Source organism: Lygodium microphyllum, chromosome 9 (assembly GCF_053477565.2).
Source record: "Lygodium microphyllum isolate KBCC chromosome 9, Lygodium_microphyllum_v1.1.10, whole genome shotgun sequence".
Taxonomy (NCBI): Eukaryota; Viridiplantae; Streptophyta; class Polypodiopsida; order Schizaeales; family Lygodiaceae; genus Lygodium; species Lygodium microphyllum.
Genome location: NC_141143.1, coordinates 136,511,145 through 136,583,233, shown reverse-complemented (window position 1 = coordinate 136,583,233; position 72,089 = coordinate 136,511,145).

Genomic DNA, 72,089 nt, shown 5'->3' with positions numbered 1-72,089 from the left:
CCACAACACGTTCATGCTTGAAGCCCTTAGTAATAACTAATCTAGCCTTATATCTCGGCTTAGGCCGTCCAGGTACTTTTCAACTTGTACACCCACTTGCATGGAAAAGGACGCTTGCCACTAGAAAAAGGAACCAAATCCCACATATGATTTTTTTGCAATGAGTCATACTCTGGCTTCATGGCCCTCTCCCAAGTGTGACTATTATCTCTGCACATGGCCTCCTCATAGGTAAGAGGTCCATCAAAATCATCTATCACCATAACATAATCCATATAGGGCTCAAATTGTGCAAGTTGGCATCTATCTCTAGTAGAACACCTCAAAGCTGGCTATGGGGCTTGTACATCCTATGGAGCATCAAGGACCTGGGCCACTAGGGCATCAGTTTGCTACCACACGCTATCTAGATGGCTCCATGATAAAAGGAGGCTGCTCTTGAAATATGGCCAAAGAGATACATGTGGAACTACATCCTTTGCTAAAACATAATCAATTGACCTAGATACAAGCAAGGGGTAGAGAGTATTGGACTTAGCACCTTGTGCAATGACAAGATTCCTGCGGGTAATCTTCCATGAGGAATCACCAAAAGAAACTACATAACCTACATCATCCAAAGTACCAATAGAGATAAGGCTCTTCATGAGAGCCAATACATGACATACATCATCATGAAGAGTGAACATGCAACCTAAACCAAACTGTAGCTAGACATTACCAATACCAACTATCTCCGATGCCACATCATTATCCAAATGGACAGATCCATTCAAATTGTGATAGGAGTGAAACCACTCTCTATGAGGGGTCACATGAAAGGAAGCTCCTGAATCTATGAGACAACACTAAGTATACCTTGACAAAACATCCATTAGCTACAACTATCAAGAGAAGAAGCTAGAAGTATGAAATCATCATCAAAATTGGTCTACACAATATTAATCTCTTCAATCTTAGTAATGGACTTGCTAAGGATAATGCTGTGATAATCATTTTTGTCATGTACTTTACTCTTACTCTTTTCTTTGTGCATGTCCTTGTGCATCTTATGGCGCTATGACTAAATATGCCCTTTCCCACAGTAATGACAAGTCAATGATGAGGGCTTACAGCTGTGGAACTTCTTGCGAGACTATCCATGTGACTGAGAGCAAGATTGCTGAGAGTCTTTGTTACTGTGATCATTATCACCCCTACCATTATTGCCTCTAATTGTGAAAGCATGAGAGGTGCGGGAAGCATTGATATTCTTCTTATTAACCTCTTTAGTCAAGAGTGCACCCTCTCTACATCCTACAATTGTAACCCATTAGTAGAGGTATGTTGGCACACATAGTAGTATGAAATGTATCTCATGATTCATGCTATGTAACTAAGAGGAACAATGGAAAAAGAGTGCCCTTGAGCTCAATCCTTTGTAAAGAAAAATGGCTAATAATGGAATGAAACTCATTTAAGTGGATTGACATAGAAGTGCTCTCCTTCATGCGAAGGTCCATGAGTTGCTTTAGCCAATACATCCGAGAGAAGTAAGGCTTTGCTTCTTAGATGTATTGATGAATCTTTTTCTATAATTTCCATGTGGATTACCCATAAGAGACAACATTATAGAACATTTTTTCTAGAGAGGGATAAGATGATGGTGGACTTACATAGTTAATCTAATTCAGCCCAATCATTTGCATCAATAAGTTCAGGCTTGACACCCTTATGTTTCAAGGGCCTAATCTACATTTTTTGCACTAAAAATTGCCAGATTTGGGCCGTCTAGTAGCCATTGTTGGTGCCATCCAACTTGTCAATATTAAAGATAGCACTATCGGTTGAGCCACTAGCCATAATGAAGGCAAACAAGTGCATAAACTACCAAACAGGTTGTTATAATTACTGCAAACTATTGACCAAGTAATGAATTGTCCACAATAACAATGTAAGCAACTGTCAAAATGAAGGTGATTGCTTGCATAAATAGTGCAGTAAACTACAACAATTACAACATACTGAAGATGAAGTACATCAATAAAATATCAATGCAAAAGAGGGGCAATCATCGATATAAGACAAATTGCAATTGCTTGGGACTAGCTCCAACTAGTAGTGAGTGAATATATAACTGGCACCAAGAACTGTCAAAGAATCAATGTGTCAGATTGAGATACATCACATAGGCATAACCATCCTGCATAAAGTGGGTCTCTTGGTTAATAGAAGAGATCAACTAGAGGCATAATAGATTGAGCAAAAACAAAAGCTTAGTACATAACCAACCAAGATGCATACATCATTGAGAACTTCTTGAAAGAGATAGGTGTCGGCCCAAAAGAAATGTTAGATTAGTCCATTAAGTATCAAATACGTATATAAAGCATGACAAGGGCATGTAAATGTCACCAAGTCCCATGGTCTCACTATAAGATGCTTAAGCTCAACTGCGTAACCAAAAGCTCAATGTAACATCCAAGTGTTAAGTAACGGCTCCCATTGGAGCAAAAGTTGAATGCCAAATGAGCAAACAAAGCTCAAAACATCATGTTGAAGGCATCCATTTCTCCAAGATCCAAGTAGCATATATCCAAGAGCATTTGGCCCAAGAAACTTGCAAAGCTCTTATTGGAGAATCAAATAGCCACACATAACAATGAATGACAACCAATGTCAAGATTCAAAGCTCCAACCTCAACTCAAAAGCAATTCGAAAGCATAACAAAGCATGTAACATGAATCATAAGCATTGATATATCACCTGGAATAATCGGTAAGTACATGGGAGTAATAGGCATATGCTTTTACTGATAAAATAACATTCAACCCCCTACTTATTACAACGATAAAAAAAACCTCTGTAAAACTAAGAAAAAGAATGCTCAAATTAGTCCCAAAGCATTCCAATACATTAGCATAACATTCCCAAATGATTTATCATCTGGGAATAATAGACATCTTGAGAAGTATAAGTGACCTCCAAACAATGAATGAAGTGCTATCCTGAACTATATGATACAAATTGTCACAAACTATGAATCAATGGTTGATCCCAGGAGCTCCCCAACTAATGCCCTCTTCAAAGTTGAGAGAGAGAGAGACACGGAAACTCCATTGTCATTAACCTTCAGGTTCCATAGCTTTCTTCCATTATTCTTTTTTACTAACTGAGTAACACACACAACAAAGATAAAGTGACCTAGTGTAAGTGTAGAATAGATAGACTAACTCTAGTCAGGTCACTAACTGACTACTAACCCGACTTATTTAATGTAGTCACATGTAGACAGCTGGACACTCTAGCTGTCATAGATGTCGGTCATAGATAAAGACACACTGACGGTGAGCTTGATTTCTAAAACTGACGGTGAGCTTGATTTCTAACACTCCCCCTCAAGCTCAAAACAAAACTCAAATCATTTGTATCACTCCAAGTAGTTGTCTAAAGTGAATGAACTTATCTTTACCAAGTGATTTGGTAAAGATGTTTGCTACCTGGTCTTCAGTCTTCACATGCTCCAAGTCAACCTGATCTGCTAAAACCATTTCCATGATGAAATGGTAGTGAACCTCAATGTGTTTCGATCTTGCATGATAAACAAGATTGCTTGCTAACATGACACTGCTCAAATTGTCACAGTACAGCTTGACTTTGCTATCCAAGTATACTCCCAAGTCATTCAGCAACTTCTGTAACCACTTAGCTTCACAGGCCGCTAAGGCCGCACCACGATACTCTGCTTCCGTACTGGACAATGGAACTGTAGGCTGTTTCTTACTCTGCCAACTGATCATGCTACTACCCAATCCAAATGCATAGCCGCTGGTTGACCTCCTGTCATACGTGCAACCAGCCTAGTCAGCATCAGCGTACCCCATCAAGTCAAGGGGTTTCCCATATGCATAAAATAGCCCATGATCTGTGGTACTCTTTACATATCTCAAAAATCTCATGACTGCATCCAAGTGTGGTTTTGCGAGGTTTCTGCATGAACTGACTGATCAGCCCCATAGCATAACTCAAGTCAGGTCTAGTGATCATGAGATAGATCAAGCTGCCTACCATTTGTCTGTACATAGTAACATTCTCAATCTCTGTCCCAACATCAATTTGCAGCTTGACATTCTGCTCTAAAGGCATATCCATAGGCTTGCAATCAGCCATACCATATTTCTGTAACATGTCATGAGCATACTGCTTCTGTAGCAGCCATATGCCTTGAGGTGTAGAGGCAACCTCAATCCCCAAAAAATATTTCAGCTCTCCAAGGTCCTTGACCTTAAACTCAGCCTGTAAACATGTCTTTATTTCAGCAATCCTATTTTCATCATCTCCTGTAATGATTAAGTCATCAACATAGACAACTAGGAAAACATAGACACTATCTATCTTCTTCACAAACAGACTATGATCAGCATCTCCTAATCGGAAACCATGTTGCTGCAAATAACTGTTGATGTGAGCATTCCATGCTCTGGGTGCCTGTTTCAGCCCATATAATGCCTTTTTCAGCCGACATACATGTGCTGGAAATTCTGGATGCACATAGCCTTCAGGCTGTTCCATGTAAACCTTTTCTTGTAATTCTCCATTGAGAAAGGCATTCTTTACGTCCATCTACCATAGTTTCCAGCCTCTAGCTGTTGCCAAAGCAATCACAGTTCTAACTGTAGCCATCTTTGCTACAGGGCTGAAAGTCTCCTCATAATCAAGACCATACTACTACGCATACACTTTTGCAACCAGCCTGGCCTTGTATCTTTCCAATGATCCATCTGATTTACATTTCACCTTATACACCCACTTGCATCCAATAGGTGTTTTGCCCTCAGGCAAATGTACCAAATCCCATGTACCATTTTCAGCCAAAGCTGAATATTCCTCATCCATAGCAGCATGCCAATTCTCATCTTCAACTGCCTCATCAAACTTACTTGGTTCTCTAAAACCTGTTACTTTCGTCATATAAGCATAATGACGGGCTGAATATCCAGTGTAAGTATACCTATCAACAGGTCGTCTGACCCTCTCTGATCTCCTGAGCTGTGGCTCACTGTGAGCTTGTCTCTCATGAGGCGACACATAACGGTTCTGCCTAGCACCTGGTGTCATAAGAGACGGAATCCCCAATTCACTGTCTAAGCTGTCACTGCTAGATGAATCATAACCTGCAGTGAGCGGACCTGTAACATCTTCAAAAACCTTTTCTTTTCCCTTATCTGTTCTCCCCCTCACTAACATATCTGTGTCAGTGGATGCAATAGTGTGACTTCGCAATCGTCCTGTCCAAGGACTCACTGTAGATGATACATCACCTGTTTGACCACTCATGGAAGTACTCTTTGCAGGAGTATTTTCAGCATGACTCATACTAGGTGAGCCATCAGTAGGCACTGCAACAGGATTCCCATATCAGGATGCTAACTCATCAAATACCACATCTCTGCTTATGAGTGTCTCATGCGAAGAAGGTACATAACACTTATAAGCTTTCCATTCCTGTGCATATCCTATAAAAACACTTTTCATTGCCTTAGGATCCCATTTCTTCCTCTTCTCATCCGGTATATGCACATATGCAATGTTGCCAAAGACCTTCAAGTGCGAAATATCAGGTTTATGACCATACAACGCTCATACGGAGTGACATCATGAATCCTTGCTGTAGGGGTTCGATTCAGCACATAGACATCAGTCATCACTGCTTCAGCCCAATAACCATTTGGTAGACATTTTTCATTCAGCATAGCTCTAGCTGACTCCATCAAAACCTTGTTTTTCCTCTCTGCAACACCGTTTTGCTGCGGTGTATAACTACATGTGAGCTGTCTTCTGATCCCATATTTAGCAAGATACCTGTCAAAGTAATTTGAGACATATTCACCTCCTCCATCTGATCTCAAGCATGATATGTAATAGCCCAATTCATTTTCAGCATGCTTCTTGAAGTTTTTGAATGCATCAAACACATCATCCTTATGCTTCAAAATATAAAGCCAAGTGTACTGCTGAAATCATCAATGAATGAGACATAATACCGTGCACCGCCGAAAGAAGCATTATGTGAAGGACCCCAGACATCAGAGTGCACCAACTGTAAAGGCCTAGTGCTGTTTTTTACATGTCTCATGAAAGGAAACCGTACCTGCTTCCCAAATTGACATGCAGGGCATACATGACCAAAATCATTATACTTGAAGTTAGGTAATCCAAGTACTACTTCCTTCTGCTGCATAGATTTCAGCTTTTGTACATTGACATGTCCAATCTGCTTGTGCCAAATCTCTACATCTCGAATGGCACTCTCATCATGAGCAAACATGGGTGCCTTAAGTCCCGGAATGGTCTCATCCAATGTAAACATCTTGCCATCCCTTCTGCCCTTGGCAATTAACTTGTAGCCATTTCCATACTCAATGAAACACCCATCTTTGTTAAACCTCACTTGCAAATTCTGTTCTGCCATTTGACCCACAGACAATAGCTTCTTTGTTATAGTCGGTACATGTAATACATCATGCATGCCTTTCTTCTTGCCATTAGGCATCATAAGAGGAACAATCCCTTTATGCTTTATGTCATGTTGGGTGTCATCCCCAGTACATACATGACCATGTGTACCTGCAACCATCTCATCAAACCACTCTCCATGCGGTGTCATGTGGTTTACGCTCCAGAGTCAATGTACCATCTGTCATCTCTATCATGTCTCGATGCATTTTTGGATACATGCTGCATGGCAAAGAGTCTATCAACTGCCTCATCATGAGCACAACTGGAAGATGCATAGTGCCCATGTTGTTTACCCTTTGCCTTCATATCTCCTTGCTTCTTGTAACAATCCTTTGCAATATGCCCATACCAGCCACAATAATGGCAATCCTTATCCCTGTTGGATTGATCAGATGACTGCCATGAACCAGATCCACCACCTCTACCTCGGGGTGATCTCCCCCTGCCTCTAAACCCGCCAGATCCATGCTGGCCTTATGTATTTGCACCATGCCAATTACTCTACTATTGCTGCTGTCCATAAGCATTACGAGTGTCACCACGACCTCGAAATGAACCACGACCTCTAGATCCTCTACCGCGCTGGCTAGAGTATAACATAGTGTCTCTACTCTAAGATGCATTGGAACCTGTATTCAAACCAAGTTTGACTTCCTCATGCATCAACAAAGCAACTAGCTCTTCCCACAACTAGGGGGCTCTTCTCTGACAGAAATGGAAGTGTCAAAAGCTTTGTACTTTTTGCCTAAGCCATTCAAGGCAACAACAATCATATCATCTTCTGATGCACTTGAGCCAATGGTAGTAAGTTGATCAGCTATGGTCTTAATCTCCGTGGTATACACTTGGATGCTCTTGCCATTGCTAGACATGTTGTTGAACTGCTGTTTCAACTAGATCTTCCTTGCATGTGTCATGGTTCCATAATTTTTCATCAGTATGTCCCAAGCATCCTTCGAAGTCTCACATCCAGTGATTTAAATTACCACAACATCAGATATACATAGAGAAAACCAATGCAGCACCTTGCATGCTCTTTCATTCCATAGCTTGTAAGCTCTTTTCTGTTCATTAGTTGGATTCTGTGCAGGCAACTCAGGAGCAGCCTCATCTCCTGTACATAGATCCCAATAACCTCTACCAACCAGAAAGTTTTTCATCATGAATTTCCATAATGCAAAGTTCTTGTTGTCCAACTTCTCTCCAACTATCTGAGTGATATTGTCAGTCCCATGTGCATTAGCCATGATGCAATATACTGTCTATCAAGTGCATGACTCCCTGCAGACCAATAAGTATGACTGACTAAGTTCAGTCCGTAATCGTTCATGACAGTTTTCTACACTAAATTGTAGAAAAAAAAAGGGTATTTCAGCCCACTGACACCCTAAAACAACCCACAAACAAGTGGTCTCAATTGTAGGTATAACTGTCAATACATAAGCTATGTGTTTGCTTAAGCTTAAGCTTCTATAACCTCACTGCCAGGGTACATACATGCAGTCTGAAAACTGTAAACTATGAGTAACCAGCAGCAATTTCAAGTCCAAAACTGATTGGTAATCATGCCATACATATTCCAAAACCTCCCAGATAGCTACTAGTACATTTGGTAGTCAAGACATGAGCATAGAGGCACAAAACAGTGCATAACCAGCACATACAAGTGTCAAAAAACTTAGTTGCAGGTTGCAGTCAACCAAAATTCAGCATAACAAGCTCGAAGCAGCTCCAAAATGTCTTCCAATCATGTCATACATTTACTTTGTAGTGGCAAGTTCAATACATGAGCATCTGAGTAGGCATGGACAACTTGTCTTCGTTGACCAATGGCATAAACTTCATGAACTGTTTGTAATTAACCAAGACAGTGTGACTGCATTTACTTCAGCTTCAAAATTCAGTTTTCAATGATGCTCATTGCTTGCTTCAATCCTCCATAGATTCAGCATGTATAGGTCAGTTCATATAGATGATAGAACCCCCAAGATGACCTGTATTGCTTCAGTAATACACAATGCTTGTCATTGACTGTGTATGATAGTTTTCAGCCACTAACATACTTCAGATCTGAGTGATTTCAGTGAGCAAATTCAGCTCAAATGCATTACATCTGGTACATATGGCTTCTTGACATACATCTTGGCTCTAGTGATGCTTCTGGGTATGTATGAGTGCTTCAAGCTCATGCCAGACAAGTGTATATGCTTTGTAGTGGCTGTATACAGCAGGCCACTGTTTATGACAGACATGTGATCTCTGTTTTCAGCTCATAAGTGAGCTCCAGCACAAGCAATGGCTTCCTATTATCTTCAAGTACCTTCCAGGGATCTCTTGCAAGCAATGTACAACCAAGTGAGTGATTACAACAAGCAAATGAGGCAGAGGAGTTCAGGCCTGAAACAAGCGCAATCTACGTAGACTAGATAGGGGTTTGCAGCAGCACACGATGTTGATGATGATGATAATGGAGCACACAATGGTGCTTAATGCTCCCTTCTCAAGGTTCTAAACAAGCCCCAGACAATAGCTTGGACCATAGAGCAAACAATCACACAATGCATACCTTCCATTTGACAATGGCATTCAACCTGTTTGAAAAATAACATAAGTCTTCAACTACAGATCATCTTCACTCCCTCCTGCTCCAAGAAGTCCACCAAGTTCATCTCTAATACCATGTTCAAAGTTGAGAGAGAGAGAGACAGGGAAACTCCATTGTCATTAACCTTCATGTTCCATAGCTTTCTTCCATTATTCTTTTTTACTAACTGAGTAACACACACAACAAAGATAAAGTGACCTAGTGTAAGTGTAGACTAGACATACTAACTCTAGTCAGGTCACTAATTGACTACTAACCCGACTTATTTAACGTAGTCACATGTAGATAGCTGCACACTCTAGCTGTCATAGATGTCGGTCATAGATAAAGACACACTGACGGTGAGCTTGATTTCTAACTGACGGTGAGCTTGATTTCTAACATGCCCACCAAACTCATGCTAGAGATGTCAAGGAAGTTTTCAATGATTTGCAAGAGCCATGAAGAGTGTTAGGAGAGCTAGAGAATGGGGCGAGGCTGATTAGGAAGGAGGGGGCAACAAACATATGCAAATCACACTAATGTGGCTACCCCTGTTGTTGCTATTACTATTGGTCATTAGGAAAAAAATGAACTCACAAATGGGCCCTTAAAAATAATATAGTTTAAGATGTGGGCCTTTTGGATTGTCCAATAGGAAGGCTAGATGTTGACATCCATGGAGGGTGAATCTTTTCTCTCCAAATCTTGGGTTTTCTATTAAAAAAAGGGGTAGTGGGGGATTAAAAAAGGGAGAATGAATAGTACACAAAATTTGAGTTTCTCTCACCTCGTATTTCCCCCCTTTTTTTGGAGAATTTTTAATTTCAGTTTTTTTCCCTCTCATGAAATCAGTTTGACCCAAAAGTTGAGCAACATACCACTTTTCCTCTCTTCTCTATACTCGTGAATTTTTGTTTCCATTGAGGCTCCCTTACTGAGAGTAATTAGGGTTTTGAGCGTTCTGCTTACCTCTGCACTTTCTTCTCCACGTAGCTCCAAATTTTGGGCAAAACACAAGTGCCCATCTCTCTTTTCATTTTCTCTTGTTTGCTATTTTTTTCAATAAGGTTTGATGTTGTTTTTTTACTGTTGTTGTTGTTTTATTGCAGAGGTTGTTTGGGGTAGGAAACAGAGGTGCTAATCTCTCTCTCCTTTCTTTCCCCCCTCTCTCTATGTGTTGTTTCTCTTTTATGTTGTGTTTTCAATAGAATTTGATGTTGGTTCTAATTGTTGTTTTCTTGCAGAGTTTATTTGGAGCAAGAGGCAAAGGTGTTAATCTCTCTCTCTCTGTTTGGTTTTTTTTTTTGCTGATATCTTTTCAATACAACACAATGTTAGTTCTAACCCTTGTTGTTGTTTTGTTGCATAGATCATTTTGGGTGACATTGCATAAGTGCTTATCTCTCTCTCCCTCTCTCTTTCTCTATCTATGTTTCCTCTTTTCTACTATTTTTTCAGTATACCTTCATGTAAATACTAGCTCTTGCAAAATTGTCTTTTGCAGAGATCAATTTGAGCAAGATTGAATAGGTGCTCATTTCTTTCTCTCTCCCACGTACTCACACAAACTCTCTCTTTCTTCATCTTTGCATTATTCCTTTTCTACTATCTTTACAATAGAGTTTGATGCTAGTTCTAACTTAAGGATCAATTGTTGTTGTAGCACTTAACACAAGGTAGATCAGAGATTCTGTAGCTCAATTTACAGGTGAATCTACCATATTTTGTGGTGCCAAAATTTATTTATTTAATTAGTGACTTTTATATTTGATGGGATTGATGTTTTCTTATGTCCATCATTTGCAATGGGTTTTGATTAGCAATGATTCAATCTTATCTTTAGCAAATCAGCTTATAGGTAAATTGGCCTTGTTTTGTATTGCTTCTATTCATACAGTTATCTAGATATTTTTTGCTAAAAGGGATTCATGCAAGTATTTTTGTTAAAAGGGATTCATGCAGGTGTTTTTTTGTAGATGCAGGTATTGTACAAGGTTTAGGTGAAGCATATAATTCTCCATCAACTATTTTGATGTGGTGAGTGATTCCTTCGTGTTGGATGGTATGGATCTATTGGAAGTCAATGGTTCAAAAATCCTCTGCTTTATTGGTCCTATGTGTCCATTTGGCTCTCCATGCCAATTGGCAATGATCCATGAAACTCTTGTATCATATCATCCATATAACACACAATGTGTTGAGTCTTAGAATATCTCAGGTGTCAATCCAATGTGCCTATTAAGATTTGCATGCCATGTGGCTGCTATCCTTGTAACAACTACTCTATAATACCCACATTTCATACAATGTATTGAGTCAAATCAGGCTCCTCTTCATTATAATAAAATATATTTTGGCAAAATTCTCTGAGTATTCATGTGCTATTCTTTTCATTATATTTCTTGTAAATGGTATGATTAAAGTGATGTCTTGAAATTAAATCTATACTTTGTGTTGATGTATATATCCACATGCATTTCAATATTGATGTTTATGTCTATTTACAAAAGTGTAAAAATCTCTTAATGCCATGTTGATTTGTATGGCATATTGGTGATTACTGGACAGACTTAAAATGCTTATTATTTAGGGGTTAATACATACTTCTTTACATCTAATGTGTAGGTTATAATGCTTGAGAGAAGAACAAGCATTCTCTCGATAGAAGTACATAACAGAAAAGATGAAGAAGGGAATTGGATCACTGATATGTATCATTGCTCGTCTTGGGTACATATGCATCCAAGTATGAAGGGAGCTTTCAGGGTGAAAGCATCTGCAATTACAGATGTATCAAAGCATTGGAAGGATAAAATTTTAGCTCTTAGACAAAGGAATGTTAATTCTCACCTAACAGAGGCATTTGTACAACATGTATTCATGCAAAAACAAATACATATTGCACCCATTGTGCCCTTTCAACGAAACATTGCAAACAATAAGTATTTGTAGCTCATTGAGAGTGAGAAATTTCATGATACCTATGTAACAATTTGTCTTGTATTTACAGAAGTATACCCTTTGGATTGATGTGAGTGGCAAAATGTTGAGAGTTTCACTGGTTCTTTTAAGTGTTACCACCTCAAAATTGGTAGATTGCCCTTTGAGGGGCATATAGCTAAGCAACTCATAGAGGACCTTATTTTTTTATATGACTCCAAGTACATATTACCCAAGGGGAATCAAGAATATGGAACCCTTGAGTCTATGCACATATCGAATCTCAATACATAGAATGGCCATTGCGTAGTAGCGACATTTTGCACATGTGTAGCACAAAAATTCTAGCAGGCATTGAATTCTATGAAGCCAAGAATCGGCTCAAAGAATGTACATCTAAGCTGGTTCATACCGATTGCAATTTTCGCACACATGTTCAAGGAATGTAAGGGTTTGAGATGTACCAAAAGCACGTACGCCATAAAAAATACATCAGAGGATTATGTAACAAGGATTCTAGGAAAAACTTGGACATAAAAAATAACTCATAGTCCTGACACAATGGAGTGTTGAGTCACAACAAGGGACATGGCTTTCGAGTAAAATTTTCTCTCTTAGTTGACTATTATCTTACTTTGGGATGAATCGGCTAACTTTCCTTTCCAATTACAGGTACTTTCTCACACGACAAACTTTATGCCTAGTGTTCAAGTATCATAGATGGAGGATGCTCAAGGGTAAATGGTTGTGCCTTGATCAAGACATGCGTGAAAGTGTAGCTGTGGATGTTATTGTCATTTGTGAGAGCCACGAGCCTCAAGTGTTGCAAATGGAGGATGATTGGCCCTTGAGTATAATGTGCCAGGAACTTACAATGTTAATGCAGAATCCACCTGTTAGCTTCTATTTTGAACTAGATGGTAGGAAAATTCGAAGTCGAGTTGAGGATACTATTACCAGCGAAAAGTGTGTGGCTCCACATATTTTAGAAATTGTAGAGTCTCCCTAAAAATCCCAACACCACAAGTTGTAATATCCAACACTTGTAAATTTTTGGATTTTTTTGGCCAATAGAATATTGTCACTTACAAACTTGCAATATTTAAAAATTATGGTATTTATGCAAAATTATACACTTGTTATATACTTTCCACATCAACACATTTACATATGTATGTAAACTTTACAAAGATGTAAGTAAAGCCATAACTAAATATCGTATGCAAAAAACCCTTAATGGTTTAAAACTTAAGGTTTTTAAGGTAGAACTAGTTTAGTTCTTGTTTCGTTATTTCATTTCACACTTTCTCTCTTCATCTCTTTTTTTCCACCACATCCCTCCTACCTACTACGATGGATGCTCGCACACACTTTGATGAGTGGATCCACGAGGCTATCGTTGCCAACTAGGGTGATGAGATATTCCAGGTTTTCTCTAAGAACTTCAACCTTGAAAGCGTGCTCTCATCATTGGATCCCCCCTTCAGGTTTTGGAAGACTTTGTGACCACCATTGCTACATGCACATACTCCATCGAGGGATCGGACATGACTTGGGTGCCTCTAGAATAGCTCATGGTATTTCAGGCAAGGAAGAATCACCAAAAAGTGGTGAATAGGTGTCTGGCCCATGTGGATCCTTCACATAGAGTATGCACTGTTTCCATGGGAAGTGCACCAAGTAGATCACCTCTTTGGATCTTGTGGAGTGTGATTGCGCATTGGCAATTTACCTCCTTGCATTGTATACACCCCTAGAGGAGGAGAGCGATGAAGATACAACTCCACAGGTTGTTTCTATCACATATACGGGAGAAGAACCGATTGAAGAGCTCATAAATGTTGAAGTGGAACATCGAGTGGTGAGACAGAGCAAGGGTTGGCTCTTATGGTGCCATCTTCTTTAGAACAACCATAAGTCGACAAACCCAACCTTGCCTCCTTGACACCCATTGAAGTAGATGGTGTACAAACCCAACCTTGCCTCCTTTCCAAGAAGAAAATTTAAGTTTTATTTGCAAATAGGTTGCACATTACATGTACTACTATTGAGCCGTTTCACCAGTGAAAAAGAATGCTTGGTGTATTGCTATACACTTGTTGTGAAAGGTTACAGAAGACTTGTTTGCTATTTTGTATAATTCTTGTGATAATGGCAGAGAATAGTGGAAACCCTATCATTGAGAAGCTAGACAAGAACAACTACCCATTATGGAAGTCCTATGTAATAAACTTTATTATTGGAAAAGGTCTTACATGAGTTTATTTCAGGCGAAGAAAAGGAGCTAGAGCTAAGTAGCCCTATGATTGTAAATGAATTAAAGGCATGGAAAGAATGGAATGCAAAGGACAAAAAAGTGATGTATCCTCTTCAAGAGGCTGTGGTATGGGAGGTGTTGGTGATAACTAGCAAAACATGTTAAATCAACAATTTAGTGAAATACAGGTTTCAAGAGGCCTAGAAACTTTAGAGGAAGGAGGAGCTCTAGAGGAAGAGGAGCTCAAGAGGAAGAGGTGGATAATGGTAGAATAGTGGTTGTGACAATTATGGTATTGTTTGTCATTCTTGTGGCAAACATGTCATATTGTAGCCCATTGTTATACTAAGAATAATGATATCCATGGTGAAAATTGATGCTATAATATTTTATGGATCTAATTTAATTTTAATTTTACTAATTTATAACCATATATATAATTAAATTATTCAATTTATGAAATTATATTTTAAAAAGTGTCTAAAAAACAAAAGTTAGGTGATATCCTATCGGTCCATTTCTTCTATGTGTATCACTTAAGTTTAAGTTCATAAGGGTTCACCTTTATTGCATGTTGGGATTAGTTGTAACACATTAATATTTTAATTGCTAGGGATTGAAAGGATTTTACAACAAGCAAGGGTTTATATATCAATGGAGGCTATGTATGTACCATGGAAAATTGTTACTTATAGCACATTAACATTGTGTTGTTATGGATTGAAAAGCTTTTGCAACAAGTAAGGGTTTGTAGATAATCAATCAAGAAAAGCCAAGCTCCCACTACCAAGAATATTCAAGAACAACTAGGATATGTAAAAGCAACTAGTGGGGAATAGGCATACAATTGATACTAAGATTTGTCACAACCTCAATATGTTTGTAGACCATACCTCCAAAAGGCATGGATACCATGCATATAGTAGATTGCAAAGTAACAAAAGAGAGTTGTTGAATGCACAATGAACTAGGTAGAGTGTAATGGAGTTCAATACATAATTGATACAAATATATACATCACTAACATCATGCTGATAGAGATAAGTGCTAGGTCCAAATCATGGAATAAAATCAATCCACTAGAAGAGTAACTGCATCCAATGAGCATGTATATAAGTCAAGAGTCCCATTGTCTCAAGAGATCAAGCTCAACTACATAAAGAATCTAAAGCTCTAATGCCAATAGAAAGTAGCTCTCACTACAGCAAATCTGAATGCCAATTGAGCAAGACAAGCTCAATGCATCAACTACATGATATCTAAGCATCCAAGATATATCAAGTGCATAGCCACGAGCATAAACCATAAGAACTCTTTAGGCCCATGACTATGTAAGCCACTTGAGCAACCAAAGCATGTAATCAAAGCTTCAAGATATCAAATGTCACTCAAATGCAAAGCTCAAACATCTCCATAAACATAACATCAATGCTAGGCATCAAGATATCCAAATAATATACATGTATATAATCAAATGATAGTAGAGATAAACTGTCTCAAACAATTGTGTGTTGCCTTGTTTGTTATAATAGTGAATATCTTTGTATAACCTGAGCTATTTCAGCTCAAAATAGCCCCCAAAGCATCACAAGACATCACCCAAGTATCTTGAGGGGTCCACCTATAATAAGAAATCATCTATATAATGTGCGTTCAAATTATATTAAGAAATATCATTTTTAAACATGTTATAAGGCCTTAAAATGATCCCTTTTACTTTACTGAACTTATGGATTTTTTTCAAATTATAACTAAAAACACTTTTTGTAAATATATATCTATAAATTTCAATAAATATAATACCCTTTTGTTTTGAATTCCCATTGTATCTTACATGTTCTATAAGGTGGACCCCCCTGGACCAATCATCCTTTAATAATCTAAATACTGAAGCATGAATAAGTATCAAACATTGAGAGTATGTTGCCCTAAATATGTGAACAACAGGTTAGTTGTTGTAGATTATAGTAGTAATAGTGAATGGGGAGCTCAAAGTCAATGCTCAAATTCCCAATACCAATGCCAAGAGTGTCAACAATGATTGCCAAGCATCCAATGAGTACTTGGGAGCTCAAGATGTCACCAACAAATCTAGAGATGTTACTAGCATATACAATTCACACTACTACTGCTAGGATTGGTACTATAATGACTAAGCCAAATGCTCACTTCGATCAGCTCAAGGCATCAACTCAAGGCAAGCTCAATGATACATAGAAGATGCCCAAACAAGTTAGTGGGAAGTGAGGAAGATCAAATACATACATTTGAAGATGAATCCATAGTTGCCATGAATGAATGGAATGTAGGTATTTGAATTGAGCTGAAGCAATGGCAAGTGAAGCTCCTTGATCAAGGCTTTCATACTAGTTGAAGGGATAAGCCTAAGTGGAAGCAGGAGCAAGTGAGACAAGAGAGATGTGAGCTATGGAGGATAGAGCGAGCGAGCAAGAGAGAGAGATACAAGATGTGGAAACTCCAACAGTCATAATGTGTGACCATCCTTCCCTTGTTCATTAGTCACTACAAGGATAAAGAATGAGGTGATAGTGATTGGCACTTGCCACTTGTAGTGTACATGTGTACAGGTACTGTAAGTGTAGTAAATGTACGGGCACCATAGGCACAAATGCCTTTACCCCTAACAATTGGAATAAAAATTGTGAGCCTTTCTCCAAAGGTAGATTCAATTTCATTCATGCTTCTAGATTTATGCATATATTTTATTCTTATTAAGATTTTAAATATTCAAAGAAATATTTTATATTTTAATAAAGGAGATCAAAATACTTTAAAAATTGATGCTATAATATTTTATGGATCTAATTTAATTTTAAATTTACTATTTTCTAACCATATATATAATTAAATTATTCAATTTATGAGATTAAATTTTAAAAATATACAAAAAATAAAAGTTAGGTGATATCCTCTCGGTCCATTTACTCTACGTGTATCATTCAAGTTTAAATTCATAAGGGTTCACCTTTATTGCAAGTTGGGATAAGTTGTAACACATTAACATTTTTATTTTTAGGGATTGAAAGGCTTTTACAACAAGCAAGGGTTTATATATCAAGGGAGGCTATATATGTACCATGGAAAATTGTTACTTGTAGCACATTAACATTTGTAGTGTTATGGATTGAAAAGCTTTTGCAACAAGCAAGGGTTTGTAGAGATCAAGAAAGGTTGTGTATGTTTTATGAAAAAAAGTCATAATGTAAAACTACTACTACCCTTGGAGTTGATTTTTATCTTCTTTATGAACATGGGAATGAGCATTACAAGAAGCATGTTGTGAACCTTCACCCATTCTCTATGCAAACTTTGGTTATAGATCTTACCCTATAGCTTAGTTACATTTCTTGAAAAATGTAATCAAAACACATAAGGAGTACTAATTAAAAGTTTTAAAAATGATAAAAAATAATATTATTTTAATAAATGCAAAACCACATGAATGAATAAACAATATAAAAGCTTTTACAAACAATTTGCAAATACCATGTGCACAAGGATGCTTATAATGAAGGATACATGTTTTAGAGCCAATATACATAGAATTTTCTTTTCACACTAACATTAGATTTTATTGTGCACATATATAAGATAGATGTATATAATTATATACAAATAAGAGTTGAAAAGTCAAGAAGGTAGCTTACTAAGATAGATGATGATATTAGGCTCATCACTATAGAGATGACCTTTGAATAGGCTTACGATGTGCAATTTCTTTCTAAAATAGATTGTGTCTAAGATGGGGCGTTTTTCCAAAAGAATATAATAAATCACATATCTAAAGAGCCAAAAATCAAAATTTTGACAAATCACTCATGATTTCCTATATGTAGTACTTATCACAAATTAGTGAAAGCTCTGATATCAAATTTTATATATTTAGAGATATAAATATTAAATTTTTGATAATATGATATGTATTTCAAAAACACTAATCATATAGTAAAAATATTTTCACCACAAAATAAGAGCATTTATTATATTATGTTGTGTAAGAGTTAGTTGTTAAAATTTTGTATTTTTATAAACATAGGAGAAAAATTTAGGATCATAAAATAAAAATATATTTTTATAAGCATAGGATAAATCTTTTTGTTATGATCTTAATTTTGTATTTTATAAACATAGGATAAGAAATTGAAACTTGATGTGGAAATTTGAAGTTATTAACATAAGCTACCATAAAATTACAAGAATCATTATTTTGTATGTAAAACTTAGTTGTAGATCACAAAAAAAGCATGATTATTGATACAAGCTAAATTGAGTGATTATTGAATCATATATTTCATTTACTTTTTATCAACAAAAAATAGAAAATTGAAATTAGATATGGAAACTCTTAATTTTTAACAATGAAAAACTAATATGATTTTTCTTTTTAGTAACTTGTATTCATCTTAATGATCATCTCAAACATTCCTGAGTAATAAAATGCTTCCATATTGTTATATAACTTTTAGTTGGATTACATGTTTATTGTAAATACTACTTTCATTCAAAATTTAAACATGCTATTTTCATTATGAGAAACATTTCAATTTAGAATTGAGATATTATGTTTATATTTTTACATGTTTTTTTGTAACTAGTCTCAAAAACTTGCTCTAGAGAAACATAACACCTAAATTCTATAAAATTTAAAAGAAAAAAGATAGAAGTGTTTTGATCAAAGATAATACTATAAATTCGATAGGAAAAGTTTAGATAACTTTATTAGTGATATAACACTTAGTTCACCATGACCTAAACATTAGGATCATAAAAGAAAATTAATTTCCTAAAGGCAACCATCATGTAAATCTCCTCAATCATTTAGATAAACTTGACTATACAAGTGTAACAAGAAAAATGGAGGGAAAAATCAAATAGAAGTGACATTTTTATTTCATTCTGATTTGCAGTTACTCTCATAAGCTTTATATAACTATTATTCAAGTATTTGTGGGAGCTTTTGCTCAACCTCCAAGACCCACGGACCTCTTATTGCTTCAAGCGTTCCAAGTGAGCTCTCATGGCTATCTCTCACTTAGCCGATGCATCGTCGATCCTCTCGAGGTGTAGTGAGCTTACCTTGATGCCGAAACGAGTTGCCTTGTCTCTCACACAAGTCGGTAGCCCCACAATCCTAGATGCTAGCTCAAGCATCCTCAAGCCTCCTCCATCTCCAAGATCCATTCTCCATAGCCACATGCAAGGTAAGAGAAGGGAAGGGAAGAGAGAGGAAAAGAGAAGAGGAGATGGTGAAGAGCTTCACCCTCTTGATCCCTCACTTCCACACACTCACTCACTCCTTCACACTCTCACACTCCCTCCCTCAAGAGCACATACATTAGCGAGAAGAGGAGAAGAAGAGAAGACTCTTGTTAGCCACACACCAAAGAATGAGCTTTCATTCACTTTTTGAACTTTATATATATAAACCCTAAAACCCCCACGGGCGCCCATCCCTTGTTACATGACCAGCCATTGTGGCAAGGTCCCTTTTCAATTCCCTCTTCTTGCTTCATGCCTATACACGTCTATTCCTTTACAAGTGGCACAAGAGGGAGCTTGGCACTCTTTTACAAGAGTTTTTAGAGTTTTTGAGGTGCCTTTCCTTTAAAATTGCTCTTTTTGCCTTAGTTTAGTTTTCAAGGTCGCCTCTACGCCTTTGCTCTCTTTCTGTTATTTTAGCACTTTTTTCTTTATTTTTTCGCCATTCCGATTTGAGGTTAACATTACCCCCCTCCGAGATGGGTGCCAGTCCCATGGCACGTCGAGTTGTTTGTTGGGGAAGGGCAGGCAGTGGTAGGGCCATAGGCGGGCTAGGCTGCCATGGGAGCATGGGCAATACTGTCAAGTGGGTGATGGGGCCTCCGAAGATGATGGTTGGGCACATCTTGCAGCGGCTGCGAGGAGAAAGTGCGGTGCTCTTACCTAAGTGGAGTGTCTTCTTTATTTTGGGGTGCCCTATGCGCGTGCTAGTGCAATGGGGAGTTGGGTCTGACCACAGGTAGGCATGGGTGATGTCACACACTTGAGGACCCTGTTCATGAGGTAGGGAGGTGTGGTGAGTGTAGCATAGGGTGACAGGTCTAACCATATGCGAGTGTTAACTCCCTAGGTGTGTCCTGCCCTTGGTGGGCCCTAGGCGTGAAGTGGGGGCAAAAAAGAATTAGGGGGTTAGGAGCAGGGCTAGCAGACTGCGGTCACCGGACGTGCCTAACTTAAGGACCCCTAGGTGGAGGGATTGTGAGCAGTGTGCAAGGACCGGCATGCGGATGCGTTTTTTTTTTTGGATTGGGTTTAGTTGTAGGGACTTGTTAGTCCTCGTTCTCAGAGGGGGCTGGTGAAGGAGATTTAATGGAGTGGCTCAAAAATCTCCGACCCTGTAGGAAATTCTTAAGGTTCAAACGAACTTGGAGGGGAGTGGTGGAGAGGAAAGGATGGCTGTAGCAAGTGAACCAGCTGTTGCTCATGTCTTCAAGGACAATGATGCAGAAAGAAGGGAGGAGGCTGGCCCGCATCATGAGGCGGGTCGTCGATTGCATTAGGATAAAAAAAGAGTGGGGGAAGGCTGCGTTCGGCCAGGGTGGGGTCTTGCCTAAGTAGGATTTTTAGGAGCCTAAGATAGATACAAGTGGTGATGAAGGTGGGATCTGGGTAGGAGGAGAAATCGGAAATAAAGTGTGTCATGGTTGCATCTAAGCTATTGGAGGTGAAGGTGAGGGCCCGGGCTAAAGTGATGGTACATGGGTTGTATATTACAGGGAAGTCGTAACGGCCGTGGGCATTTGTATCAAAGTCTACTCCTATTCCTCGAGGGTATGCCATGTAGGCAGGGTCATTCCTCAGTGAAGGGAGAGTGTTATAGAAGGCCATCCATGCAAAGACATTGTCATCACAGATGCGCCTTCACCATAGTGGTTGGCACTCATATCCGGGCACAGACCAAGGCACTTCAAAAACTTTATTTTGCTAGTATTCTGCATCCTCAGTGTCCTAGAGGGTGGGATTCTTTTCTCTTTCCTACAGCCACTGTTGGCTTAGGCGGCTTTCGACATTGATCACCTCGCCCACTATTCTGGTGGAAAGAACTTTGCGCAGGGCATTGGGGGCGAGGAAGTTGAAGGTGAAGGGTTGCTTTGTCTGTTCCTGTCTCTCCCAAAGTATGAGCTCTGCATGAAAACTGGGGGGCATGTATTTTGGGCATGGCAGGAGGGGTATAGAGGGTTGGGCCTTAGGGTTAGCTCTTAATCCTTGTCTGGCTTCTTCCACCAGTTTCCTCCTCTTCTCCCTCAGGGTGGTTTTCCTGTCCGTAGATGCATCTGTTGGCTGCCCTTTCCCTTCAGGATGAGGTGAAGGGGGTTGTGGAACCACCTCTTCTTCGAATCCTTTTAGGTCAATGTACAGTTCTGTCTCACTCCCTAGGCACTCTTGCTGTTGCATCCCTTCTACGAACCCTAAGGCATCAATTTCCTAGGGTTTTAGGCTGGCCGATAGCAGATACCAACGGTGTTCCCCTGGGCCTAGCCCCTCTGCCATGGGTTGGGAGGGCATGTGTAGCCCTACGCATAGGGCTCTGCGTGCTATGCTTAGTTTCTTTTTCACTACCTCCATGGATTCCCCCTCTTTGTCATGCGTGGCATCCATCAAGGTGTTCATGAAGATTTGTTGCTGAGTGTGGAAGGACACTTGGGCTACCTCTGCTATGCCTTCTACTAGGATTTTCTCTTTCTCTGCCAGAGCTAGGTGATGTGCCAAGGTCTTCACTCTTTGATCATTCTGGCATGCCCACACTTCAACCCTTTTCTTCATCTCTTCCATGACTTCTTCTTGTCTTTGCACCAAGGTTGTGAGCCTCGGTTGCTGATCTTCCAACTCTGCCCATTCATTCTTGTTCTTCCCTTTCGAGGCTCAGCCTTTCAGTCATTGTTTCCATTTCTCAGTGGTGGTGCTCCTCTTCTTGTTTCCTCCCTTCCTCCCCTATGGTAAACTCCTTCATGCCCTGCTTGATCCGCCCTATTTTCACTACTAGATCCTTGTATTACATGATGAACATGTCATATTCTTTTTGCATCTTCTCGAGCTCTTGATTTTCATCTATGAGCTGTCACCGCCAGTTTTGCTAATTTTCTTCCTTGGTCTTCAGTTCCCTCTTCAGGTCGAGAATTTCCTTTTGTTGTGCAGCCATTTGCTTTGTTTTTTTGAGCTAGAAGGCCACTACTGCTTCCCTTTCTGCCTCCAGCTTGGCCACCGCAATCCTCCTTTCCTCCCTTGCCCTTTTTAATTGTGAGAGTAGTTCATTGACGTATTCATCATGATTTTCTTGCGGCATCATGGTAGTGGGGATTGGGGTGGTTGAGGCTTCCATTTTTTTGGCATTTTGGCTCTTGCTTGGATTCAACATCCGTAGTTGGCCTTTTGTGCCTGGTGGCTGTGGCTTGCCTGCTCCTTCCTTGTGCTAGTTTCTTATTGATAAAGTATTGCATCCATGCCATAAAGTTGTCCATGTTGTTGCTGGCCGGGATGCTGGGGATGGTAGTGGTAGCTTCGCTGTTGGGTACCAAGGGGGTCGAGATGGGATGGAGGAGGGACCTTACCCTTGCCCTCAATGACCATGGGTGGCATGGCTTTAGGTACTTGTGCGCTTGAGTCGGGTCTATCTTTCCTAGGCGGACTTAAGGTCCCTAGGCCATCAAGTCGGCTCTGTTGTTCTATCGACCGGCGAATTACTTTGGCCATGTCTTCGTCCTTTTGTCTTCTCAACTCTGCCTCCTCTTCCCTAGCTCTTTTTCTCTCTCTTCTTCTATTTTCTTTGCCTCCTCGACCAACCTTTCAGCTTCTTCCTTCTCCTTCTTTTTCCACTTCGTCGCCTCTCTCAAGGATTCCTTTTTTGCTCTTTCCAGATCTTCTTCTTCATTTTTCATGCCCCCCTTCTTTTTCTTCCTCTGAGTTGCCCTCCCAGTGAACTCCTTTGTTTTTCTTCATTCAGATTGAACCTCCCGCTCTTCCTTCTCTATTTCGGTTTCTGTCCAGTCGCTTGATTGCTCCTTATTTTGATGGGTCAACGACTTGTCTAGGGTCTCATCTACTCATTTGCTTCCGTGTTGGGCCTCTTTCACAACCTCTTGGATGATGGCAGTTAGTATGCTCCCATACCCAATGAAGGAGGCTTTTGAGGAGGGTTTCTTTCTCTCTGTATTCTTAGATGAGGGGGATTCTCCACCTGCCTGTTTGTTGCCCAAGGCTAGTGCTTTGGCCACTTGGTCTATTGTTTTGCACACATAGCCATTCCAAACCACCTCATCCAAGGTGTGGGTTGCCACATTCTCCAGCACAAGTACACTGATCCGGTGCATAAGGGAATTGTAGCGTTGGCTGGAGAAAAGGGCATGCACCAAATTTTCCTGTAAGCGAATCTCAGCATCAGAGAAGTCTTGTAAGAAAGGCATACTTCTTCCCTATTCATCTTTAGCAAGGCATACACATCCCTTTTATATTTTTTCTCCACCCTAGGTTCCAGTCCCAGTGCTTTCTCCACCAAGGTCTGGGTTAGCGGTACATGCACTTGCCGGGCATTGTTCCCCCTTCCCACCGTCACCATTCCATACTCTTGGTCGAGGTTGTACGTTCGCAAGAACTCCACATACTTTGTGTGTCAGGTTCCTATGCAACTTTTCTAGGTACTTGTGGAGGTGGCAATGCTCCACTATCCTCCTTGTGGCCTGCTCCTTGGCCACCATCTTCTCAAGGTTGTGAATGCTGTGAAATTTTATCTAATTGTAAGCTTTATTTTCAAGACTGATGCTGTACTATGCTCTCTCTTCTTCTGTGAAGGGGAGTGAATGGGCCCGGTCTTGTTGTGACATCTCTCATTCTTGTCATGAACCATACTTCCCATTAGTGCTATAATTATTATACATACAAGAATTTGCTGAAAAGAGAGATTTTATGTTTGTTGAAGAAGAGCATTAAACTCCAATACAAATTCTCCTCTTCAGACTTGGTTTGTGACATTCTTCCTACGTCATTCATTTCTTAGGTGTTTATTGCGTTTACTTGATCTTGATTGGTTTTCATTTGGTTCACCTTCACCCTATTCACCTTCACGCTACCCTCATACCCTCTCCCCTTCCAAATTGAGAAGAATCCTTCCTAGGATCGAAGGTTAGGAGATCTAAGGCATTCAACGTTCAGGTATAAGGCTTACTTGCACATGAGCCAAGTACAGAATCCTGGGTTGTATTGCAATTGAGCCTTGGGGTCGAGAGCGAAGGGTCAGGTACTTACATGTGTGATGTGAGTGAGGACATCGGTTAGGAAATTGCCGAAATCGATGCGGCTAGCAATGTGGAGCTCCTCCTCGGTCAAGAGGCAATCAAGATATAGGTGTCCCTTGATGTGGTCTTCCATGGGTCGGCCACAAAGAGTGGTTAACACTCTTGTTGAGAGTGGAAAAAGACTGAATTTTTGACTGATTTTTGTTGTTTTTGAGGTTTGAATGATTGATTTTTTATGGTTTTAGAGTGATGTATGGTTGTTAATGGAAGTATTTGAGAGTGTTTTGGATGATATTGATTATTTTTTGGAAGTTCATGATGATTCTTAGTGGAGATATGAGGTTCTCTGATGTTTTGATAGGTTATGTATACTTTCTATATAGCTTCTGTTTTGTTCTGAGATTGTCTTCTGTATGAAGCATGGATTGATGATTGATGAATATTGAGATCTTTTGAAAGCTTATTGAATAGTTTTTGATAGTTTGGAATGGGTTGATTATTAGTTATGAGGTTCTGTAGACCCTCTGTAGAGCCTCTGTCTCTGCTTTGTCTCTATACTGTAGCTCTACTGTAGTTGTTTTGGTGCTGTACTGTAACTGTTCTATAGACCTTTTGTAAGTGTTCTGTAGAATGTATGTGTGACTTTGAGAAAGTTTTCTAACCTTTGGAAATGATGAATCTAAGTTCAAAAGAGCTAAAACAAGTGGAAGAAGCAACTGCTGAAGACTGAAGAGAAGACTAAGTGATAGTGATAGTAGTGAGCTGTGAAAAGACACTGTAGTGGCTCTGGTGACTCTTCATATCAAACATACCTCTTGGGAGGTACATCCAAAACCTAAGAAGGATTATTGAGGGTTATTATGAGAGCACTGTAGTGAGGAGATGATGTATTATTGATGGAGAGAGAGAGAGAGAGAGCAAGAGATAGTCAGTTCTATCAAAACAGTGTAATTGTGTGTGAGAGATTGAGAGAGAGAACTATGAAGACATTGAAGATGAATAATATGTGATTGATTTCCATTCAAAGATGGTGTATTATTTTGTGTTATTTGTTATATTGATGGATTCTATGAAGATGTTGAAGATTATGGTTGATTCCATCAAATCCGTGGGAGAAATCTACTATGATGCTGCGTGAAGAATTGCTGTTTTCTTTGTTTTGATGATCAAAAGAATGAAATAAAAGCTTGTTGATGTTACAAGGTAGATTTTCTTGCAAGATAATTCCCTTTTCCTTGGTGTTCCTCTTGGGGATCCATGTTTTTGGTGGGCAGCTGGGGAAACTTGCCATCAACAAGCACAAGAAGAGGCTGAAAATGAAGGAAATGGCATTGCCAAGAAGAGAAGAATTCAATGGATGGTTTCAAAGTTCCTACTTCCATTGAGGAGTTGGAATTTCGCATAATCAAAGCCACTTTCCACAAGAAGTTCATCCCACAATGGCGGAAACATATCACCATCATGATACATGCTTTATGTGGTGGATTGTTTCCTCTTCTTGTTGAAGCAGTAGAAACTCGCATCTTGGTGGCAAACTGTTTGGGAACAAACTGAAGAGCAGAAACAAAGAGAATGACCATCCATGGAAGATTTGGCATTCATTGAGAAGTTTCCAGACATCATCAAGTGGGAGATTGTGAAAAATATTCAGGAGTCTTGGTCTGTGGAGGTTCACAAAGGCAAGAAGGAAAAGAGTTGGAATTTGTTCGTGGATGCTCAACAGTAAGATACATGGGATGTTTCGTGCACTGACAATCTTCTGTTTTTTCAATTAGCAACCCACTGGAAGTTGGTAGACAGAGTGTTTTTCACAACGTACACTATTGAAACCCTTAGAAGTTGGTATTATTATAATGACACAACAACAATCCTAAGAAGAATGAGTTTTGATACTTTCAGAATGGAATATCTCCCCCTCTGTAGTGGTTTGAAAGCCGAGTTCAGAGAGGTTGAAAAGAAGGAAGTAGAAGAGATGTTGGCCAGAGAATCCATCAGAGACTGAAGCCCCCTCTGATACTATCCTGTTGAGTCCAGACCAACAGGTTGAAGCCAACCTCTTGATGAATGATGCAATAAAGAGGCAAGCGTTAGAACGAGTCCAGAGGTACGTGAGAAGAGAGAAGGCAAAAATCAAAGCTAAGAACAAGCTCGCAGCAGAAGCCTCCTTTGACGCCCTAAAAGCACTCTTTACAGAAGTCCCCATGGCGACTCAAGGTCACCTTCCTAGTTAGATTCGTCCTGGAAATATTGATGACAGGCTAGCCAATGTAGTCCCATTCCCAGTTTTTAAGGGAGAGTACAATGAAGACCCTGATCTTCATGTAACAGAGTTTATGGTAGCATGTGTGGCTAACAATGCCAGAACCCTTGAGCATTGGTTAGCAATATTTCCTGCCACTTTCAAGGGCGCGGCGTTTCAATGGTATGAGAGACAAGTAGTAGGAACTTTTGGCATATGGGACGACCTGAAGTTGGCCTTCCTCACTAAATTCAGGCATGAAGGTTTTGAAGAGCGGATGCAAGAGGAGTTCACGAACCTAAGTCAGCCTCTGGAGAAAGAGTAGAAGCTTATGTCTTGCAAATGGAATCCATCCTGAAGAGATGGACTAACCATCATTTGGACGAAGGAATCCAAAAAGGAGTGTTTCTCAGGGGCCTACAACCAGAGGTTCGCAGGTTTGTGGAATTGAGAAGACTAGTCAATCTGCAAGCTGCAGTGGAAGGTGGAAGATTGTATGACGAAGTTGAAGCAAGGCTGTCAATGACTCTAGGAAGAGGAGTCTTACCTCCTCCCATGCCAGGAATGGTATACCCACCAAATGCAGTCCCAGGGACAGTTCCCTACCCCTATCCCCAAATGCCAATAATGCCACAGTATAATGCACCTAATCCAGTGTGGTCACTGCAGACGATAGTGCCTCAAATGATGGTTCAATCACAATAATAGTGGCCTCAAATAGTTCCTCCAATGGCGACTCAACAATAGTGGAACCCGACCAACTGGAATCAACAACCCCAAGTCTCAACAGGAGCTCTAAATCAGAGCCAAAACAAAGGATCTTCTGGATCTACCCAACCAGTTTATGCAGTAATTATAGATGCTTCCCAAAATCCCACAACAAGCACTTCAAGAGGTGAAAATATGAAGGACTACTTATCCAACTCAGTTGCAAGTATCAAGAAAGAGCTTCTGGATGTGATTACAAAGCAGTTATAGACGCTGAAGGTGAATACCATCAATATATCCACTCTTGCAGGAGCTGGAAGAGATGTGATGCGCTCTAATACATGGTGCGGAAAGTGTCATCAAGCAGGAAATTTAGCCACTGAATGTACCTGAAAACCAACATTCCTAGAGCCTTCTGTTCTTCCTACTGTTTGCGGAAGAACCATACAGAGGATATTTGCTCTCTGAAAGAGATGCATGAACGAAGACAGAAAGATGAAAAGACAAGATTCAACTTGCTAGAATCCAAAATGACAACACAGGATATTGGACCAAAGCCTAGGGAGTTTGGTCCTAATTTTGGTCCAAGGAGGTTTCCCTCTCGAAGTTACAAAGGACGATAGTCTGGCGGTGGTAAGAGATCAGAGGTGGAATGTTATAGGTGTGGAGAAAAGGGACATATCTCCCCAAATTGTCCAAACCCTAGACATTCTATGGATTACAAGCCCTTATGTAGTCGATGCAAAGGTGAAGGCCACATTGCAAAGGACAACCCCTATAAAGGCCAATGCCACTGATAGCCAACAGAAGGTACAAGAGCCTGCTTCCAATTTGGTAGAGTTGGAAGTTGCTGTTGTTACACGTACCAAGAAGAAGGAACCAGTGGTTCAGAATGAAAATAATTCTCCTACCAAGACTGTGAAGTTCAACCTACCTACTACAAAGGGACAAAGTAGTACAGAACAAAACAGTACAGTACTGTAATGTGTCCACTAGTATCATCCAGGACACGTCTTAGCAGTCCATCAGAAAGGATGTCTAGAAAGCTCTGCCCGGCACTCCCATGGAATGTTACAGGATTTGCGATCTAGGGCTTTCCGCGTCTGCCACGTAGCGGACGTATTCCGGCCGTTCCCACTTAGGATCGACCTGAATTAGGGTTTTCCTGATTGGTCATTTCCTAACAGCAACTAGTGTCGGACCCCAGAGAACTACTTTACGTAGAAACGCCAAGTCCGAAGCGGATTCACGTTGCACTTGGTTCAAGGAGAATGGGAAACGAGAGGGATGCAAAACTCAACCTCTCTGCCATAAGGCATAGTCCCATTCCATTCCCCTAAAACAATGTAAATCAGGATAAGACATATCTCTAGGTCAACGTTTTTGTTGTTCGTGTCCTTTGACGATCATTCCGCTGTTCCTCGTGATTTGAGAAAAGTTCCCGCCCAACCGGGACCACCCAACCGTAGGACGGACCCATGGCCCATCCTCTACACTTTCCTCGGGTTGTTTTAGTTATGTAATTATCTAACACATTAGTTGGACATGTAACAACCAGCTTCTTTAATTAACACATTAAGCACTGGTTCTTTCACATAATCTTATCACTTGATATAGAAAAACAATATCAGACAAGTTCTTTATTAACATATCATCATGTTTATCTTTGAAATACAAGGAGTTCCGCCCGTAGGCTTATCCACAATCTGCCCGAAAGCTATCCAGCAATCCACAAGGATCACTATTCCAAGTTTTCGCCCGTAGACTAGTATGCGGGTCTCGAGATCCAATCCCGAGTCACGTTAGCCTCTTGTGCAGGACCCAGAAGGCGAGGGATTTATGGGCAGAGCCTCCCTGTCACCCAAGCATCCTCTTGCTCCAAGTAGCGCTCAACGGAGAGACCTCTCGCGGTGGGTTCGGTCCACGTTCCTGGTGCAGTCAACAACCCCCTTGGTTAGGGTCAGGCAGGCAGTCAGGGGTAACTGAAGCTGCCTCTCCCTTTAGGCCTTCAACCTGAAGTATATATACTTATTTATTTTGTAATTCATTGGTCAAATAAGTCAAACGGTGCTCTAAAATCTCTAGCAAGCACAAACATTTCCATTGATCGATTTTGTTATTGGCAAACTGCTAAGGAATGATTCCTTCCTTTCGAATGCATCCAGCACTCGATCCAGGGTGTCTTGCAACTTGGCAAGATCCCTTATATTGTGGGTTAGGGCGTACGCTATTAACCCAACTTGGTCAAACCTTAAAGTTCATTGGATACTTCAGTTTTTGGTTTTTAATCTCCAATTAATCTTCCTTACTCAGAAGGATATCAAAGTATACATCCTCTTGCAAGATAACTTGCGTAAGGATCCGCCATCCTCATTGCGAGAATTTGGCCTTCCTTCTTGTGATTCAATCACAAGACCATATGACTTCGTACTTGCTGTACAAGTGCCGCATCGTATTATGTGATAATGGAATCACGAATCAATCAGTTTGGGGTTCTTTAAGCTGACGCTGTTAGATCTAGGGTTTCCTAGCTTCATTCTTGTAAGAATCTCAGGGACAAACCCTAGATCCTTTTTCGATTACAATTTACTGACCCTACATTCAGGGAATGTGGAAAAGTATTTAAGGTATAGACGTTTCTTGGAATTTTAAGTCATTTCCAACGAATATTTTGCAACATTTTAATTTGGTTAACTCTAGAAGGTATATTCGAGATTACTTCCGTATGATTTGTTATCTACGTGTCAATTGACTTTTCAATCTTATACTTCATCGATTTGAGGTTAGGTTAAATCCAACTAATCTTCCCTTTTCTTTGCGAACAAACTCATGCTAACTAAGCAACCTTTTCCTTGCTAAGTTATGCAGTTAACAATGATAATTTCATAGAGTTTATGCATCGTAAGAGTCCTTTCATGATTTTCATTTTCCATGCATAAAGCTATTTGAAAAAAAAATTACACCTATGCTTTATCTATTTTGCATGTTCCATTAAACTAAATTCCTTTGTCTTGAACAACTAGGACAAAATATATCCTATCCCTAACAATTCATCTTGCATGATTGAATTTCAACGATATAAAATTAAGAAGGAAAAACCTGGGTTTGGGGTGAGATATCCACATGGATACCGGGAGATGACCCTTCCGCGACTGCGCCTTGGACTTTCTTAGGAGGCATCGCAATTGTAGTCATTCGGTCGTGGAAGTAGCTTTACAATTCTTCTTTGGAGTTCACCGTTGCTCCCTTGCACCGCCCGTCTGGATAGTAATATTTGGAAGGCTCCCTCCTTGGAAGTCGGGGAAATTCGAAAGGTTTTTTTAGAGTCTTCTATGACTAAGACTCATTGAAGCCATGGAAAGGCTTAATGGTCTATTAATGACTCGTTCAAACGAGGAACGAAAAAGGGATGGAAAAACACAAGGTGCAGACGAGAAAATAGAGTAACAATGAAAGGTATAAGTAAGGTCGAAGGACCTTAAGTCAACTTGGAGGGAAGGGGTTTCAATATGCCACAAGGGAAGGACTAGGGAAGGTTTTAACACGGAGGAAATAGGGGTGGTTCCAAGGTAAGGGATAGGGGTTTCGAGGGATTAGCACGGGGGTGTAGTTCCAAGGATAAGGGGGTTTGAGGGTTTAGAAATTATGAAAAGGGGACTCAAGGAAAGGGCTAAGTGACTTTAAAAAGCACGGGGGAAAAGTAATAATAGGACTTCTAAGCCCACTCTTTATAGGGAAAAAAAGAGAGGCTTATGATCCTTTAAACATGAGGGGGGGTGAGGTTCCAAAACATAAGAATGGCCTTGGGGATTTTTAGGACACGGGGGGTAATAATAAGGCTTCTGAAAGATACAATAAGGGGGGTGAAAGGCCCTTAAGAGGATAAAACCGAGTGGGGGGGGGGGGGGTGTTAATAAGGCCTTCAAGGCCTTAGATCTTTGGGGGGAATAGGGAGAATAAGGTGAGGCACAAGAAGGGGGTGAAAAAGGGCTTAAAGGGGTTTTAAAACTCGGGGGGGGGGGGGGGGGGGGGATAAAAGGGGACACGAGGGGGGTGAAAGGGGGCTTAACTAGCCCACTTAAGAAGCTTCTATGCTTCAACGTGGCAGGGAGGCATTTCAACACCACGTTGGCAATGGGCAGGCGGTGCTACGAATGGAGTCGACGGCTACAAGTGGCGGCACTGCTGTGTCAGCTGGCAGCTCTCTCCCTTCACATGGCACGTTCCGCCTTTCCCTTCCTCCTCACCCCACGGCAATGAAACTGGCAGCGTCGTCTTCTCCCTCTACCTTCGCCTTCCCTTAGGTGAGGGTTTTTATAGGGAGAGGGAAGGAAATCCTCCCTCCCCTCGTGTCGCCCTGCATGACCATGAGGCCGAGCAAGCTCCATCAAGGAGCTTGTTGGCCTACTAGTTCCTTCTCCATCCTCTAGCATGACCGTCGCCGATGGTGAATTTAAAAAAAATTACCATAAATTTTTCAACGTTTGACATATTACATTCTCTCCTCCTTAGAGGAATCGAGATGTCCTCATCTCAAGATAAACTGGGGATATTGATGGTTGAGTGTGCCTTCATCTATCCAAGTGGCATCCTCTTCGGGATAATCTTTCCACTAGACGAGGCATTCTCTCAGGGTTGTGGATCTTAATTGTCTTTCCCTAACATCTAAGATCCTATTAGGCCTTAGTTCAAGAACTCCTTGACTAGGCATTACAACTTGTTGATCGTTAAGTACATGGTTAGGATTAGGTACATATTTCTTCAATAGGCTGATATGGAATACATTGTGAACCTTTAGGTTCTCAGGAAGTTGCAATTTATAAGCATTAGGTCCTAGGCTTTTGAGGATTTTGTATGGCCCACAATACCTTGGACTTAGCTTCTTGCAATCTCCTAAGGATAGAGAACTCTTTTTAGGGCGTACGCGAATGAAGACCATGTCTCCTTCTTCGAAGACCCTTTCTTGATGCTTCAAATCTGCGTATGCCTTTTGTCTATCCTTAGCCGCTTGTATGTCTTGTCTTATTGATTTAATTTGGTCATCCATCTCTTCCAACATTAGCCTTGAAGCTTCAACCCTTAGGGTTGGATCAGAAAAGTTTAGGGGACTTCGGCAGTCATGCCCATACAATGCTTGGAAAGGGGTCATCTGAATGCTCTTCTGGTAAGAAGCATTGTATGCAAATTCTACCAAAGGCAAGTATTGAATCCACCTCTTCGGCTCTCGACAGCAATATGCCCTATGCATATCCGCGATGACTTGATTTACTCGCTCTGTTTGGCCATCCGTTTGGGGATGGTAGGCGGTACTAAAACAGAGTTGAGTCCCAATAGCTTCAAAGATAGCTCTCCAAAAGTGTGATGTGAAAAGAGAATCACAATCACTAATGATTCTTTTGGGTAAACCATGTAGCTTGAATATCTCCTTAATAAACAATCTTGCAATGTCTGAGGCTTTATAGTTTGTCTTTACTGGAATAAGGTGTGCAATCTTAGTAAGCATGTCAACCACAACCATGATGGAGTTGTATCCTCCCTGGACTTGGGGTAGGCCTACAACAAAATCCATACTGATGAATTCCCATTTCATTTGGGGAATGTCAAGCGGTTGCAGTTTCCCTGGCATCATGACATGTTTGGCTTTGATACGTTGGCAAGACAAACACTCAGTGATATATTTGAGAACGTCACCTTTGAGCCTCTCCCAATGGTAGCTCTTTCTAATTGCAATTAAGAGTCTTAGCATAGCCAGGATGTCCTGCGAAAGGAGAATCATGAGCTTCCCACAATATCTTCTGCTTAAGTGACTGGCTTGCTGGTATACACAGCCTTGTTCTATAGTAGACAAGTCCACTATTAATGGAAAATTCCTGATACTTAGCCTGCAACTTTTGATTCTGATCCTTGATAGAGATCTCCTTTAGCATTGTTTGGTAGGCCAAATCATGGCATGCTTCCTCTCTAGTTAACTCAAGTATAGGGTTGTTTGGCATAGATACTTTTGTAGCTAGGGATCTGGCTGTTGATGCATTCTGCAAGATTAGGGAATTTAGGAATGCCTTGCGACTAAGTGCATCGGCAACTACATTCTCTTTCCCTGGTCGATACTTGATTTCAAAGTCATATTCTTCCAACACTTCAATCCACCGACATTGCCTCATGTTGAGCTCGTTCTGGGTTAAGATCCATTTAAGACTTTTATGATCAGTTACTAGAGTAAACTTGTTACCCAACAGGTAGTGTCTCCAAAGCTTTAGAGCATGGATGAGAGCTGGTAATTCCAGATCATGCATAACATAATTCTTTTCATGACTCTTCAATTTCCTTGAAGAGTATGCTACTGGATGACCTTCCTGCATAAGTATACACCCCAAGGCGAGTATGCTAGCATCAGTTACTACCTCGAACTCTTTATTGAGGTCTGGAAGTTTTAGAATAGGTGCTGATACCAAACTTTGCTTCAATCTATCTAAGCTATTTTGTTCAGGAGTTGACCATGCAATGGAAGTTTGCTTCTTCAATAAGTCCGTCAGAGGTGCTGCAATCAAAGCATAGTTTTTGATGAAGACCCTATACCATCCTGTCAATCCAAGAAAGCTACGTATCTCTTTGACGGATACTGGTATTGGCCACTCAAGCACATCTTTGACCTTGGTTGGGTCCACTGAGTTTCCTTCTGCTGATCTATGAATCCCAGATATTCAATCTGGCGCTTGAAGAATGCACACTTCTTCATTTAAGCATACAGCTTATCTGACCTCATTGTCTCAAGGACAATCCGAAGTTGAGGTTCATGATCTTCTTCCTGTTTAGAATAGACTAAAGTGTCATCGAAGAAGACAAGCACAAAATCATCAAGATATGGCCTAAAGATATCCTGCATTAACCTATTGAAGGTGGCAGGTGCATTCGTAAGCTCGAATGACATAACTAGGAACTCAAAGTGCCCATATCTTGTATTGAAGGCCGTCTTTGGGATATCTTCTTCCTTGATCCTTATCTGATAGTAACCTAACCTGAGATCAATCTTGGAGAAGATCTTTGCACCCTGAAGACGATCAAGAAGCTCATCTATTCTAGGAATAGGATACTTGTTCTTGACCTTTGATTGATTCAACCCACGGTAATCAATACATAGTCGAAGTGTCCCATCTTTCTTTTTCTAGAATAGTAATGGAGCTCCCCAGAGTGAATTTCTAGGCCGGATGTAGCCCTGATCTAGTAGTTGCTTGAGTTGTTCCTTTAGCTCAATTGCTTCTGGTCTGGACATTCTATAAGGTCTCTTTGCAATTGGCGCAGCTCCTGGTACTAACCTAATTTCATGATCCACTTCTCTTTGAGGCGGAAGTTTAGTCAACTCTTCAGGGAATACGTCCACATATTCCTTTAGCCAAGAAGTTCCTTCATGAGACTCTTGCTTCTGATCTAATTTATTGAGTTTGATCAAGTAAACAGGTAATCCTTTTCTGACTCCTTTTATAATTCGAGATACTTTGACCAATTGGATTTTTGGCACTCCAGCCTCACCTTGAGTTGTGATTAATTCCCTTTTAGAGTTTCGAAAGGAAACTTGACCCTTTCCACAGTGAATGTGGGCGTCATTAGGTTTAAGCCAATCCATTCCGAGTAGACACTCATGGATACCTAAATTCATGACTCTGAATTTGACCGAAGTTTTCTTTCCTCCCAGAAAGAATTCCACCTTAGCAGTTTGTCGGGTACAAGTAACCTCACAACCATTTGCCAATTCCACAAGTAGGATAGGTGCTTCTACTGTGGCTATTCCTAATATTTTTGCACATGCTGGTGAGATAAACGAATGTGTACTGTCACAATCAATCAAGGTCTTGAAACCTTTACCTTGATAGTCCGACGGTGTCTGAATCATCGAGAACTCGTGATTCGGCCCTTTCTTGTGTAAAGCGGCATGGACTGTTGCCCTTTCGAATTCTGCTTCCATGGTTGAATCTTCCTCTTCTTCTTCTTCGCACATTTGCCTATTGGCAATGTAGGTAGCTCTTCCTCTTCCTCGGGTAGCAGCTTCTTGACCATGGCCTGTTCCTTGGAAAGGCGCTTGGCAATGTCCTCCACCAAGCTTGGGACATTGCCTTTTGAAATGACTGAGTCTGTTGCAGTGGAAACAAGGGAGATTTCGGCCATTACTTTGAGTAGGAACAAAGTTGTTGACATTATTTGTCTTTGCTTTCTTTCTTTGTCCCTCATTATGACCTTGAACTCTCTTCATTTGAGGTCTGAATGCTCCTCTGTTTGGGTCATTAAAAGACCAAGTTTTGTTACCCCTTGGTCTAGCTTGCACCTCTTGAATTATAGGCGTCGCTCGAATGAGTGCATCCTGAAGATTTGATGGACACATAGATTCGAGACAGGTATTTATTGGTGGATTTAAACTTGCACAAAATTTGGACACCTACTATGTCATGTCCATCTATAGCGCATACTTTAAAAGTGAGACAAATTTAGAGTAGTATGCGTCAAGAGTGAGTCCCAACTATTTTAGCTTGTAGAACTTATTCATCTTCTGAGTGCGATATGCAAGTGGCAAGTATCTTCCCTGCACAGCTTCCTTCAGCTTTTCCTAGGTAACGGATCCCTCTATGATCCCTTGATCCCTACACCATTGCTTCCACCAAAGTTTGGCTTCGCCGGTGAGCTTTAACTTGGTGAGCATAGCCTGATTGGCGGGTGCAGTACCGGCTGCTTCGAAGTAATCCTCCATAGATTCAATCCAAATTTCAGCATCAGCTTTGGAGGAATCTGCCTCTCTCGTCAAACTTGGGTGGCTTAATCTGCTTGAGAAGGAACTTCTTCTCCTGGATTATAGCAGTACTTGATGTAGGAGGCGAATTAGGAACCTGTACCTGGGGTTGTGCCTGGATAAAGGTTTCTTAATGTTATTATACGATAATAATTATTGATTTATATTACATCTTTAATTAAGCTATCTCGTAAACAATGTAGCCACTTAACTTTTTATCAACTCTTATGCACAACAAGACATTGATAAAAAGAAGTCTTTATTTGTATTTATATGGGCATAGCCCTTTTGAATATAACGTTTCATGCGATGATAAGCCAATTGCTACATTTAGTTTGGGGAGAACAACGTTGTATTGCATTTATCTACAGGAACTGTATAATAGTAAGGTTTTGGGTCATGGATCTTTAGGAATCGATAAGTCATTGGAAATTCAGGATATCCTTTCCGTTGGAATCCATACTTCTCATGGCGGCCCAACACTTTAATCCTATGGGCGGGGATTACACGGGTTACTTCCTCATATACATATGAGTTCATCTCAACCCTCCAACCTCAAATATGTAAAGTTGAATTTATGTGAGCTATCACAAAAACGAACAGCTTCATGACTTTTAGGTCTTCCAACCACTTGATCCTCTTTAGGTTGGTCTGTAGATAAGCAAACCAGTGGGTGGCTATATAGTAGATTCCTGAAGCACCCGTCCATCCTCGTTCCATGTACAAAGGTGATGGATTATAGATCTGCTCCAGGATGTTCATCATCCCAATCCTTTGTCTATAAAGCGGAGAATGCATTGCAGTCATAAACATGACTCGAAATACCAAGAACTTGTTCCACGCTTCGTAATTCTGCAAGACAGCATTGAAGGTAAGGAAATGTTTGGACAGCAACATTTGCTTTTCTTCATCTTATTATAATTTCATAAAAACAATTTCGTTGTTGGTCGGCTCTGATACCAACTGTAACGTGTCCACTAGTATCATCCAGGATATGTCTTAGTAGTCCATCGGAAAGGATGTCTAGAAAGCTCCGCCAAGCACTCCCATGGAATGTTATGGGATTTGCGATCTAGGACTTTCCGCGTCTGCCACGTAGTGGAAGTGTTCTGGCCATTCCCACTTAGGATTGACCAACAATTCCGTTGTTGGTCGGCTCTGATACCAACTGTAACGTGTCCACTAGTATCATCCAGGACGCGTCTTAGCAGTCCATCGGAAAGGATGTCTAGAAAGCTCCGCCCGGCACTCCCATGGAATGTTACGGGATTTGCGATCTAGGGCTTTTTGCGTTTGCCACATAGCGGAAGTATTGCGGCCGTTCCCACTGAGGATCGACCTGAATTAAGGTTTTCTTGATTGGTCATTTCCTAACAGCAACTAGCGTCGGACCCAAGCGAACTACTTTACGCAGAAACGCCAGGTCCGAAGCGGATTCACACTGCACTTGGTTCAAGGAGAATGGGAAATGAGAGGGATGCAAAGCTCAACCTCTCTGCCATAAGGCATAGTCCCATTCCATTTCCCTAAAACAACGTAAATCCGGATAAGACATATCTCTAGGTCAACACTTTTGTTGTTCATGTCCTTTGACGATCATTCCGCTGTTCCTCATGATTTGAGAAAAGTTAGCGGCCAACCGAGACCACCCAACCGTAGGACGGACCCATGGCCCATCCTCCGCACTTTCCTCAGGTTGTTTTAGTTATGTAATTATCTAATACATTAGTTGGACATGTAACAACCAGCTTCTTTAATTAACCCGTTAAGCACTGGTTCTTTCACGTAATCTTATCACTTGACATAGAAAAACAATATCAGACAAGTTCTTTATTAACAGGTCATCATGTTTATCTTTGAAATACAAGGAGTTCCACCCGTAGGCTTATCCACAATCCGCCCGAAGGCTATCCAGCAATCCATAGGGATCACTATTCCAAGTTTCCACCCGTAGACTAGTATGCGGGCCTCGAGATCCAATCCCGAGTCATGTTAGCCTCTTGTGCAGGACTTGGAAGGCGAGGGATTTACGGCCAGAGCCCCCCTGTCACCCAAGCGTCCTCCTGCTCCAACTAGCGCTCAACTGAGAGACCTCTCGCGGCGGGTTCGGTCCACGTTCTCGGTGCGGTCAACAACCCCCATGGTTAGGGTCAGGCAGGCAGTCGGGGGTAACTGAAGCTACCTCTCCCTTTAGGTCTTCAACCTTAAGTATAGATACTTATTTATTTTGTAATTCATTGGCCAAATAAGTCAAACAATGCTCTAAAATCTCTAGCAAGCACAAACATTTCCATTGATCGATTTTGTTATTGGCAAACTGCTAAGGAATGATTCCTTCCTTTCGAATGCATCCAACACTCGATCCAGGGTGTCTTGCAACTTGGCAAGATCCCTTATATTGTGGGTTAGGGCGTACGCTATTAACCCAACTTGGTCAAACCTTAAAGTTCATTGGATACTTCAGTTTTTGGTTTTTAATCTCCAATTAATCTTCCTTACTCAGAAGGATATCAAAGTATACATCCTCTTGCAAGATAACTTGCGTAAGGATCCACCATCCTCGTTGTGAGAATTTGGCCTTCCTTCTTGTGATTCAATCACAAGAGCATATGACTTCGTACTTGCTGTACAAGTGCCACATCGTATTATGCGATAATGGAATCAGGAATCAATCTGTTTCGGGTTCTTTAAGCTGACGTTATTAGACCTAGGGTTTCCTAGCTTCATTCTTGGAAGAATCTCAGGGACAAACCCTAGTTCCTTTTTTGATTACAATTTACTGACCCTACATTCAGGGAATGTGGACAAGTATTTAAGGTATAGATGTTTCTTGGATTTTTAACTCATTCCCAACGAATATTTCGCAGCATTTTAATTTGGTTAACTCTAGAAGGTAATTTCGAGATTACTTTCATATGATTTGTTATCTACGTGTCAATTGACTTTTCAATCTTATACTTCATCGATTTGAGGTTAGGTTAAATCCAACTAATCTTTTCTTTTCTTTGCGAACAAACTCATGCTAAATAAGCAACCTTTTTCTTGCTAAGTTATGCAGTTAACAATGATAACCTATGCTTTATCTATTTTGCATGTTCCATTAAACTAAATTCCTTTGTCGTGAACAACTAGGACAAAATATATCCTATCCCTAACAATTCATCTTGCATGATTGAATTTCAACGATATAAAATTAAGAAGGAAAAAACCTGGGTTTGGGGTGAGATATCCACATGGATATCGGGAGATTACCCTTCTGCGACTGCGCCTTGGACTTTCTTAGGAGGCATCGCAATTGTAGTCATTCGGTCGTGGAAGTAGCTTTACAATTCTTCTTTGGAGTTCACCGTTGCTCCCTTGCACCGCTCGTCGATAGTAATTTTTGGAAGGCTCCCTCCTTGGAAGTTGCGGAAATTTGAAAGGGTGTTTCAGAGTCTTCTACGACTAAGACTCATTGAAGCCATGGAAAGGCTTAATGGTCTATTAATGACTCATTCAAACGAGGATTGAAAAAGGGATGGAAAAACACAAGGTGCAGACGAGAAAATAGAGTAACCGTAAAAGTTATAAGTAAGGTCGAAGGACGTTAAGTCAACTTGGAGGGAAGGGGTTTCAATATGCCATAGGGGAAGGACTAGGGAAGGTTTTAACATGGAGGAAATAGGGGTGGTTCTAAGGTAAGGGATAGGGGTTTTGAGGGATTAGCACGGGGGTGTAGTTCCAAGGAAAAGGGGACTTGAGGGTTTAGAAATTACAAAAAGGGGACTTAAGGAAAGGGCTAAGTGACTTTAAAAAGCACGGGGGAAAAGTAATGATAGGACTTCTAAGCCCACTCTTTATAGGGAAAAAAAAAGAGGCTTATGATCCTTTAAACACGCGGGGGGGGGGGGGGGGTGAGGTTCCAAAACATAAGAATGGCCTTGGGGATTTTTAGGACACGGAGGGTAATAATAAGGCTTCTGAAAGATACAATAAGGGGGGTGAAAGGCCCTTAAGAGGATAAAACCGGGGGGGGGGGGGGGGGGGGGTTAATAAGGCCTTCAAGGCCTTAGATCTTTGGGGGGAATAGGGAGAATAAGATGAGGCACAAGAAGGGGGGTGAAAAAGGGCTTAAAGGGGTTTTAAAACCCCGGGGGGGGGGGGGGGGGGGATAAAAGGGGACACGAGGGGGGTGAAAGGGGGCTTAACTAGCCCACTTAAGAAGCTTCTATGCTTCAACGTGGCAGGGGGCGTTTCAACGCCGCGTTGGCAAAACGGGCAGGCGGTGCTGTGAATGGAGTCGACGGCTGCAGGCGGCGGTATTGCTGTGTCAGCTGGCAGCTCTCTCCCTTCACATGGCATGTTCCGCCTTTCCCTTCCTCCTCACCCCACGGCAGCAACCAACTGGCAACGTCGTCTTCTCCCTCTACCTTCGCCTTCCCTTAGGTGAGGGTTTTTATAGGGAGAGGGAAGGAAATCCTCCCTCCCCTTGTGTCGCCCTGCATGACCATGAGGCTGAGCAAGCTCCAGCGAGGAGCTTGCTGGCCTACTAGTTCCTTCTCCATCCTCCAGCATGACCGTTGCCGACGGTGAATTAAAAAAAAATTACCATAAATTTTTCAACGTTTGACATATTACAAGTATAGAGCACTACAGTGCCACAGAGAGCTATAGAGACAGTCCTAGAGACAAGACGAGAGGCCCAAGAGATAGAAGATATAGAAGCACCTCTAGAAATAGAAGAAGTGATGATGCAACAATTATTAGAAGAAAAAGAAAAGATGAAAATGGGTGTAGCCCCATTCCCCAGCCGGTTTGGTGCACAGATCGGATGCTGTATGCTCGCGTAGTGAACGCCAAAAGTCCCCAAGAACAAAAGAACTCTACTTTTTGCACAAAACTCAAGGTAGAAAGCATGCACGACATGAACAAGAGACCAATTGGGTGCAATCTCCCCCCATGCCTTGTGTGAGCGCTCCACAAAGCATGTATTTTATGTAATAATCATCTTCAAGCTCAAATAATAGCCCAAATTATAAAATAGCACACTTTTGGCTTTTGAGTTTGCTTTAGCACAAAATAGAAATAAAGCTAATGGGCAGGCACCTAAAGAGTCAGGCATACCCAATACAATGTCCAAATACAAATATCATAATCGTGCGCCCATGCGTATACAAAATAATAAATAAATATCCAACGCCTTAATAAATAGGCGCAACAAAATATAGGCGCCATGCCTAAGGCTAGCGCCCATCAAAATATAAGTGATAACTCGAATACACGCTATCCTCCAATGCTTTCCTCCGCTACTGCTGCTATCTCTACACATCAACTGAAGCATTCACAATCGTTAGCAAAATAATACAATTAAACCGACAAAAGTGAATACCTAGTAGTCTTCAGCTACATAAATAAATCAACTGGTTAGAAATCAATCCTAACCTTAATTTATCACGAGTATGTACTCTAAACTGATAAACGTTTATTAATTTAATATGTATTTTGCGGAATTACCCGCTATGGAATCACCCATGTACACACTAAATTAATGAAACGCTTGAAAAGGATAGGCGTCCCCATCAACTTCTCGCACAAAGAATCCACTTTGTGTATGAGCCCCGATCAACAACGTTTACGGAATCCACTGTAAAACCTCACAGAATCCACCATGGAATATGCCGTGGTCAACAAAGTTTACGGAATCCACCGTAAAACCTCACGGAATCCACCGTGGAATATGCCTCCTGGCATCATACCCCCGGGGTGGGATAGCAATTGTCCTCAATTGCTATTAGCTCAATGTGGAGCTAACAGAGTGGGGAAAGCATTTAAGTCTCTAGCGTGCATCCATTGGGCTTCTTTAACAGGATGGTTTTTAAACTTGACCAAATATCTAGAATATCTACGGCCAGTTCTAGTGGTCATAAAGTCAGTATCTATGATAGCTTCAAGTTCAAGTATCTCAGTCTCTTCATCTAGCAAAGGTGGTTTTTCATAAACAGGGTGTACATGTAATTGGCCTCTAAAGGGTCGTAATAAACTAATGTGAAAGGTGTTGTAAATTTTCTAGTGAGGTGGTAGTTCTAACTTGAATGCATTGTCATTGATTTTGTGAATGATCTTAAATGGTCCATAGAATCTAGGTGCTAATTTTACAACTGGGTGTTTATCTACACTTTGTAATCTACGTTTCTCTATTATTAACCAAACATAGTCATCAACTTTGAAATTCATGGCCTGTCTTTTCTTATTGGCTTGTTTTGTATATAATTGCTGGGCTTTGGCAATCATGTCTTTAACCTCATAAAAAATAGTAGTGTGCATGTTAGCAATATCATTAGCACTCTGAATTCTATTTGATAAAGATGCAACATGTGTAGACAATCTATAACCATAAATCACTTCAAACGGTGCTTTCTTTGAAGCTGTGTGTGGTGTATTGTTATATGCAAACTGCAGTAAATGCAAATGTGTGTCCCATGTATGTGGTTTAGAAATAGTGTAAGCACGTAAAAGATCTAAAATAGTACTCTTAGTGGCGTTTGTCCATTAGTTTCAGGATGAAATGAAGATGAGAAATCAATCTTTGTTCCTAGGTTAGCAAACAAAGTAATCCAAAAATTATTACAAAATCTAGAATCACGGTCAGAAATAATAACTTTTGGTAATCCATGATTAGTGAAAACAGTTTTAAAAAACAATTGTGCTGTTGAGATGTTGTTAAAGTTTTCTTGCATGGAACGAAATATGCTTATTTACTAAACCTGTCTACAACAATCCAAATCATATCATGGTTAGCTTTAGTGTTAGGTAAACCAATAATAAAATCCATAGAAATCTGTTCCCATGGTCGTGATGGAATAGATAAAGGCATAAGTAAACCATACTGTTTACCATGATGTCTCTTAACTCTTTGACAAACCAAACATTTAGAAACAAAGTTAGATACATCAGTATCCATATGTGGCTAATAAAAATCTTCAGTCAATGTACATAAAGTAGATATGATACCTCTATGACCTTGATATGGAGGACAATGAATCTCATTCAAAACAAAAGATCTAAATGGAACTGTAACACATAATCTCTTTTCATAAAACATGAATCCATCATTGTAAGACAGTGAATCAATAGGAATACAATTATTTCCAACTAATTTATTCCAATCAGCATGAAAAGTAATGTCCTTATGATAAGTATCTTTCATAGGGGTTAAAGAATCAAATGATATAACAGAAATATTATGAATGGTCGGTCTTCTACTTAATGCATCGGCCACCACATTTTCTTTACCTGGTTGATATTGAATACGGGGATGAAAACTTTGAACAAAAGCTGCCCATTTGATATGTCGGTCAGAGATTTGGGGTTGACTAAGTAGATGTCTAATACTTTGTTGGTCAGTCTTAATCATAAACTCAGAACCCATTAAGTAATGTTTCCATTGTCGTAAGGCTTGTACTACAGCTAGCAATTCTTTATCATATGTAGAATATTTAAGTTCAGATGGTTTCAGTTTACAGCTAGAATAGGCTATAGGATGATTATCTTGCATAAGTACAGCTCCTATTCCAGATCCGCTAGCATCAGTAACGACTAAAAAAATGGTATATTGAAATTAGGTAGTTGTAATACAGGAGCATGGGTTAATGCATGTTTCAATAAATCAAAAGATTTTTGTTGATTATCAGACCAATGATAAACAATACCTTTCTTTAAAAGTTTAGTCAAAGGCAAAGCAAGTAATGAAAAATTTTGCACAAACTTCCTGTAAAAACTAGCAAGACCTAGAAAAGAACCTAACTCATGCACATTTTTGGGTATAGGCCAGTTTAATATTGCTTCTATCTTCTTAGGGTCAACGTTGATACCTTCTGATAACACAATATGACCTAAATATTCAATTTCTGTTTGAAAGAACTCACTCTTTTTCGGATTAGCATACAATTGATTATCTTTCAACAACTTGAAAACCAAAGATAGATGTTCATAATGCTCTTTCTCATTTTTATTGAATACCAAGATATCATCAAAGAATACTATAACACAATGCTGATATTTAAAAAATATGTGATTCATCATTCTACTAAACGTAGTAGGTGCGTTAGTCAATCCAAAAGGCATTACTAGAAATTCATAATGACCAAATTGTGTTCTAAATGCAGTCTTGAATATGTGAGATTTATCTAATCTCACCTGATGATAACCAGATTTAAGATCTATTTTACTAAATATGGCAGAACCTTGTAGTTTATCCATAAGATCATCTACCCTAGGAATTGGATATCTATTCTTTACAGTAATCTTATTTAGGGCACGATAATCAATGCACATACGATAAGTATTGTTATTCTTCTTTACCAACAAAACAGGTGCGCCAAATGGAGGACTACTAGGTCTAATTAATCCTCTGTTTAATAATTCCTCAACTTGATTTTGAATTTCTTTCTGCTCTATCTGGTTATGTCTATATGGTGCTTTACAAGGTGGTTGTGTACCAGGAATTAAATCTATTTTTTGGTCTTTAGGACATGAAGGAGATAGTCTAGGTGGTAGATCTTCACCAAAACAATCTTTAAATTGTGTAAGGAATTCTTTATGCCTAGGGTGCATATGTTTTTCTTTAGCTTGAAGTTCATTCACCCAAATTAGATAAGATTTACTACTTTTGTGTAATGCACATTTATCTTGAGTATGAGTAAGCAGTGGGAAAGCAGTAGATGCGTGCATACCATACAATGTAATGTGTTTTCCTTGAAAATTAATTTTAATTAAATGCGTGGAATAATCTATGTCAGGATTATGCTGATGACGCCAAGGCATACCTAGGATAATATCACTAGACTGTAATGGTACAACTAGAAAATTCCTTCTTTCAGTATACTCACCAATTTGAATTTCTAAATCATACACCTATTGTGTTCCATTATACCTTGTGCCTAAAAATGTTACTTTAATGCGATAATGCGTAGGAACAGTTTGTAATGTCAATTCTTTCACTAACTTTGCAGAAATAAAATCATGTGTACTACCATCATCATGCAAAATAATCTTTTCTTTTCCATGCACTAAACATTTCATTGTCAACAAAGAATGCAGAGTTGGCGTACCTGGTAAAGTATTTGAAGGAGTAGCAATGTCGTCTTCATCTTCCGTAAAGTCAGGCATTTCCTCACGTTCTTCATCTTCCATTGCTCCAAGATAGTTGATATGGACAGGTGGCTTCTTCGATTGGCAATTGGCTACTAGATGTCCAGGTTGATGGCATTTGTAACACACTACAGGTTTGGCTTTAGATACATTGTTTGCAATGGCAGGAAGTCTAGGAATATTAGGATTTGGCTGTGAAGACGGCTTAGGGTTTTGATTGGTATTTGATGGCAAAGCAGGTGGTTTTGTCCAAGACTTACGGAAAGATGATGAAGGAAATCGACTTTGAATCTTCTAAATTTGAATTGAATTGCTTAGAACCATAGTTACCATTTGCGTGAAATTGTTGTGGACGTTTGTCTCTTCCTCGAAGCTTGTCTTTAGTGTCATGAGCTAAAGAAATTGCATCTTCAAGAGTTGTAGGCTTGAACATATTGACTTCAGCGTAGTAATGCCCAAGTAATCCAGACATATACTTGCACTTGTGAGTTGCTTTAGGTACATCTTCAAGCATGCGTAGTTGGAGTAAGGCATTCCAAAAGCATTCGTGTACTGAGAAATAGGCTCACAATCTCTTTGCTGAAGAACGTCCCATTGCTTTATGGCTTTTTCATGGAATTGTGGAGGAAGGAAATTCTACATAAACTTATTCTTGAAACTCTCCTAGGTAGTGGGACAATCTATGCTCTTACGAACCACGGTCCACCAAAGAGATGCTCTATCCACTAAATGATTAGTGACACACTTGATTTTATCTTTTTTAGCGTATGTCTCTTCATGAAAGTAATCATCAAACTGACTGATGAATGCAAGAACAGTTTTTCCATCACGAGTGCCATTGAAAGTACGGAATTTGAAATTTCTTTTACTTATCTTTGTTTCTTTGCGGATGGATTGAGATTCGAGAGCTGCATCGATAGTTCGTCAGATAAGATCTTCGGATTGTGGTCCATCTTTGTCGGTAGTCGATCGTTGTAAATTGGCCAATTGAACTTGCAAGGCTTGCTGGGCTCTTCGTTCTTCATCCAACTGCATCATAATTAAATCCAACTTTTGTTCCATCGTAGGTTCAGGAAGTTCGCCTTCAGCCATTAAATCATCCATATTTTGTTCCGTCATCCTGTAAAAATTCAAAAGACTTCACACTCTCAAAATCCAATTAGCAGGATGAGAGTGTAGCTCAAAGTCGGGTGTACAAGGCTTATAGATTTTTGTTTGGCTTTCACGATCTTCGACTTTTGCGGTTGCGGGGTTTGAAATCTTCGTAAATTCTGCGTATGACCTTTTGCGTGTGCTAAAACTAGTTTAGCAAGTCTGAGTATGCGAACAGAGTCTTCCAGGGAACAACTTTGCAGTTTAGTGCTTCTGTGTAGGAACAGTCCTTATGGGAGTTTTTGGCATAAGTCAGTTCTGACTTCTGGTGACTTGACTGACTTGCAGAGTAAGTAAATTTAGACTTGCAGAATCTGAGCTTGCAGACTTTGAAGATTTGTATGATTGGAGACTTGATTGACTTAGCTTATAGCTAAGTCTAAAAGAAACGTTGAATTTTGGGGGGGAGGAGGGGCCGTTTTTTGATGCGCCGAAAATCACGCTAAGACCTCCGGATGCCGCCGATTTTGAAAATTGATGAGCTAAGCTTTTAAAAATCTTAGCTTTGAATATTTTAAGCTTTATGTAAGATATGAAACTTATCTCTTTTTTTTTGAGAAAAATGACTTGAGTAGGGAGATGTTGACGTGGTTCTCCGCCTCCTCAGGCCGGTCCTTCACTATCAGAGGCTGTAGATAGAGGTTCTTGACTGCCAGGAATCCACTCGTATCGATCGTTCGTGATGAGACTGACTGTAGAGCTCGATTGTTCCAGGAGCTCCGCTTTCGCGCAAGATGGGTAGCGATTGGAAGCTCTCGATCTCAGCTTCGCTCTGATACCATTGATGCACAGATCGGATGCTGTATACTCACGTAGTGAATGCCGGAAAGTCCCCAAGAACAAAAGAACTCTACTTTTTGCACAAAACTCAAGGTAGAAAGCATGCACGACATGAACAAGAGACCAATTGGGTGCAATCTCCCCCCATGCCTTGTGTGAGCGCTCCACAAAGCATGTATTTTATGTAATAATCATCTTCAAGCTCAAATAATAGCCCAAATTACAAAATAGCATGCTTTTGGCTTTTGAGTTTGCTTTAGCACAAAATAGAAATAAAGCTAATGGGCAGGCACCCAAAGAGTCAGGCATACCCAATACAATGTCCAAATACAAATATCATAATCGTGCGCCCATGTGCATACAAAATAATAAATAAATATCCAATGCCTTAATAAATAGGCATGACAAAGTATAGGCGCCATGCCTAAGGTATGCGCCCATCAAAATATAAGTGATAACTCGAATACACGCTATCCTCCAATGCTTTCCTCCGCCACTGCTGCTATCTCTATACATCAACTGAAGCATTCACAATCGTTAGTAAAATAATACAATTAAACTGACAAAAGTGAATATCTAGCAGTCTTCAGCTACATAAATAAATCAACTGGTTAGAAATCAATCCTAACCTTAATTTATCACGAGTGCGCACTCTAAACTCATAAACATTTATTAATTTAATATGTATTTTGCGGAATCACCCGCTTTGGAATCACCCATGTACACACTAAATTAATGAAATGCCCGAAAAGGATAGGCATCCCCATCAACTTCTTGCACAAATAATCCACTTTGTGTATGAGCCCTGGTCAACAAAGTTTACGGAATCCACCGTAAAACCTTACGGAATCCACCGTGGAATATGCCTCCTGGCATCACGGTTGGAGAAGCTTGTGGATCCTATCAAAGATTATGACTTGATCAAAGACCTGGACACTTTTAAACCAAACTTAACATTCCGACAGTTGCTGATGCTGTCTCCCAGTTGCCGAAAGAAATTCAAAGGCATCTTGACAAGAAGACGTGGACTAAGGATCGCTCCTTCAATAGCAACCAAGACTAATAAGGCCCAGAGCCTGTAAAGGAAGTAGATGTGGTTAATGCCTTCCTAGATCTTGGAACCCCAGAGATTAGTGTATGGATAGAAGGATGCTTCATTTCAGATGCATTGATTGATGGAGTCTCATCGGCAAACATAATGACGGATGTCACAATGAAGGACTTAGGGTTGCAAGGAATTCAATCTACACAGTGGCTTATCAGATTGGTAGACCAAAGCAGAGTCAAACCATTGGGCATCCTCCCATACGTAAAAACAACCCTTGCAGGAAGAGACTATTGGCTGACATATTTGGTGGTCAAACCAAATTCTAATGGGATCTCATACCCTCTGCTGTTGGGAAGACCTTGGCTTTTTGAAGTAAGAGCCAGGACGGATTGGTTCAAAGGAACCTTAATCCTAGGCAGAGGACCCAATAAAATGGTATTGAAGCTGTATGGATCGTAAAAAGGCAATGGATCCACATCCATTGAAGTCATAACTGACTCCTCCAATGAGGTAACAAATGGTACATCATGAGAGGAAGAAGCTGTTAAGTAAATCTTTTCTAAGAAAATAGAGGCACAGTCCCTAACAGTGGGGGCTGTAAGCCAACTGCTATGGGATGTAAAATCCTTGTCCATGGGAGAATACCTCCTGCCTCAACTAGAATCAACTTCTGAAATCACCTCTGCTAGTAAAATAGAAGCATGGATGTATTGTTCTCCCTGTTACATGATAGTCGCAGAGACAGAGCAGAGATAGTGCAATTACAGAGCAGAGTCAGTACAGAGACAGAGCGGATACAGAGACAATAACAGATACAGAGCTAGAGCCTGAGGCAGAAGTAGAGTCAGAAGCTGTGACAGAGGTAGAAGTGCATGCAGAGGAAGAAGATTTGTTCTTCTCTTATAGAGCCTCTACAAAAGTAGAGACAGAGCCTTTAGAGGAAGAGGATGAAAATGATGAGGAAGAAAATGAAGCAGGTTATGAAAGTGCAGATGAAAAATTCCCTCTGATAGAGGATGATCTTGTTGATGTCCCTACAAAGACCTCAGAGACCGAATATCTCAGGGTACTGGATGGAATGGCCATGGTGCCATTTGGGTTGATCAATGGACCACAAAGTATGCAGAATCTGTATAAACAATGGATTAAAAGCATAAAGATTAAGTTCACCAGTCGCCCAAAGGGCCTTTGTAAGTCGATCATCCTAGTTGCAATGATGTGCGGCAATCGTTCTTGTCAGAATTGAGCAGAGGGTGCGATTGGTGACTTCAACTTGGCCGTTGACTCTGGGGTAATAGGGAGTGGACTTGTGATGGTGGATCTTATATAGCTCAATCAGCTCCTCCATAATTTTATTAAGGAAATGAGTACCTCTGTCACTTACCAGCTCGAGGGGACTACCAAAACGGGTGATAATATTCTCGTACATAAACAGGGCTACATTGTTACCATCATCCCGCTTCATGGCTTTAGCTTCACACCACTTTGTGACATAATTCGTATATACTAAGATGTATCTGTTCTGCTTCCGTCTAGTGGGTGAATCAATGGGACCCACAAAATCAATCCCCCACTTCTCAAACGGCTTTAGGGGAAGAATGGGTTGTAGTGGCATGGCACTTGTTTTGGTGGGTTTTTCCATTCACTGACAAGCATCATATCTCTTGCAGTAATCATATGCATCCTTGTGGAGGGTTGGCCACCAGTATCCTGCTCTAACAGAGCCTTCCTGGATGTCGCTTCTCCAACGAAGTGTCCACCACATGGTTCGTCATGGCATGCTTTCAATATTATGCTAATTTCATTTCCTGCAACACATCTTCGTAGCAAGTCATCTTTGCCTTTCTTGTACAGGGCTCCGCCTAGCAAGGTATAGGGGGGCGATTCTAATAGAAGCTTCTTCTTCTCACGGCTTGAGATGCCAGGAGGATATTGTTGAGTTGCTAGGAGATTGGCTATATCTACATACCAGGGAGTAACTGTTTCAACTAGAAACAAAGAAGCATCAGGAAGGTCTGGATCATCTTGTTCCCCCTCTTCTTCTATTTGAGGGATCCGTGACAGATGATCAGCTAGGACATGGGAACGGCCGGGCTTAGTGACCACTTCAAAGTCGAACTCCTAGAATAGGAGCAACCATCTCATTAGTTGTCCTTTAACATCTGCTTTGTTCATCAGGAATTACAAGGCTTCATGATCCACATAGGACTTGAAATGCGTTGATAGTAGATAGTGTCGAAACTTCTCCAGTGCAAACACCATTGCCAAGCACTCAAGCTCTGTCACACTGTGTAGTTCCGTTCCCTGTCAGTGACCTTTCGACTTGCATAATATATCGGTTGATCTAATTTAGAGGGGCCTTTTTGAGATAGGACAACACCTAGCCCTTCAACTGATGCATCGGTGTGCACATGGAACTCCTTCGTCCAATCAAGAGGCTGCAAAATAGGTGCTTGGATAAGGCACTATTTTAGGGTATTAAAGGCTTCTTCATAGTCATCCGTCCAAAGAAAATCTGCCTCTTTCCTTAGGAGCTTGTGCAAAGGGGCTACCTTAGTTGCAAAATGTGCAATAAATCTCCTGTAGTAGCCCACATGGCCAAGAAATCCTCTTAATTGCTTGAGGTTTGTTGGTGCTATTAAAGCGGTAATTTTTTCAATCTTTGCTAGGTCTGTTGCAATTCCTTGTGCAGAGACAATATGGCCCAATAGAACTCCTGAGAAGATGCCAAAACATTGCGCTAGGTGTTCTCAATGCTCATGGATCAAGCTATAGACACAAAAGTCATCAAGATACACCTCAATGAAATTGTGCAGATGATTTTGGAAGGCATCTATCATTACTCGTTGGAAGGTGGCAGGAGCATTACATAGCCCGAATGGCATCACTCTGTAGGCATAGGTCCCCCATTCTGTGGTGAAGGTTGTTTTGGATTAGTCCTCTTTTGCGATTTGGACTTGGTTATATCCACTGAATCCATCCAAGAGGAAATAAAGCTCATGGCCTGCCACTGTGTCCAACAGTTGGTCTGTAAAAGGGATAGGAAAATAATCCTTCTTTTTCTTTGAATTGAGCTTCCAAAACTATTAGCCACGGGATAAATGAGCTCTGCTTCAAGAAGTTTCAATAATTTGGCCTTTACCAGAGTAGAGTAATTAGGATTCATACACCTTTGTCTTTGCCTTACAGGTTTGGCATCAGGCTCTAGGTCAATGTGATGTTGACAGATTGTGGAATCAATCCCCTTTAGGTCTTTATAGGACCAAGCAAACACATCTAAGTTCTCCTTGAGTAGGTCTCCAAGACCACTAGTTCTTCTTCTGGAAGATTGAGACCCACTTTCAAGTGACGTTTAGTACCCTCAGCATCCAGGAACGTTACTTGTCTTTCATCTTCCACTTCGCGGATAAATGTCCCACGGATTGCTTTTGGATAGAGGTCTGACTCTTTCAAGAGAGTAGTATCCTCGTCTAATATCCCACTAGAACTAGTGTCCTCCTTTTGAATAGATGACTCCTTTGTCTGTTTAGGTTACTAGAAGGGTATCAGAGCTTTGTTTGCTTCGATGTGATTGGTAATTTCTTCTAGACTTAGGGATTCATCTTCAGAAGATGCATCCAGGAATGTCACATAGCACGGACCTGCTAGAGGCCGTGGCTCTGAGGGATTTGGCTTATTACAGAACCTCTCATAAGGTAGCTAACGGATAGACCCCTTTCTAGCTAGTGTATGGTACAGAAGCTGTTTTCCCTGTTGAGCTAGAATTGCCCTCTTTGCGAGTGGTAGTTAAAGAACGCTTGGGAAATAGTGAGTCACTTCAACGCTGTCTCTTGCACTTGGAATGCTTAGATGAGATATGGTAGATGGCCCTATGGTACATGGAAACTACTCAGGCGCGATGCAAGGCCTATCAAGACAGTTTCATCAAGCACAAGGAGTTCAAAGAAGGTGATCTTGTTCTAGCCTATGATTCGAGATCTGGTAAGTTTCCTGGCAAGCTTCAACAACGGTGGATGCGCCCGTACAAGGTACTTGCTGTCAATCCTAATGGCTCTGTTCAGGTGCAGACCATTGATGCCTCTGATGATCCTTTCCTCATCAATGGCAATCGCTTGAAAAAGTATTTCCCTCCCTGGGTATCTTGACAATCACAGTCGACCTACCCTTTCCCTTTTGGGTGTTGCACTGTACTTCTTTGCGTGCTTCTGATAGCCCTTATGATTCTCCTCATGAGGCGGTCTTGTATTGCTAACCCCTTGTAGAAACATCTCAACCCGACCTTGTTCTCTTCTCATTTGATCCAACAACGGTGGCGAGGTTGGTCCTGATATATGGTATTTCTACCATTTTATTTCTTAAGAAAAAAAACACAAGAAGAAAAAAGAAAAGAAAAAAAAAAGAAAAAAGAAAACAAAAGGAAAAAGAAAAAGAAAAAGAAAAAGAAAAACAACAAAAACAACAAAAAACAACAAAACTGTTATGGGAGAAAATGAAGAAATTCCCTATCATAACAGGCCTTGTTCCAAGAAAATGTGGAAACACCCTTGGGCGAGAAGTTGACTATGGAAAAGGTGGTAACACCCTGCATTTCAGGATGGTTGACTCACCATCGGAATCTTTCTAGCAAATAATTTGAAGCCACTTCCCTTGGTGCGCTGTCTCTACAATATCAGTCCGTCTACCCTTCTTAACAGACGACTATTCTTACGAGTCATTGAAGTATGAGATTTGTAGGCTGCCTCCCTGGGTACACCTCATCCTCAAGATCCTCATGACAACAACACCCGACATAATCTTCATCACCAACACTTGGAGTGATGTGAGATTTCATCCTAACAGGATGGGGATGTGAGTATGGGCTGCCCTCTGTATCTATCAAAGAGTGAGACAGAGGGTGGGGTGAGTGATCAGTCTTTCCCTTCAAATCAAATGAGAGGTGAGATGTGTGAACAAAGTGTTGCATGCATGGGATAGGCCTCTCAATGCACAATGCACAATTTGTTCCTGTGCACTACACTATAAGGCTCCCTGGCCTTCCTTCTTACACTGTATGCTGGCACAGGGCGGGATGCACAGTTGCACCATCAAATGCGCACAAGGCATATAACCCCTGCACAAGTGACATTGAGAATTACATCAATGGGTTTCAGGAAATGGCTTCCCTCTGTATTTATCAACCGAGCATGAGACAGAAGGGTGGGCTGAGTGTGACTGGAGTTTCTTCAATCAATTACTGAGAGGTAAGGATTGAGGGACGTTACGACCTTTGGAGTCAGGTACGTTCCCATTTTCCTGTGCATCCACGGGCTGGGTTTTTACCATCACCACAGGACACATCACTCTGCTCTATACAGTGCACTACAAGGCTCCCTGGCCTTTCTCCTTGCACCTATGCCAGACGGATTGGACGCACTAATGCACCATCAATTGTACACCCTGGCATACTCCCTCTGCATCATTCCTTTGTCGACTCCTAAATCAGGTGTGAGTTTTGGGATTTCATTCTTATTTTCTCAAGTGATGTTAGTAATGGGATGAGTGACTGTTCTTTCAATCCATTTGCGTGATCGTGAGTTGAGTGTAATATCCCTCGCTATCGACAAATTTCCTGTGATTCCTTCAACCAGCACCTCCCTGGGTGTTGCCGCATGGTCCTTTCCACGAAGGACAAAGGATGTGTGTTGTGAAGACACCTTGTTACCTCTTGCGGCCGATGATGCCTCCAGACGCAACCTCGATATCGACATTCCTTCTCGATAATATGGGCCAAGTTTTTCTAACCCTACACCTTCTATTTCTCAGTGATGGTCATGTTTTAAGTGTGGGGATGTTATGGTTGGTCTGATGTGAGGTACCAAGTCCTTGAAGTTTGGTTTACCCTTCCTGTTACGGTCTTAAGTGTGGGGACGCATCCCTGGGTGTCCATGTTGCATATACCTTGTTCTAATCATGCATCTATGCCGTGAATTTATGTTACCCTGATGGGGTCCCTTCCCCACCCTTATGTTCTATTTCACCCTGTCCTAGGGGTTGTTCCTTGACTGTTTGTCCTTATTCTTGGTTTTGCGCTTCTTTCATACGAACAGACCTTACGTTCACCGGAAACTCTATCCAACCTTATAGCCCTATTTATCCCTTTGAACTGCCTATTTTTCCTTTTTACCAACCCCTATTCCGACAGACGATTCTCAAGTTATTAATTTTTGAAGCAATTCCCGTAAATTAGATATTTTTCCATGTGAATGCGTCTTTATTGTTTTGGAACCTTGATTTGATGAGTCAAGCCTGTCCTACCCCTTCCCCCTGACATTTTCCACTTTTACTCTATGACATTTCGATAAACAGTTCATCCACCATTAATTTTTGCAGGTTTTCGGACCTTTTTCGTGTCTATTTTTCACATTTTTCCATGTGAACTTGTCCTATTTTCACTGGAATTCCAGTTTGATTTGACAGTCGTGTCTTTCAACCTTTCCCCCACTTTTCCCTTTTCCCTCCTCCTTTTTTGACGGTCGGATTTTTAGTTATTAATTTTTTCGAGTGTTTTCGGATGCATTTTTTGTGTTTTTTCCATGTGAACCCCTCCTAATTTTCCCCAAATTGAGTTTTGATATGCGAGTCCTATGAATTCCCTTTTTTTGGACATTTTTCCTTTTTACCGCCTTCTATTCCGACTCACGGTTTTTCATGTATTAATTTTCGAGTCCATTTTTGGGCCCATTTTTGGGGTTTTTCCCATATGAACGCGTCCTATCTTGATCAAAACTGTGTTTTGACATGATAGGCTTATTGCACACATTGTTCTGCACACTTTTTCTTCTTTCTGTACTTCATTTTGATGAGCGAATTTTCCGATATTAATGGCTGTATGTGTTTTTGGGTTTGTTTATTGCGTTTCTCCCATGTTAATACCCTGATTTTGTCCTGAAACTTGTGTTGCATGTTTCCAACATTTTTCCTTCGTCCCTCGGCCTATTTTTTCTTTTTACAAATTTTTGATCCGACAAACAGTTTGGCTTTTATTAAATTTTCTTTATTTTTCCCGTTAACCGTGTTTCTTACCTCGCGCATGAACACGCCTGTTTTTGGTTTTACGCGCCTCGGGACGCCCCGTGGCGTCCATGGCTCATGCGTCCCCGTCCCTGTCCGTTTGAACCCATCATTGCAAATTTTTTTACCCCTGCCTGTGCATTCGCACGGGCCGGGGATGTATTCTTTTCTTATTTCTTTTATTTTATTATTATTTAATGTTAAACAAAAGGAAAAAAATATACATAAATTATACATATAATTAAAAAAAAACAAAGACAATTAAAAAAAATCTAACTAAACAGAAAAAAGCAAAGAAGAAAAAAGAAACACAAATACACATAAATCCCAAAGGAAAATCCATATTTTTATAAAAACACCAAAAAGTAAAAGAAAAAAAAGAAAAGAAGGAGAAAAAAAAAACACCTACATACCTGTCGTGTCGGTTGGTTCCTCCTCCTCCTCTCCTCCTCTCCTTTTTCTTTCCTCTCCTCCTTTTGCTTCTTCTTTTTCTTCTCCTTCTTCTTCTCCTTCCATATCCTCCCTCCTCCTCAGTAGCCTCCTGGCCTCCTTCCTTAGCGGCGGACCCTCGCTCCTCCCTCCCGCCTTGGCTCCCTCCTCTCCCTCCTCGGCGGCCTCCCTCTCCTCCATGCGCCGCCTACGCAGCCCCATGGCGGGCTCCTCTACCCGCAGCAGCCTTTTTCTTCCCCCCCTTTTTCTTCCCCCCCTTTGTTTTGCCCTGTGAGCGCTGCTTGGCCGCCCCGCTGGACAACGCCCCGCCGCCGCCGCTCGTGGAAGCATCCCCGTGACGCCGCCCTTTGCCCTCGGTAGCCCGTTGCCTATAGCCCTCAGTGCCACCTGCCGTTGTGTTGACGCCCGGTTCTCCATCGATCGCGGCTCCCTGTCGACCGCCAGCCGCCCGTCTCCCACGCCTACCCCGACCGCCTGATCCTCCTCTTCCTCCTCCTCCTTCTCCCCTTCCTCCTCCACCCCCACCCACCTCCTCCTCTTCCCCCATTACCTCCTCCTCCCCTTCCTCCACCTCCTCCTCCTCCCCACTACCTCCACCTACTCCGCCTCCTCCTCCTCCAACGCACCTCCTTCCACCCTCTAACCACCCCAGGTTAGCCACTAACCTAAGGTTAATTTACAACTAACCTAATTGTGATTAATTACTAACCTAGCTTTAGTTAACCCTAACTAGACTTAGGTTAAAAAACTAACCTAACTAGGGTTAGGTCTTTTAACCTAATTAGGGTTAGGTCTCTATTAACCTAACCAGGGTTAGGTTCTACCTTCACCTAACTAGGGTTAGGTTAATCCTAGTCTAACTATAGTTAGTTAACTAATGTCACTCAGATTAGTCCCCACCCCACTAACTAACCCTAGGTTAGTTAGAACTTGCCTAGACTAACTTAACTAACCTAAACTGACCCCAGACTAACCTAATTGACTTAGTCAACTCTAGACTAACCTAGACTAACCTAATTAACCTTGACTAACCTGACTTGACTTAGCCTGACTTCCCTGACTTCTCCAGACTAACATGAGTTAGTTGACTTGATTTGACCCTACTTCCCAAACTAACCTGATTTACATAATTTAATTGATTTAGTTAATTTACAACTTCATTTCAACTTAGAAAAATTCTAAAAAAAGTTCTAAAAATTCCCTAGATTTTTGTAAAATTTTGGAAAAATTTTCAGATGGAAATTTCAACAAAAAAACTTACAGAAAATTAAATATTTGATAATTCCTTCAAAATTACCTTAAAAATAACAAAAAATTCATTTAAAATTAGTAAAAAATACGATTTTTTTTTTGAAAAATTCCTAAACATTCCACCCACCCCGTGACCTTTTTCCACTCATTTCTCACATCCAAATATTTTCATACTAGGCACAAATATTCTTTGAATAAAGAAACAAAAAACAAAAAAAAAATAAAGTACTTATTTTTCTAACATAAATTGTGGATATTTCCTAAATGGCTGATTTTTTTTTCTTCATCATATATCCATGTGCTATATATCTTGATTTAATTATTATTCCTTAAAAAAAACAAAATAACCACAAACAATTAAAAAAAAAAACAAATTAACCAATCCACATTATAAAACCCAAACAAACACACCTAAAATATAAACCAAACACCATACAAACTTAAAAAAAAAAGTAAAAATAAAATAAAATCAACACAAACACTAAGGTATTTTTTGTTTTGTTTAGTTAGTGGTCTTTGATTTTGTTTGACTGGATTCATTGCTTTTGGGGGACTCCTCCATGCGCCTTCTGACCATTGCATATACACCCCTACCAGGTATTTAGTTTGTGAGCTTTATTTATTTTCATTACCTCCTTAATCACAATTAATTATTAAAATGAACTATTTATTCACCCACATTTTCTACGCGCATTCAAGCTAAACACGAAATTTAATAATTTAAAAATTAACCAGTCGTTCACTTTGTATGCGTTACGTGCGCTTAAGAGGCACTTTAATTTATAATAAAAATGAACCAGCCGTCACAAGAGCATGTGCTGGCAAAAAAGCGCTCCACATCACTCTTAATTTTTAATTAAGGAATTTGCATTTAGAGACCCAATCTGGGAATCGTAGTCTGGGTTGTGCTAAAGCATCATTTCAACATAATAATTTGTAATTAAAATTTTTAAGACGGAACTGCCGTTTTCTTATTAAGGTTTATAACCTAATAAAATGTCACCCATTGCTAATAATTTCTTAAAATGAACCCTTCATTAAAATATTTCCCCCTCATTGTACTTCTTTTTCCCCATTTTTAATAAACATGCTTCGTGGGATGGGCGCGTCAAAGTCTTTTAGTTGACACTGATGGTCAAGGTTATGGTCAAGTCTTGATGTACATTTTTCTAGTAGTTTGATTTGTCTATGTGTTACGATTATGGGTACAGTGTGTAGTTTTTTCTTTCTTGCCTGATACGGGGATTTGGGTGCTTGTTTGTTGCATTGCATGAAGCTTTCGATCGCATATGTGTAGAGGTCATGCCGAAATTTTTCTAGGCTGTGTATTGTCTGGGGTGGTAAATGGGTTGGTTACGTCTATGTCTGTATGAGTGTCCTTCTTTTGGATTGATTCCTTTTTTATAGCCCTTTGGTTGTTTTGCAGACATTCTTTGTGACTGTCTGTGTTGTGGTGTGTGTGTTTACCATCTGAATGGTGCCTCACGCTCCTCCCCCTATCCAACATGTCCCATTGGTTAGTAGGGATTACTCTTCCCTACTTACTTTTGAGCCTCTCACGAAGGCAAGACTTGCAACTTTCGTGGCTGCCTCCTTCCCCTTGATTCCAGAAGATCCATCCATGTGTGATGAGTTCCTTGCCTCATACAGTAAGAATTCAGGACTGGTCCATGGTAGTTCCATGACATTGACACCCCGAGGGTTAGGAAAGGCTCTGTCTCTTCCCTACAAAGGAGAGCCCTTTGTTACAGCTCGACAACTATTCCCCAACGATGAGATTTTGAAGCTGTTACAGAAACAAACCAAGGAAATTTTGGATGTCAAGAAAGTGATCAACACTTCAGGAGTTTCCTTTTCCACGATCATTGATCCTGTGTGAAAGTTGGTTTGCTAGTTCCTCCAAGACAGGTTTATGCCTGCGAAAATGCCATCCCATTACTTGTCCAAAGAGCTCTTTATAGCTTCAAGGATGGTGTTAAAAGGAGTAGCTATTGATTGGAGCACTTACCTACTCACCAAGATGGATCAACATTTCGTTAAAGTAACCAGGGAAAATGTCACAAATGTCACCTATGGATCCTACCTGTCTACTTTCTTGACCTATTCAGGTTTAAAGAAGGGTGTGCCTCCACCTCTTCCATCTGATCCAGTACCTCCCCCTCCACCTTCAGAAGAGTCAAAACCAATTGATATAGAGGATCTGGATTCTCCTCCTCTAGTGGTCATACAGTGCAAACGCTTGAAGGGGGTGGCAGATAAAGCTCCTTCAGTTCTTCCTTCAGTTACAATTCCTGCTACATCTGGCAGTGACCTCCCTACTTATCTCACATGTAACAACCTATTCAAAGCACATAGAGAAGGTTCCTTGGACATATCAGTCCCTTCACTGAACAGTCTAGTGTCGGGAGATGCCATTTCATTCCTCTGTAAAGACATCTAGAGTTCAATTGAACTTTCAGTGACAGCCTGTGTTCAACAGCTGTATGCTTCCTTTTATGAAGAACTGATGCAGTCCAACGACCAGTTGCATAAGGCAACATCCGAGTTAGCCTCTGCTAAAGACACACTGGCGGATCTGTTTAAGCAGATGGAGCAACAAACCCAAATGATTGAGACCCAAAGAGAAGAGATATCTTCTTTGAAGATTCAATTAACAGAAGCTCAATCAGAGGTCACTAAAATCTCATAGGCGAAGAAGAGGATGTCTAAAGAAGCGCAAGAGTTTCAGACTCTTTTAGATGTAAAACTCTCAGCCTTACAGACTGCTAATGACACAGTGGAATCACAAGCTACCCAAATCAAGCAGTTGCAAGACCAACTGGCACAGTCATGGTCTATTCCTCCAAGCCTTAATGTTCCCCTGATTCCTTCTCTCTCACAGCAGGACTTGGCAGTTCTCCAGAGACAGACTACCTTGTGTCCTCTATTCCAAGATAAAGTGGAATGATTGCAGTCCAGGATGGATCTGCTATGGTCTACATTTGAGCATTTCTAGGAATATGTTCCTCCGGACCATTCTTTCTTTGTCCACTATCAATTGCATAAGTTGGCCTTTTACATGAAGCTTTCAACGATGGATCTTCCTCTTCCAGATAATGGTTGGAGTGGGGCTTGGTCTCCTGAGTTACTAACAGAAGTGGTCCGTATGGTGTTTGAAGATTCTGTCACGACAGATACCATGTTGTTGTCATATATGTATCTACGGGGAGACTTGTTGATTCCAGATGAAGTAGATATGGCTTGGTATGTGGGAGATGCGATTTTACAAGCTGTTTTGTATGTCAACTATTTGGAGTTGCAAATAGATGACATGTTCTAGAGTTACTCTTCAAAAGTGGTTACTTGCCCTGATAATTCATGGCACTCCATGATTGATTCTGTGGTCCTGAATCAATGTCAAAACACAGCTTCTACCTATGTACAGAGCACTAACCAACTGAGGGTGGATCTCTTAGCTCACCTTTCCAAAAATAATCCATTTGATTCAACCTTTTTTGCTACCTATCAGAGAAGATCTATCTTAGGTCCCTCTGTTCCTAGCCTACTGTATTACCAACAAATGGCTCACCGTTATGATATCTATCTTTCCCTCTATCAAATCAATTCAACAGCAATCTTACCCCTTCTTTTCCAACCTCAATCTTTTCCTCAAATTACCATATTTACATATTGCTCTTTTATCGAAGATAGAGTATTTTTCCCTTCTCCACTATGCCCTTCTCCATCTATCCATATACCTTCTACCTTTCCTATTTATCAATTAACACCCTTCCTCACTAATTCCCTAAAATTTTCAGCACTCCTTCTTTAACCTATTCTTCCTTTTATGATTTTGCCTACCCATCTCTTCATCCACTTTTACTTATTTCACTTCCATCTCCTGCCACTTCTATCTCTCAACCCCCTCAGTTGGTTAGTGAATATGAAGGGTTTGATCAGCAGATTCCTAGAAGACGAGGATGGAGCTCAAATGATTCTCTTACAGGACCTCAGATAAGCTGGCTAATAATTCCAAGAGATTGGACAACTGCCAGTCAAGCATACCAAAACTATCTTCATTTTACTCACCAATATTCACAATCTCTAGATCCTTCGGTGAGATTGATAGCTCATTTTGCTTGGTATCTAGCATACATGCATAGGCATTCCCATAATGATCAAAAGGCCATTCCAAAACTTTGTATGAATGTCAATGTGAACACTGACTCCCACCAGTTGGATGTCCTGTATTTTCATGCCCTATGTCTCCCTAGCAGATACCTTGTCTTGCTAGAAAGAATGTGTTGCCTGCAGTTCTTTCAAAATCCTCCAAAGACATTTGTAGATGAATCCTTCTCTATGGATCGCTTTCGAAACAACCAAGCCTTCAAAAGGGATCATCTTTATTAATGCCTTTGCAATGTATCTTGGATGATTTTTTAATGAGATATATCTCTTTTTGGAGGTGTCATTCAGATGGTTGTGTTAGTATTTGTGTGTGTTGTAATAATTGTATGTGATGAGTTCGTGCTGATTGAGAATAATTTGATCGAGAGCTCATTTCAAAAGATTGATGATGGATGTAAAGCCTATGGTGAAAAGCTAAAGAGAACCTCTCATATCCTTTACAAATTTGTTATGGTTTTTAAATGATTAATCAAATGAGTTAATAAATAATGGAAGTTTTCAGATACAAGTGATAAGTTGGGGTCGTGTTTCGGCAATATTATTGAAGATCCTATGGAAGATACAATTGAGCTCTTTAGTGAACTTATATTCTTCTTTTCCTTAGGTCGTGAGGACGCTTCCTTTCTAAGTGTGGGGATATGTTAAGAGTGAAAAAAGACTTGAATTTTTGACTAATTTTTGTTGTTTTTGAGGTCTGAATGATTAATTTTTGATTGTTTTAGAGTGATGTATGGCTGTTAATGGAAGTATTTGAGAGTGTTTTCGATGATATTGATTATGTTTTGGAAGCTCATGATGATTCTCAGTGGAGATATGAGGTTGTGTGATGTTGTGATAGGTTCTGATTGGTTTTGTATATCTTCTGTTTTGTTTTGAGATTGTCTTCTGTATGAAGCATGGATTGATGATTGATGAAGATTGAGATATTTTGAAAGCTTATTGAATAGTTTTTGATAGTTTGGAATGGGTTGAGTATGAGTTATGAGGTTCTGTAGACCCTTTGTAAGCCTCTATCTCTGCTTTGTCTCTGTACTATAGCTGTACTATAGTTGTTCTGGTGCTGTACTGTAACTGTTCTGTAGACCTTTTGTAAGTGTTCTGTAGAATATATGTGTGACTTTAAGAAAGTTTTATAACCTTTGGAAAGGATGAATCTAAGTTCAAAAGAGCTAAAACAAGTGGAAGAAGCAACTTCTAAAGACTGAAGAGAAGACTAAGTGACAGTGACAATAGTGAGCTGTGAAAAGACACTATAGTGGCTCTAGTGACTCTTTATATCAAACATACCTCTTGGGAGGTACATCCACGACCTAAGAAGGATTATTGAGGGTTATTATGAGAGCATTGTAGTGAGGAGATGATGTATTATTGATGGAGAGAGAGAGAGAGAGCAAGAGATAGTCAATTCTATCAAAAAAGTGTAATTGTGTGTGAGAGATTGAGAGAGAGAACTATGAAGACATTGAAAATGAATAATATGTGATTGATTTCCATTCAAAGATGGTATATTCTTTTGTGTTCTTTGTTATATTGATGGATTCTATGAAGATGTTCTGGTGTTGTACTGTAACTGTTCTGTAGACCTTCTGTAAGTGTTCTATAGAATGTATGTGTGACTTTGAGAAAGTTTTCTAACATTTGGAAAGGATGAATTTAAGTTCAAAAGAGCTAAAATAAGTGGAAGAAGCAGCTGCTGAAGATTGATGAGAAGACTAAGTGACAGTGACAATAGTGAGCTATGAAAAGACACTGTAGTGGCTTTGGTGACTCTTCATATCAAACATATATCTTGGGACGTGCATCCACGACCTAAGAAGGATTATTGAGGGTTATTATGAGAGCATTGTAGTGAGGAGATGATGCATTATTGATGGAGAGAGAGAGAGAGAGCAAGAGATAGTCAATTCTATCAAAACAGTGTAATTGTGTGTGAGAGATTGAGAGAGAGAACTATGAAGACATTGAAGATGAATAATATGTGATTGATTTCCATTCAAAGATGGTATATTCTTTTGTGTTCTTTGTTATATTGATGGATTCTATGAAGATGTTGAAGATTATGGTTGATTCTATCAAATCCGTGGGAGAAATCTACTATGATGCTGCGTGAAGAATTGCTGTTTTCTTTGTTTTGATGATCAAAATAATGACATAAAAGCTTGTTGATATTACAAGATAGATTTTATTGAAAGATAATTCCCTTTTCCTTGGTGTTCCTCTTGGGGCTCCAACTCTATATGAGGTGGGTGCTTGGGTCGTACTTCGATGTCTTGATTGCACGGCGCTGCTCATTGTTGGTCATGATTTGGCATCCTTTGAGTTCCCACTGCAATCGCAGAGTGTATCAGTTTCGTAAAAATGGAAAGTCAATATCAACTAACGCTTTCAACTCCTCGACTTCTTTGTCAATGATGGAGGAAGTTACATGCTTATCGTAAGACGTAATGAGGCATTGTTTGATGGCTTGGTCTCTTGATATCTCAGTGTGTAGCAACTCGGCAGAGTGGGGTGTTTTGATAAAGGCAAATTCGAATGTTTCCCAGGAGCAAGGCATTGTGCGAACTTCCATCGCTAAGGGTTCTTGCAGTAGGGCCAAGTTCAAGCAGTCATAAATTAGAGCCAGTGACATGAACATGGCATCCAAGCATTCAAGACAAGCAATAACGTCATCCGCTGTGCCTTCGGCTAGGTCTGTGGCTAGAGTTAAGAATGATTTCCACTCGTAAGATGGTTTAAGGCATGCAGGTGGCTGGGGTTTGATGGGGCAAGTAAGCGCGGCGACAGATGGTGGTAGTTGCCCATGACACGGTGGTTGAGTCCCGTGGATAGGCGTTAGAGTAGTAGCTGCTACGGATTGGTAGCTACACTCGGATTTGGCTTGGCAAGTCTTATCATCATTAGTAAGGGTTGAAGGGGGCAACATTGTTTGGGGTTAGGGACAATAGTCTTGCTTAACTCCTCAGAGCTCATGCATGGGTGAGCTGGTAGTAGGTAGGCGCAGGAAATGCTGCGGTTTTTGGTTCCAAGGTTCCATAGGGCTCGGGTTGGTTAAACAAGAGGGTGGCATTTGAGTGATGTCATGGGCCGCTCTGGCCTTAGGGATCCATAGCCATGCATTCCCCTCATAGTATCCTTGCGCGTGCAAGAGGGCTTTAGAAACCCATCTCGGCTTGATCATGCTTTGATCTTTGTAACGACATCTCGGCCTCCTGGGCTTAGAGTCTCTTGAGTTACGAAGATGTGGGTATCTACTCCTAGGCGGCGATCGCAGTTGTTTAGGCCTCCATTAAAACTCGAGTAGTTGGGCCTTAGCTTTTGCCGTTGTGAGCGGCAGCCTGTGAGGCTTTGTGCATGGTGGCTGAGCCCTACCCCCCTCCGTGGACTGGGTTGCAAGTATTTCTACTGGTGACTTTGCGGACTTTAACAGAATCGCGTAGCCCTTGCCGAAGGTTCTATTAATACAGACGTTACCTATGGTGAGGTGGATGTGCTGTGACTCATAATCAACATTGCAGCAAGTTTGCTTCTTGAAGGTTTGCCCTAGCAATGACTATGTGCCCATGTTTTTAGTGTTTGGCAACACGTAAAAGATCATTGGTACACTCTCAAACTCGATAGTAATAGCGGTCCGACACTTGCCGCGAGGAGTGCATATGAGCGGCCCCCATATGGGTTTAATTGGACATTAGTAGGATGTAGTGGCGGTTTACCAAGTTGGATCCAATGATTGTGAGTTAAGACATTGAAGTCTGCTCCCTCGTCGATCAAGGCATTGAAAGCGCATGTTTGCTTTTGGCAGTGACCGTGATGTGGAGGTATGCGGATTCTACGATTTCCTTGTCCTCATCACCAACTTCCGTAATTGTGGCAACTCGTATTGTGACAGGGGGTTTCAACATTGGTGGCTCATACAATGGATGCGCAGGAGGGTAGTACTTCTTACGCGACTGCCATTAAAGAAGCTGATGGCTTCGCCGTCTAGAGTCTCGATCTCAACGTTGTTGGTTTGGCTAATTGCACGAACCTTGAAAGGCCCAAGACCTCTAAGCTTCATTTTTTGCTTGTGCCCTTTGGCTGAGTACAGGAGCACTAAGTCATCGTGTTTAACGTCGCACTGTTTGACATGCTTGTCAAACCACCTCTTGCATCATGCCTTCTTGCATATGAGAACATGAGTGGCTAGAAGGCGTGTTTCGAAGAGGCATTCAAGCTCTACCAGGCGTTGCGTCCATGCCTCCTTCCTTTCCCACGATTCTTGAAGTGCTATTCTCAAGATAGGGACGAAGAACTCTACTGGTAGAATTGCCTCAGTCCCATAGGTTAACCTAAAGGGAGTTTGACCGACCGTTGTTTTATAAGCTATACGATAAGTCCATAAGGCTACCATTAGCTTGTTATCCCAATTATTGCCCGAAGCAGAGACTACTTTGGTCAGGACATTTACAAGGATCTTATTTATGGATTCTGCCTATCCATTTGCCTGAGGGTAGTACAAAGAAGATCTTCGATGGATGATAAGGAAGGAGGATAGAAGGTGCGCTATCACTTCATTGATGAAGTGCGTGCCCTGGTCATTGACTAGTTCGATGGGCCAACTGAACCATGAGATTACTTGTTTCAATAAGAACTTGGGAGTCATTCTAGTGTCATTTTTGCGTGTCCTCTCGCTTCCACCCATTTCCTTAGGTAGTCCGTGGCCACAATGATATATTTGGCCTGTGAATACTGCACCGCAAGACTTATGGGTCCTATGAAGTTGATTTCCCATTTTTCAAAGGGTTGTCGTGGGTTAACTCCATTTGATCCTTGTGAATCGGTACCTTTTTTCGTTGACACTTGTCGCAATGCTTAACGAATCATGTTGCATCGTGAAAAAGAGTGGGCCACCACAGTTGAGACTGCAGCACCTTGCGATGTCGGAGGGGTTTTTGTCGAAAGGTCGAATCCACCGGGGATCAGAAGTAGAAGGAAGTAGAGATAGAAGATGGAAGAGAAGATAGAGAATACCCAAGTAGTAAACACTACAAAAGCAAATCACAATGAATTGAATCAATATGTATTGAAAGAACCTAGAATCTTTGCATTACTCAGAAGCAATCTCCAGGCATTAGATCTCCTGGAGCTTCTTCGTAGAACAAAACGTGCATTAAAATTACAACTCCTTCTTATTCTTTCAATTCACTCCTCACAAATACCATGGCTAAGTCTTCTCTCTTAGTTGTCGAATAGTTCACTTCGGTCTTAGTGAGTTTTCTGCTAGAAAATCTCACTGGATAGTCGAGGTTGTGCTCGCCAGGTTGGCACAATACTACCCCCACGGTGAATTTTGAAGCATCAATATATATGTGGAAGGTGACGGTCCAATCTGGAGCTCGTAAGATCGGTGCAGTAGTTAGAGCCTTTTTCAATTCCTCGTATGCTTGTTGACATGCTTCAGTCAAAATGATCAATAGCTTGTACAAAGGTCTGGCAATCAATGCATAGTTCAACACAAACCGTCGATAGTACCCCATATGGTCTAGGAAGCATTGAACTCCCTTATAGTTAATTGGGGGAAAAAGATCAACAATAACCCAGACTTTCGAGAAGTCAGTGGCAATGCCGTTCTTCAACACCAGGTGCCCTAGGATGCACCCATATTTCACCTAGAAATGGCACTTTAAGGGGTTCAGGGAGAGACGATATAGGTGACATCGCTCAAAGATTGCTTGAAGTTTGCCTAAGTGTTCTTGCCAGGTTGAGTGAACACACAAGTATTCCAGGAAGACCTCCATTTCTTTGCAAAGCATGTCTTTAAATACGGTGCACATGAGGCGTTGAAAGGTGGCTGGGGCATTAGTCAATCCGAAGGGCATGACTATGTAAGCAAAGACGCCCCATTCGGTGGTGAAGGTAGTCTTATGCCTGTCGGCAGGATGCACTTGCACCTGCTTTTATCTAGAGAAGCCATCTAGGAAGCTGTAGGCCTCTTTGCCCTCCACTCTTTCGAGCATGTGCTTGGTGTATGCGGCAATGGGTCATTGTCTCTCTTAGTAGCAACGTTCACCTTTTTGTAATTGACACACACTCTAATCTTTCCGTTCTTCTTCATTACTATGACTATGGGTGACACCCAGTCTGCTCGCTCGATTTCGTAGATGAATCTCTTCTTTGACTGCATGAGTGTGTTTTGGATTCATCGAGTATGGTCGCTGCTTGATCGGTGTTGCGTCTGGTGTCATGGGTATGTTATGGGTCACTACACTCGGATCCATCCCCTTAAGCTCCTCCAAGGACCAAGCAAACACGCCTACATACTCTCACAAGAGAGCAACAAGACTTGTCTCCTCTTCCTCAGTCAAGTCATCGGCAATTAAGACCAATCGGGGTGCCTCCCCTTCCTGTGCTATGTTCACCTCCTTGACCTTGGTTGGTCTCTCAATGGGTTCACTCGTTTGCCCTTGGCATTTGGCACCCAATAGGATCACTACCCTGTCACCCTTCTTGAACTTCGTAAATCTCCTCGGGAGATTCTGCGGCTTCCTTTGCTCCTCCGTTTGTGTGTCTCTAGGTTGTTTTGCCCTATCTTCCTTGAACCATCTGCGCCTCAGGTGGACGGGTAGGTCCCCCTTGGTGCATCTAGTCTTGGATGGTCGAGATATCTCCGGGTCGCTATCTGAGCTCACTTTTGACTCGGAATCAAACTCACTGTTTTCGCTAGAAGAGGTGGTTTCTCTTGGAGGTCGCAGTTCAGAGGGTGACTGTTGTTTAATGAGTATATATGTTAAACTACTATGTAATATATATGTGTATAATATTTTTGCTATTTTGAAAAGGTGTCTTTGAATATGACACTTCATTGAGTGCCAAATTCAATAAAAGAGCCCTCATTATGATTGTGGTTAACATACCTTGAATTTATACTTGTGATGGTCTTATAGAAAAAAGAACATTATGGTAAGGATAATTAAGATTCCCACTATAATGAGCCTTAAGGATCTTGCAAGTTGCTAGAAAAACTCATCTTATGGGATGAGAATCTCATGTAGTTTGAGTTGATGACTGTTTGTTTTTTTGTGGCTACTCAAGTACCTCTAGGAAAAAGGAAAAAATGGTAGTATCTGTTGGGGGTAAAGGCGCCTCCGCCTAGCCGCCCGTGTATTACTACGATGACAGTCACCGCCACTACACGCTGCAGGTGGCGCTTGCTTTCCTTGGCAAATAACCGGTGCTCTCTTAATATATCAAAAATTTGTCTAACATTTAGAGAGCCGATATGGGGGTTTATTGATGGGCTTGGCATGGGACTCCAAGTCAATCGGGTGATCTCTGATGTGGGAGAGTGGTGGGGGGTTGAAATAGGTCCTCATATTCAGCCAAAAGTGCTTTTACCGCTGCATTTTGCTTCCCTAAAGTGTGTTGGTCTCATCAATATCCTTATGCAAATGCAAGACAAAGATGAGCATTTCTTGAATTCCTTTTTGAGTTGTCTTGTTGTTATAAGCTGAAAATCTGCAATATCTTTGATGCCTTCCAAATGTACACCTGTGTGTTCCAACCACGCATGGTCACATTCCATGCGCATGACCTCTCATTCCCTCCTAAAGGCACCCTTTTTCAGTGGCATGGAGTCTGCTCTATTTGTTCTATTTCTCATCCCTCAGTGTCATATTCCATCATGTCTATTTCACCCTTACTTTCGTCACTGAAGGAATGATAGTCTTTGTACTAGTTAGTGGAATCATCTTTGTCGGACTAGTTATCGTGCGCTAGGTTTTGTCACAACTCTTGTCTTTGGTCAGAGACAAGAGCCCAATTGTACATGAGGTTTAAGTCATGCACCTTGGTCCATTGCCACCTAGGTCCATTTAGCAGATCTTGGAGTGGCTTGAAGTTTGCTACTAGATTGCCAGCTAGCGTGCCGGTCAAATGTTGCAGAATCTCTTGGAGTTTCTTCTTGTTAATTGGCACTTGGAACGTGATAGGCTTAGGTCGCCTACCAAGGGTTCTTGCCATCATATAGATTGGTGTGGAGGGTGTGTCTGTTGTTCTGCCAACTGTTTGGATGGCTTGTTTGTATGCCTCATGATCTGAGAATGGCACGTCGATCGTAGCAAGGACATGCATCCAGTCTCACTCATCCTCGGGGCATGGGATATAGTTGGTCAAGAGCCCATAGGGATTCTTGACTTGAGTGTTACCCTTAAGCATTACCCAGGAAGATTAAACAATTACCCGAATCCTCGATGACTCTGGCATTGTGCATCCAGGGTCAGCCTAATAGGATGTCATAGTCCACTCCCTTCATGACTATAAAGTCGACTGAGAACTAAACACCTGCAAACTTCACACCAGCTAGTTTTTAAGTACTTTGAATGGTTTCACTTTCATATCATTTGCTAGTGTGACATTGAACCTGGCGGTCTTCACAGGCGGGTTTCCCCACTTCTGAAGCATTGTGTGGCTCAGTACACTAGCCCCCGCTCCTGTGTCTGCAATCCCTTTTCGAGTTGTGTTGCCTAGGGCTAAGACATGTAGGACCGCATGCGTCTCGGTGCCTTCCCAGAAAGCATTAACGTGTAAGGACTTAGGCATAGAGTGCAGCGTCAGGCTTGGTATTTGTGTCTTTGCATCACGGTCATGTAGGTCTACAGTAGCTTGCTCTTGTGATCCTTCAACCCACTACTTCAGGTCTTGCCATAGGTTAGAATGCGACCTAAGCAGGTCTTCTAGTCTTAGCGTCATAGGGTTGGTCACTAGAGTGGTAAGGAGGTCATTGAATGCTTGCCTTTCTCCTATTCCGGATTGTCCTAGCCAATGGTGGTGACTAATTTGCTGGCCTGTAGCATCGAGGCTTTGCCTAAGCAGTACCACTTGCGGCACAATTGCATCTCTTACTTTCGGTCAAGGGGGTGAGACTGGCTTGCTTATGCTGGAGAGATCTTGGATCTCATCCTCTAGGATGGGCTCTGCATATTTTAGGTGCTTTTGGGCCTCTTTTACCCATTCCTTCACTTTCTCGATAGCCTCTAGTTGGCACTTAGGATGCGGATATTCCCCTACCCTAGCACTTCCCTTTTCGGCCGTCTTAGGGATTGAGGTTTCTGCCTCCACATCAGTAACCTTCTTCCCCGTAGGCAGAGTGGTGGCAGTCTCAAATTTTAGTGTGATCTTAGCTTTGGGTTTCTTATTTCTCCGTCTACGACTCTTCTTCCCAATCAAGGCCACATCAAGGTTGCTCAGACCTAGCAATGATATGCCGACCTGCTTTGTCTGTGCTCAGGTCATGATACGCAATGGGATAGGTGTGGCCTCCCCATCAAGATTCTTGATGCCGAACAACCCCAATGGGACAGATGGCACGTTGGTTGAACTTCAGGATAGATTTCACTTGGGATTGTCAATGAAGAGGTGAGTGATTTTGCACTCTGGGCATCTTAGGTCTTCCTTATCTCTATTTGGTTGCTCCCATTCAAGGCAACGTGATGAGACTTGCCCTGGATGACCACAAGTCCAACATATGATTGAATCTTGCATCTGCCCTCCTAGGCCTCTACCTCGGCCTCTTCCTAACACCATCACTGCCATCCATAAGGACTGTGTTGCCATTGTTGTCGTGTGAGACGTATGGGTATACATAAGTCTCCTCCTCATTTGGCTCCTCCACATAGTGGACTAGCACGTCAGTTGGTGGTTGAGTCATATAGGGACCAGGCGGTCTTAGTATAATTGTAGGATTTATGTCCATTCTGGGAATAGCCGGTTTAATGTCAAGTTGGTTTCTTCTGAATTTGAGCTTCTGGAGCTTTGATCTTTCAGCTGGTCATCTACTCGAATGGCCTCTTTAAACACCCTAGCTATCGAGTCTCACTACAAGCTCAAATTACCTGCCATGGCCTCATATAGCTTCTCACTCTGTATTCCATTGATAAATATGGTGGACATCGCTCTCTCGATAGGCCATTCGCCCACGGGGATTCTTTTAAAGAGGCTCCTTACATGGGTGACATAGTTGTGAATGTCCTCTTTCTCCTTTTGCTTGACATTCATTAGTCTCACTAGCAGATTGTCAGAGTATCCGGGCTCGGAGAACCTCTTGATGAAGAGGTCTTTGAGGCCGTTGAAATCTGCTCGTTCTCCGGCATGTAGACTCGTGTAGCAAGTCCTACTGTTGTTACCTAAGCAAAGCCCGAATGCTTGAGAGCGTTAAGTCAAGTTAGCAAGGCCGTTGGCCTCGTAGACTTGCTCGAATTGCTCCACAAAGCTGTATGGGTCATCATGGGGTTGGTGCTTGTCGAGTTTCTTTGCAACGATTGAGATTCTAGTCTGGCCCTTGGAGCCTTGGTTTGTTCCTAATCCTGTTAGTAATGATGTTTCTAGTGTTGCAGCACTCTACTCTGTTGTGGTGTTATCGAGCAATCTCTTCATGAGAAGCTCACTCAATGTCTTATCTCCTTCTAGGGCTTTCTCGTGATCGATCTGATTCCCACTTGCCAGGTTCAACACCTACTATACCTCGTGCAATTCTGTGTTCTACCTTAAGCTCCTAGCACGCTGGTCCTGGTTGTATTTCACTATGCCTTGCAGTGCCTTGTGGGCTAGCTTCCGTTCCTCCTCCAAGTCTGTTATGATGGCTTCTGATGTTCTACAGCGGTGCTTATATCAAGTGCATGCATCGTAGCTGCTTACCAGCTGCTGGATTGCCTCTGCAAAAACTCCTAAGTCGAGTTCCTTGTTTGGCCTGCGGTCTAAGCATTCCTCTGACATGATTGCGTTCTCGTGCTCCAC